This window comes from Mytilus californianus, unplaced genomic scaffold (genome assembly GCF_021869535.1).
Source record: "Mytilus californianus isolate M0D057914Y unplaced genomic scaffold, xbMytCali1.0.p SCAF_7, whole genome shotgun sequence".
Classification (NCBI taxonomy): domain Eukaryota; kingdom Metazoa; phylum Mollusca; class Bivalvia; order Mytilida; family Mytilidae; genus Mytilus; species Mytilus californianus.
This window is the reverse complement of record NW_026262723.1, coordinates 67,342,448-67,398,888: the sequence shown is the minus strand read 5'-3', so window position 1 is coordinate 67,398,888 and position 56,441 is coordinate 67,342,448. Positions and strand designations below refer to the sequence as shown.

Below are 56,441 nucleotides of genomic sequence, written 5' to 3'. Positions count from 1 at the left end.
CCAATTGGTTGTCTTAACACACAAGCAGTCTTACATCTTTAGATACCAGATTAGTCATGTAAATTTAGGGAGTGTGTCTTGTTCCTTATCGTGACATTTTGATTGAGTGGGTTTGCATGGCGTTTAAAGCATTCATAGAATATGATGCTTACCCTGTCGACACTCACGGTCTTGCTCCGTTTGAAGTATAAACGATTCCTTTTGATCTGTATATTCCAAATGGATTTAACATATTTACACATCGGTAAACTAACGTTGCCTCTAATTCAGGTCTAGGAAAGGGCAGATTGTGTAATTTAAAATCTACGCTGATTCAAACAAAATATCTCCAAAACTGTGATTATTAAAATGATTTTTTATTAGGAATTGTTATGTTTTATAACAGTCGGCAATACTAGCCCTATACTTTCTCTCGCCAACTTGATCCTTTATTCAATCCATACAATCCATAGGTGTCTATGAAGTAGAAGGTAAAGAATGAATCATTACGATTTAACTTTTCTGTTCATTTAAGAAGAGAGGCAAAAGATACCAAAGGGTTCTTTAAACTCATAATTCGAAAATAAACTGACAACAGAATGGCAAAAACGACAAAAGAATAAAAGAATAAACAAAAGATCAACAACAGTATACGAAACACAACATAGAAAAATGAAAACTGAGCAACACGAACTCCACCAAAAACCGGAAGTGATATCAGTTTCTCTGGTAGGGTAAGCAGATGCTGCTCCACATGTGGCACCCGTCGTGAGAAAAAATGATCTTCTTTTACTTTTAATTATTAGATATCTATAAATTAATAGCGAGGGTAGATTGAGAACCAAACATTACAACAAAGGTAATGATTTTAATTTTCCCATTCTAAAGATTCAACTACGTAAAAAAAAATCCAGGAGCAGCTGCATACTTAGTAAAAACCTTAGTTAATACAATACCCAAAGACTTTGATTTCCTATAACGATTTCCTTGATAGAGGGTTACTACTTGTAGCAAGTTTTGATCCAAGAGTTTTAATAACCATAGGGGTTAAAATTATATCTTCGAAAATTTTATGGATGTAACTTAATTTGGTGGACCTTATAGGATATCTTTGTTACTGATGACCATGATTATGTTGAACTTGTTTTAGCTACAATCCCTTCTCTGTCATCGATTACGATATCAACGAATGCGATAGATCGTGATTTTGTTTCTTTCTATAATCAACGTGACGAGTGTTACTAGTGGAGGAGGAGCTGTACAATTTGCCTAGCACCATAGTTCATCCCCGTTTTTGCTAGGGTTTGTGTTGCTCAATTTTTACTAGTCTGTGTAGTGTTTTGTGAACTATTGTATGTCTTTTCGTCGTGTTTCACACACATGGTGTTGTTTGTCTTTCTTTTAATAATGGCTTTTGATTATCCTCTTGGTTTCTTCTCCCCTTTTTATGTGAAGAAAATAATACTAGAGTAAATTTTGAGACCAATAAAGTTTAAAGTGGATAGCATTATACTTCTCCTCTACGCTCTCCCGTAACAAAAATATTACGACAAATAACAGAATTACACAAAACAAGAACCTCATCATTTAAGTTAAAGTATATATATTCAAAATGCATAGCTTTGATTCTATCCAGATTTGTCAATTATCTTAGTTCTTTTCGATTGCATCAGTTCTTCAACGTTTGTATTTTGTTCTGGATTTTCAACTATGTTGGAAACGAACATCACTGGAGAGATGCTAATTGTCGAAATGTGCATCTTGTGCAGTAAAATTGGTATCGGGGATGTTATTATTTACCAATTGATACCAACTCCTCCCATAAAAAGTGACCTACTAATCATTACGTGTTTAAAACAGCAGATCTTACATTTTTCGAAAGGATATCTTTGAAACATCCTTCAAAAAAGTAACAGCAAATTGTTTCGATAGTTAAAAAAATACTCTTATATATAGCCAGGATACATGAGAAAAGACTAGCATAAATGTATCAAAAACTGCAAAATGCTACATCGATCTACAGTTTATGCGTAAGGAGCACACCCCTGTTAAAGAAGTGCGTATAGTGTGAACATGCTGAGATATGTAAACGCTTTGAGATGGAGCAGATGGTATGTTACTGCTGAGAAATGGGAAGTTGACAATTAGAAAGTTAAATTCATCACGCTTGTTAAAGATTCTAGTTTGAAGTCGGTCATCTGTGTCAATATCTAGGAAAACATCAACATATAAATTAGACATTTTAATTTCGGTAGTATCCTCAATCACAAGTTTACTAGGATATATGAGATGTAGGCACTCATTGTGGGTTATTAAGTGACGAAACACCATCAATATATATGAAAGAGAAGTTAAAGAACATTGTAAGATGCGTTGTCTTTTAGTCTTTGAGAAGGTAATGTATGAATTCTGCTTCATATGACAGTCAGTAGTGGTGCACAATTAGTACCCACTTAATACCGACTGCTGAAATATGAATCCACTAAACTCAACAAATATGTTGTTGAATAAAAATTCCAGCATTTTGAAAATATCGTCTTTGGTGTATTTGTTTTAGAATCAGTGTGGTTCTTCACAAAAAAAAAGGGTTTTCATAACCCAAAATGAGGAGTTTGTATCTTCGTTTCTCATTTTTTGTAGAAAATCTTGTTGATTAGACGATGTAGTACATCTATCAATTGAACATGGGAAAAAGTACTAAAGGGTAGAAATATCCAAAGTTTTGATACTACTAAAAGAATGTAAAGATTCTGGCTGCAGATTTTGAAGTAGATCTTTAGAATTTTGAAGAATTCACATCTGATCGACACAGCTGGTTGAACATTGTGAATATATACCTCATTACAATATTACTGACGGTTATCTTTTTAGTGTAGGAGGAATGATGGTAGGAACTTTAGAAAGATTTGTATTCGAACATCCTGTTGACCCGGCTATATATCGTTCTTTATTCGGATTTTTGGTATCCAGTATAAATATGATATATTTTCATCGTCCTTTTTTAAGTTAATGCAAGAGGAAGAAAGGAAGGATTTGTGATTTTCTAAAATATCTTCTCTCGTGAACGAATTAGAAGTATATGTGAGATTCCCAGTTTCGCAAAAAATTCCAAGTTCTTCAGTGAGACAGTCTAAATAATTTATTTTTTTGCGTATGAATACAATTTTGTTTGATGCTTTGCTTGGTGGAAAGATTATAAAGCATCCACTGCTATGGGCTTCTTGAAAGGGTAAAAACACTGACAACCGATCACGGAGCTATTACTCTAACAAAAAGACAATGTTTTAAGTTCTCTTCAAAAGAACATTTGAAGTGAGGTTGTTGACACAAATTAAAACTGATTAGGTCTATGAACAATCATGCTACATCGATCTTCAAACACCCAAATACAGCGCCTGTGTTACCTTCATTTTGAACATAAAGTCACAAACAACATCGTTTTTTGTGAGTAAATCATATAACATAAACTACTTGATAAAGGAATAAGGTATTGGCAATTCACTTGGAAACTCAAAATCATATACTCCCACAACACTTTCTACAGAAGAAATCCTGAATAATCAAAGGTCTGTTCTATGTTCCTTTGGAATTTAAACTAAAGATGCAGAACTGGATCTTCCTTCAATGCATTTAATACCTATGTAACATAAGTGTTAATACAAACAACGTTATATTGCTGGTTCTGCCAAGCACTCCGCGAAATCTCTGTTTAACCTATAACATCCATTTAAACAGCAATCAAAGTTAGGCTTCACAGTGATTGTGAAACTACCTACTCTTGTGGCGGGGCGAATCAGTTATGGGTCTGTTAGAGTACATACACTCAATGTATGTTTCATTTTGTAGTATTGTAAAATATTTTGAGGGATGAGTCATACTTTGAAAAAAAAACCACTCTGATTCTGAATTTTCTGGCACTAACATTATCAAAATCCTTGATTTCAAGATTGATAACACATTTGTTATTTTTGTAGGACGTGTTTTTCAACAATCAATCGGCGTTCCTATGGGAACCAACTGTGACCCCCTTCTTGTCGACTTGCTCCTTTATTCATATGTGTCAGACTTCATTCGGAAACTTCTAAGGAAGAAAGAAAAGAAGTTAGCATTATCATGAAATTTCACGTTCCGCTATAAAGAAGATTTCCTGTCCCTAATAATTCAAAGTTTGGTGACTATGTTGAAAGCATCTCTTCCATCGAACTAGAAAAAAGATACCCCATATACAGTTAAGTCTGTTGCATATCTTGACTAACATCTAGAAATTGACAATGAGAGTAGGTTATTAACAAAACTTTACGACAAAAGATAGGATTTCAGCTTCCCAACAGCGCTTACATATGACGCATATGATTCCCAGGTGATACGGCATTTTGAGATTGCGTTTGCTGATATTAATTCCTTGATAGAGTGCTTCCAAAGAAGTTGTAAAATTAGGTTTCTAAGTGGTAAAGTTGAAGTCATCCCTTCGAAAAATCTTACGGACGCCAGCCATCACGAGTTGGCTGACTGTAATAGAATATCTGTTTTACAGATGACGACGGAAATGTTTCAGTTGTTATTATCACAATTCTATACTCTTTCTCTCAAACGTGACATCACCGAATGAATACTTTTTGATGAGCAATGTTAACACGGTGCGACGTGTGGAGCAAGATCTGTTTACCCTTCAGGAGACCATGAGATCATCCCCCCCTTTTGGTGGGGTTCGTGTTGCTGAGTCTTGTTTTTTATTTTGTGTTTTGTTTCTTTTGCCATGAAGTTGTTAGTTTGTTATCGACTTATAAGTTTGAATATTCCTTTGGTATGTTTGGCCCTCTTTTAGACGAATAACTACTGCTTAAAAATATGTTTTGTTTAATTAAATATACATATATCTATTAACTGTATGATATTCCTTTCTAATTCAGCTCTGTATCTGTATTTACATTCAAGTCCTTTTGATAGACCATCAAAGTATATATCTATATTAACAGCGATGAATTTAATCCGTTGTTCAGATTTGTTGTTTTCAAAAAGTGACCGACGAAAAATATTTAAAATGTGTTAAACAATTGTTATTTGTGAACATTGTCGCAACTTTGTTACAATGACCTGGTTAACTTTTCGTACAATATACTATTACATAGAATTGCATGCGGTGTCGCGATCGAAAAATACATGACATGATTTTCTGCTCTGACAGAAATTAAAATTGATTTCCAGAATTTTTGTTTCAACAACAGCCTTTACACACAGTCTCGAACTAATCCGAAATAGTCTGTCTTTTGATTTGGTGTCATATATACACAATTCAACCAACACTCGAGAGTTTAGAAAATAAATTCTGCTCATAACTTTGCGCGATTTGTGATATTTAAACAATGATACGTTGTTATGGTCAATCGAGTACCTTTTTTGATCTTTTGTTAGATAATAAGTCCGTAACGTTAAATAAAAAAGGGCAACAATATTAGTATACGGTTGTTAAAATCTCGTAAATCTATTTTGTAAATACAAACCACGATTTGAAAAAAAAAACTGAGGAAATCGCGTGAATCCAAACGGAGAAAGACCACTCGCCAACATTACTGTCTTTTTGTGTTTATAGCAACCATATAATTTTATGCAACACTTAGAACTAACTGCCAGCAACTTTTACTACATTATGAAAACAATTAGATGTGGTATGATTGTCAACATGACAACTATATGTCACAGTAAGGCTTTGAAACAATATCAAAACCAATACCACAAAGTAATCTACAACAGGCCTGGACTTGATAGAATGTGAAACTAGGTTAGTTGATTCTTCTATTTACAAAATTTAGGAAAAAACGTAAACTTAAAGTATCCTATCAAGAAGAAAATACATTGATACATAATGCCAATGATTTGATTGTTCTCTTTATACTAAATATGAGCCCCAAGGGTATCACCAGTCTAGTAGCCAGCACTTTTGTGTTGATATGAGTATCATTGTTATGTTCATTTTTCTGTACATTTACTGTGTGTGTATGAAATGTTGAACTTTTCGAAACAATAAAGTTTGTCTACCCCCTAGCCGTATTTGGCACAAAGTTTCGGAATTTTCAGTTTATAATTCTCTTCAACTTCGTTTTCGATTTAACCTTCTAACTGTTTCGATATGAGTCTAATATAGACGAAATGCGTTTCGCGTACAAATTTAAACGCCTGGTACCATTGATGAGTTATACTTTAACTGTTAAAACTATTCCTAGTGTAATGTTTTGGTAGGAGCCTGTAGTTCAGTGGTTGTCGTTGGTTCATGTCTGTCATATTTGTTTTTCGTAAATTGTTTTGCTATAAATTAGTCAGTTAGTTTTCTCAATCGATTTTTTTCATATTTTCATGTCGGGGCCTTTTATACCCGACTATACGTAATGGGGTTTTACTCATTGTTGAAGGCCGTATGGTTGCCTATAATTGCTTACATCGACTTTATTTGAACTTTTGTGGATAGTTGTCTCAATGGCAATCATACCTCATCTCCTTATTTTTATGAATATGAATTTAAAAATACTCATTAAAGATATCCGGGCTTATAAGTTGCTATTACTATATAAATGCGCCCGGATTGTATGACCGTTTTTGATATTTATAAATCGTGTGTGTGTTTAATCGATGTTTTGAAACTAGAATTATTAGACTTTAAGTGTTGTAAAATCGTTCAACAAGTATTTCCGACTTCTTTACGTACACTGCAAGATATAGGTGTTATACCATCAATTCACCCGTCCACATTTAGAAAAGTAGCCCTACTCTGACCCAAAATTAGTGCTTTTGATGTTGTTGTTTACTTAAACTAGCAGATGAATTTACATAAATGTAACTTTTTCTGATTGAGAAATATATTTTCAACATTTTGAGCCAAAATTTCCTTGTACATGAACTTGCATCACAATTTTAGGGTAGATGTGCTTAATGGGATGCTAATTAAGATTTTCAGTAATCCAACATGGGAATTTTAGTCAAATTGGCATGTAGAAAGATGATTAAGTATAATTCAGGACATATATGGTTTTCATCAGGTTAAAATTAAGGTAAAATACTTTTTAGAGCTAAACAATTTGTAATGTTTTGGTTGAATATATAGGGGGGAAATATTATAACAAAAATACCGAACTCCAAGGTAATTCAAAAAGGGGTAGTCCACAAAAACTGACAAAGACAAAATCAAACATTATCAAACAAAGGAACGAGTGGAAAACAACTGGCATATTAAATTGTTGGGTTATAATGTTACAGCAATTAATTTCTGTAGATTTGTGTATTGTTAACTATGTAAAAGTTAACGCTTGCTTCGACAATATTATAAATAAATATAGATATGTTTATGAAAGTCTGTCCCATGTATCAGATCACGAAGAAATGTTCAATTAGGTTAGCCGAATCTCTCTTAGCAACAATATAAGTATTAGATAAACCTTGGGGGCGTTAGCCCGAATGGGTGTATATAATTTTCACCAAGATATAATGGTCAATGCAGAAGGATAGTTTTCAATAATTTAGGAGAGGGGTCTTTCAGCGATTTGATCATATGTTATTGAAAAGCATGATAAGTACAGGGTATCCAATTTCATTTAATGACATCTTGGTGTAAATATGGACGCACCTTAGAAAGAACTAAAGTTACGAAAGGTTACTCATTTATTAACATTTTTTTCTCCATTTTGAAACAATGAAACATAACCAATTATTTCAAAACGTAAACATAAAATGTATAACAGTTAAAAAGGAGGAAAATATCATAATACTTCCGCCTTGTTCTCAAACTATTGACTTGAATAGTTTCTTTCGAATATCATACAATTATCATAAAACAATGCTTAATGTCCTTGTTTGAAATAAAATATTTGGCTATGTAAACTCTACCGACTTCTTCCTATTCAGAAGAAGAAATTTTGACGTCAAATGATGCAACTTTATTTATCAATTGATATGTTGACCTAAATTAAGGTTTTCTCTATTTGAATTAATTAGAATTTCTTTACTTTCGTCTGCTTATCCGTTTTCATAACTTTTTGTAGGAGTTAGTTTGACCAGTAAAATATAAAGTACACTTATGTACGTAAGTTGTATTTCAAATACATTGCATTATTTATCACAAATCGTTTGAAATAGTAATTCTACTAACTGGCCGTGTATTTTTCTATTGCAAAGCCGATATATCACGGCTTAAAGTACGACTACTTACAAATATGTACAGTTTGTAGCCAAAAAAAAACCCACAGTTTTACGTCATAGAATGGAATTAAAATGATGATAAATTAAAGCTATACTAAAAATGAAAGAAATAAAATATATGACGTGGATTTCTTTATATTATGATAGTGTTTGTTGAAACAAAACAAAGTTGTAACAAATATTTTTCTTGTGACTTATTCTGTTATAATTTTTTATGTATATGATTTTGGACTTTTGCTTTTCTTGATAGTCACTTTTTTTAAAGTTTACATTATCCGTTTACATGACTGGATAGTAAATCCAGCCAAACTTTGAACAAAATCAGTTTATTTAGTCTAGTGGTTGGTTTCTATATAAGATCGGGAATAGCAACTGTCATCCTTTAGAGACAACTTCAAGTTTTTAATGAACCTTTATTTCTGTGAAAACACTAAATCATGACCTCAGTTTATTTGTAGTGGCAATAATGACTTCACCAAACTTTCAATCGAATGTTGATAACTTGTAAGTCAAATCAAAAACTTGAAATAATATTAAAGTATAATGGTTAAATGTACACTCTTCTTAGGAATTTACGTTAGAAAAAGCAACAAACTGAGAAAGTCCCTTGCAAAAACCCTAGAGTTATATAATGTAAAAAACTGTTATACATACTTACACGAATATGAGAATCATTATTTAGCTGATTTTAAAATGTGATAAAAATATTCTTACAAAAATAATAACAATAAAATATATCACAATTGAAATTTACAACAAATACAACATAACAACTGACAACTTGTACATATATACATTCTGAAACAACCATTAGAAAAGGGCTTTCCAATGATATAACATTGTGCTCCTTCGCACTTAATAATGTTTATATCATTACACACACAACCTTACAATAATAACACTGTCAACTGTTCTATACGAAATGGAACTTGTGCTTTAAGTCAACTTATAAACAACACTCTAGAGTGGCATGTGTGTGACAACTCCTGAACTTATTAATGTCCATGATGCCATATGAAATGTCAATGACGTCACTGTTGCTTATTTCAACAAATTCAGGCATTTAGCTGTACATAACATCGACACGCCATTAAATTCTTTTCACACTTTAAATTATTACTAATGTTTTCACTTTCTGCACTGACACGAGTAAATCATCACTTTGTTTCTTCTATTTTCTTCAAGAACAAATAACTTAATTACATAAGACATATTAAAGCTATTATGTAACAGTAAATTCCTATCAACACAAGTTTTCAGGGTAAACATACATTAATCATCCAACAATTTCAAACACGAGGTACTAAAAATGAGTATTCTACATGATATGTTTGTGATTTCACAAAATCAAAGTTAGTTCTCGTCAACATAGCACTGGACACAAACAAACATCGTAAAATTAATGGCGTTTCTTTCGTGAAGCATTTCCGCATTTATATCTGCGTTCATACTGCATAAATTTACGCATGCGCTTTTGAAATTTGTCTCGCCATCTTATCACGACAGTCTTTCGGTCTACTTGATATCCAGGTCGCTGTATATTTTTGTGATGTCTACCAACCAACAAATATCGTCTACCAAGTCGAAGCTTTGGACACTTGCACTTGTGGTCTCGTTTTGCAACAAAGACATAGGTCTCGCCCCTTCTATTCTGATTTTGATCGCGTTTATATATACTAATAATGTTGATAGTGTATCTAATCCAGTCTGCGATTGATTCTTTGGCAACAACAGCCGCCTGGATTGCTGTAAATACAAAAATTCAAATACTTTAAGTTCTAAAGAAAAAAAGACGTTCTCTTTAATGTAATCAAAAGAGCTAGAGAATACAAATTAACAGAGAAGCCTTAAATTTTTTTATAAACTATCGGCGGAAACAGATATCGAGGTTGAGGGCCTTTATGTAAATAATATATAAATGTACTAAAATAAGGTTGAAACTGCCGGCAAATTTGACCTTATACGGGTTTGCTTATTCTATTTAAGCAATTCTGGTTTTATGCTCTAAATTCTTTTCTTTTTTTTCAAACTTTCGGTCTCGAGCGTATCTAATGTTGGCAACATTAGAATCGCGCGTCGAGCACAAGAACATTTGTATCGTTTTGTGTTCTTAATAAATGATTCTAACTGCAAGCCACTAAATGATTGAAAGTGAAAATATCACTTTATAAATGTTGTGCGTCCGAAGAGCTTTTCTATATTTAACGTCAACAGGAACGCTCAAACCTAAGCATTTGAAGGCTAGGAATGTACAAATATGTAGAAACTTTAGGCACGATATGATCCAAAAGGGACCTATTAAGCAAGGCCAAATTCATATCAGGTCAACTTTGCCTGAGGGAGTTGGAGCCTTAGTTTCTTAATATTTTAAAATTGGTCAATAGGATATTTTAAATAAGTATGTTATAAATCGTGCCAGTTCTAGAGCGCTGACAACTGAGCTGATGATGCCCTCACTGCCTATCACTGAACACAGCAATATAAATCGTGCCAGTCCTAGAGCGCTGACAACTGAGCTTATGATGCCCTCACTGCCTATCACTGAACACAGCAATATAAATAAATTGGAGAAGGACTGTTATTTCATTCTGCAACTTGCACGATTATTTGTAATCAATTCGACTTCTTGTTTTTAAAACTTATCGTAAAATAAAATGAATGATATTCAAATCAACAAATATATCTTAAAAGTCAGATATAAGCTAGGTCAACCAAGCTTACACTTCTGTTTCTAAACGTTTCATAGTAAATCATCTAGCTGTCAAAATAAAGATAGATTTTATAAACTGATTTGCATGTACCAATCAATGAACTGACAACAGGCATAAAATATACAAAAAGTTTCTTGGCATGTTGAAATAAAGCAAAGTCTGTACCATGTCAGTGGTAAATTCGTTATACGCTACAGCATATGTGTTATGGAATTCAAAATTTTGAAAGGAACTATCAAATATTTATTCAAAACAGAGAGGGTACAAAACTGAGAAACGATTTGATCTACTAAACGCGTGAAGGCTTATGTTTTAAAAAAAGTTTTCAATGTAGTGGGTACTTCGATGATATAGATGTCGCTTCTATCCAAAGATGTAATTTATTTCTAACATATAACTGTTACTTATTCTTTACTTGAGTAACAAACAAACAGTCTAAATGTTTATTCGATAGACAGTTAAATTTCCGTCATCAGAATGACCCAATTTTTGTTTTGTTTTATAGAAAATACACTTATTTTACAATGGAATGTATATACAAATGACTGTCTTCTCTTCATTTTCTCTTTAATGTTTATAACCCTTTTTGAGATTGTTGTATAATGAAACATTTTGATATGAGAGTGTGTTATTGAGTAATGACGAACATCATTATGTAAAAAGCTTTTTAATTAAAGAAAATTAGGAAAGAAAGAAAAAATATAATGGCTTTATATTTTATTTTCTAAATATGATAAGACCAATTTGCAGAATGCTAGCATCAAAATATATTTACCTAATGGACATTATTAACGTAAATCATTATATCATTTCATTATACTTTCATCTCCAGTTTAAGAAAAAGTTTGTCTGGTTTGAAGATTTCGTTTAATTATCAGGAACCAGGTGCGTACGTTGCATCTTCCAGTTCCGATCTGCTGAATTAATTGTATGTGAAAGTTGGTAATTAGACTTACCAAAATCTGCTCTGCAGTATTTCTTGTTGTTAATTCTCCTTTGTTTCTTCCTGCATTTTCCACACCTGTCACCTATTAAATTCAAAACTTAAAATTTGAAATAAAATGTAGACAAAATGGTTTCTGAATAACTCTTAAGAATATAAAGTGAGAATAAAGCAACCCACCAACCTCAAAAAACAATAAAATAATAAAACGGGATTTCAAAGTCAACATGCGGTTTCAACAATTGAAAAGTGTCTGACTATTTTCGAGTCAAGACAAGCTGTAAAAATTTAGACGATATTGCATAATACCTGCCGTTACGTCGAATTTGCCTAAAGCACAAAGACATTAAAAATAACTAGACAATCCTAACTTGGGACATTCAAATTAGCATGTGACGGGTTTAAATAGTATTTGGAATACTAAAATATTCCTTTCTAACTCATCAAAGTTCCATCACGAGCTGCAGGTCGTGCAAAATTCTCTTATCTTGTTAAAATTTTTGCAAATAAACATATATGAAAACAAACTCGATTTGAGAAAAAAGTCCAGACTCGCAAGTACTATACAGAATAAGTTTAAAAAGAATATGCACACTTAATCTTTAAAGTCCAGAACGGGAACCATACTAGGATTAGATATACAAGACAAATAAAATGTCATAAACAATGATCCAATCGTTGAGCAGTATGCTTTTATTACTTAAATGTGATACCATGTTATATTTACTATGGTTTATCTACATGTCAGTCTATGTTTGGGGTTTATCTCTTGTTTTCATATTTGCGATCTCTGAGTTATCCAGTAAATTTGCTTTGATTATTTTTTTTCTAAGTAATGATAGGAACTTAAATAACTACTATGAGTCTATTGTTTTTCGAAGTACATTTCTTGCAAGTTGAAGAATTCTTAAGTTTTTGTCAAAAAGTAATAGGAATTCTTCTATCGTCTGTGGGAAATCAATTATTGAAATTGTATTGATGTAGATCAGAAAAGGAGCTCAAAGAACTGGATATTTACCAAAATAAATAAACGTTCCTTAACACCTGAAAGCATGAAACCATCAATCATAGAGACGCTTGGCATCATAATGAGTTTACCCTTATCCGATCTTTCTCCATTCAATCACATAACAATCTTTTCATAGACAATAGCAACACTAATTATTGTTTCTACCTTTCTACATCACGCAGTTAGTGACACTTATCAAAATAATGACACTCTAGAACCTTAATGAAAGGAAGTTACTCTCACGTGCAATAGGCTAATTACTGTCTTCTGGGAAATACTAATAAAACTATTATTTCCCTGAATTATTACTCATGGCAAGATGTAAATTCATTATACAATGATCCAGGTAATTTCAATGATAAGAACGAAAATTATTTACGAATTGTCAGTATGTTTGTGGTATACGTAAATTATTCTTCGGGAAACATGTGCTGGCAAGAATAAAGTCAATGTTTTTATTTGAGCTGTAATGTGCATAGGAGAGAGAACTGTATTTCAGTTACCAAAGCTTTGTAATTGTCATTGTATTTTTGAATAGGTATAATTTATAGTAAATTGAAAATTTGGAAATGAAAAATCATTCCTTTGTAACAGTTGTTCTAACATACTGTGTTCTCATTTCCATGCAACGTTCATTAAATAATAAATTTGCATGCACCACTACATAATTAGAGGCTTTCATCGGATTCTTCTTCATTTTTATATTGCATCTAGTTCGAAAATTATGCTAACAGTTTATAAGGTTCAAAGACATATTGTTGTTTTGGGAAAATATCATTTTGAATTACTCTTTTTCTAAAGCTATCTTCTTCAAGCAATACTGATGTAGTAACTCGTCAAAATCGAACCAGACGAAATAAATCGCTGCCTTTTCCCATAGAGTACTTACCCTTTGGATTTTTGCGAGGAGGCTTCTGTGTAACTGTTGGAATTTCTGTAACAGAGTTTGAAGATTATTAGTATCAAATGGGTCAATGTATACGTTCAATAAACAATATTATTGGATCTTTAAAAAGAGTTAATCCCTATCCTATCTGTCTTCATACATTATTACTGTTTATTTCAGAACGACAGCAGTAACGCTAATTATTGTTTCAAAACATCATTATAATAATTATTTCAAATCTCAAAAACAAGCAAAAACTAAATCTAGCTCAACGAATATCAAATGAAGAAAGCATTATTTCAACCATATTTATGCAAAGAAATGATAACTTTTCATTGAAATTATTGGCCGAAACTTCAATAGAATATGAACTCATAAAACTAATGGTCTTAAAATTATTCCCTTTTTAGTGATCTCGTTACCAATTTATAACAGATACCTCCCATCAAAGCTTGTCTATCTAAAGGAATATAAATGCAAGCTATGTAAAATGAAAATGTGATGTGGAATGATCTAATAAAGAAAAAAAAACCTTCTGGCTTCATTATTTCCTTTTTCGATAGAACAATTTTATTTTCACACCACAGCGAATAACAAAAGTAAACCACGGAAAATGTTTAGATAGTTCAACAAAGTACAATAGTATATGAAGTCACAGGGTTTAAAGGAAACATCTGTACAATTCAAACTAAACATCCATGAATATAACGGGACCATTTACGAGAATTAAAAAAGTTTTATTAATATATATGTATTGGTAAGTATAGCCACATTTTATGTTTATGGAAAACACTTCCAATAATTGACGTTAGTGATGCAATTATTTAAAAGTGCAAGTGTGCCAACCCATTGAAAATCTTCAGAGGTTCAAACAGAACTATTAGTGCTAAATAAAACAAAGCTTCAACAATAATTATCTCAGTGTGACTTTTCGTTATCGTAAGTGGCTTCAGATACGCAATATTTAATCGCTTACGTTAATGTATGAAACATTTTCTGTAGCACAACAAGTAACGATACATTTGTCAGTTATGTTAAAGATGTTCAGCTGTTTAAAAGTGGTTTCAGCGATAATTAATATCGACAAAGATGCACTATGCAACTACAAAGTACAATTTCTAAATGTCGATTAGAAGAAAACAGAGATGCTGTGAAGAATTTAGAAATGCAATTTGCCATTTAAGACACTGTTTAGTTTTTGCGTTCATTTAGTGCTTAAATATAACAAATAAACTATTGAATTAAAAGCATAAAATGTTTAGAAAGTTTTTCCATTTAGGTTACTTGTCTCACCAGCATGATCGTCAGTTCTTTTTTTACATAATGTATTTTTGCTAATACCAATTGACTCAAATTTGGTGACAAACAAATACATTTGACCATATGTTTTTAAAATTTGCAAATTTAAAATATAAGTAGTCGCGGTCTGTCATATAAAATAGCATGCAAGAGTGAAAACCGATTTAATATATAAAAAATAAATATATTTTAAAAATAATAAGAACAATGCGTCAGTTTTAACCATCCATCATTTTGGAAAGTTTATGTAATGAATAAAAGAAATAAACAAAACGTCGCTCGCACGCACCTTTTTAGTCCGCGCTTAGAATAAATTTATAGTATTGGCACTGCTGATGTACATGATAAATATATGTAATTTCTTACTAGCTTCGATTGTTACATGATTGTATGAAAGAAAAACCGGTTAATTTTAAGAACTTATTTTTGAGGTGAAAATAACTGTCATCTTTAAAATGTAAGTACAAATAAATACTCAAAGTTGACCATAGACGATATGGTCAGCCGATATGTTTTTTTCAATATATTTATTTTGCTTACGTGCTGTTCTCGTTTAAATAAGCATTATGTGTTTATGTTTTTTAATCAAAATTATTGCATTTTCATATTTTGTGTCATACATTTTTGGGAAAATAAAGAGATTTCCTAATGTATTTGCATTAATATTACATGTTTTCTTTCAACATGTGTTTACTCATTTCCAAATTATGCCCTAGAATTTCTTCTGCAAAAATTTACGTGAGACCAGGACAAATGTATATACATGTTTCAACTATAGTCAGTTTGCATATTCAATTCATGTAGCTGTACATCGTATATTCAAAGTGCAAAAGCAACAACAATTTCATGCATTTTCAATCTATGAAGAAAACTGTTTTACCATCCTGGAAGTAAATGTTGCGTGCATCATTTCTGATCTCCCGCTATACAATGTTCAAGATCATGCTCAAAACCAACATCAAAACAAGTGCTGGCCGATTCACTTGTGCAATTATAACTTTCTAAATTGATAAACCGTATGTATCTTTGAAACTATAAAGAGTTTAATGATAAAGCCATCAAATCACAAAGACACAAAACTATTAGAAAATTGGCAGTGAGAAAAATGATCTTTACGTTGATGTCTAATTTGTTTTTATAATCTAAGCGCTTCATTTTGTTTTCAAGACAATTTATATATTTCATCAGTTATCGATTAGTGAAAAAAAGGTAATATTTATATCAGGAAAAAAAAAGCTATTTTTGGAAAGTGTTAAATATCTCTGGTTAAAATGTGTAGCTTGTTAAGTATAAATTGAGTAGTAGTTAAAAGTTTTGCACAAGCACAGAGAAAACAATCAGCATTATAACTTCATGTCAATAAATAGACGCTTCCAAAGAGGTGCAAGAAGTGGCCAAAGAATTCAACCATGCTCAACTAAGCTAAACTCTTGGATAAATCAGAAAATCTGATAAAAACTTGTCAGAGTATATCCATGCGCCAGAGTCCCAACAAGCAAGAACAAGAAATGTCAAAAGCGCACATGCGCAATAACTTTAAACACTAAAACCGAAAATCGCTCATGCGCATTGAACACTAACTCTTATCTCCTTTTTTCCCCTTTCCTTTCTTCACTGCTGTTCCGTCTGAAATAACAAGTAAAAATGAAATAATTGAAATAACTGATTTTAAGAACACAAAACTCTGACATAAAACACGAAACTCATACAACACACAGAACACACAAAGTACGATGTACTCACTTATACAAGGGGCGATAGGTGAATTGCTCTGTTGGTAGCCATTTGCACAACGGTTACAAGTAAGACCTGTTACACCATCTTTACATGGACATTGCCCGGATGTCTGGTTGCACGTTTTTCCAAGAGCTCCGACAGGATGACAATCACAAGCTGAAACAAGAGGAACATTCTTTAATAATTCAATTTACAATAAACAAAATATAAATCTAATTATAATGTCCAGATACTATGTACATAACAAATAGATCACAGTGCTCCATGTAGAAATACGCATGCTTCTTGTTGTTACATCATTGTTTGAGTTTAAATCCGGTTTCCGGTGGTGTTCGTGGTGCTCTATGCTCAATCTTCATTTCTTGAGTTGTGTTTTGCAAACTGTTGTTCGCCTGTTTGACTTTTTCTGTTGGTGATGAGGTGAGTTAACATTACAGTTTTGAGTGTTTCATGTGACGAACTGCACTCGTATTTTTTTTTATCGAAAGTCGGGTCCAAATACGATAGGTTCGTTGTGGATTGTTAACATTTTAACATTAACGGTACGAATTTTTCTGCACTAGATGCGCATTACATTTGAATTGAGAAATGTATAAAAAAAACGTAAATGTTTAAAAGGTTAATATCTTTGAACGTATATCCTGAAAATAATTGTAAGTAATATTCACAAATCTAAAGCATTGAAGAAATTTGAATTTATATTAGTTATCTTTAAGTGTATAAAAGGAGTAAGTGTGGTCTGAAATGATTCGTATGCTATGTTATGAAAACTAAATAGTAAAATATCATTCATTAATGCATTAGCACTTAATTTAGTATCCAAATTGTTTTAATACACATGTTCAAAGTGATATTTATTCAAATATTTTCACGAAATTACTTTCGACTGACTCGTTCACGATGTAATTGTTTAAAAAATAAGACCCAGTGCATCATAAACCAGCAATGTAGATGATGGTTCATTAGGTTTTTTGTACTATCTAAAATAAGGAGATGTTGTATGATTAACAATGATAAAACTATGACGCCCAAATGACGTGGATTTGAGCAACTATAATAGATAACCACACGGCATTCAACAGTGTTCAATGATGAGTAAAACCCATACCGTATGGTCAACTATAAAAGACCCCGATATGACAAAATTTCCAGCAATTCATATTAGAAAAACAACAAGCGGCCTGATTTATGACAAAACAATACACGAAAAACAAATATTACTGACAGCAATCAAAGAAAACCACTAAAAAACAGGCTCGTGACTTCGGACATGTCATACAGGATTAGGCGGACTTAAACATGTTTCTTAGTGCTCAACCCTCCCCTAACCTAGGACAGTGGTGCAACAGCCCAACATAAGAACAAATCATAGAAATTATTTGGAGATTGTCTATAATGGTTAAATAAGCATCGTGATCTTGAACAATTGAACCAAGTTTTTTTTTCTTTTCGTTTGTGTATTATAAGCAGTTTTTAACCATTTCCCCTTATTCATACATTAAAATCGGAAAGTATTCGAGACTATAGATATAAGAAGATGTGGTATGAGTGCCAATGAGACAACCCTCCATCCAAGTCACAATTTGTAAAAGTAAACCATGTCTCTTTTCCTGAAGACATCTTGCACAAACATTCCAAAAATATTCATTGTTTTTAACTATAGTTTCCATCGGATTTGAGTTCTATTCTATGCACGTGTTTAATCCACTGAATACTTAAGTTATGACCCATTTAAGACAATATAATACTTCTCTATCCTATTCTTCACGCAACGAGCGAAAGGGAAACTACGTGTTTAAGAGTTATTAAGCAAAATGCCGTTTCAGTATCTGATCATATTCCTCATTTAATGAAATCTATACATCTTTTTTTATTAAACGAGGACCTTAAAGTAAGTGCATATGAAGCTTTTGCAACTTAATCTTTTTACAACAAATTTCTAGTTTTCATATTCTAAAATACATCACGAATGGATAAATAAGATATTATAAAAAAAAATCCCTGATGCAACACATAATTTGGTGTTTAATGGAAATTTGTGTTTGACATTTGAAACTAAAATGTGACGGAATTGTTGTAAGTACAACTAAAGCCAACTTCTACAAATCTCGAAAAGATCCGAATGGTAAAATTCGACTTTTCATCATATACGCCGAAAAACTTTAAAGGTTAAGGTTAAATTGTGATGTTATATATATTCGATCTTGAATTTCAGAGGATTTGTATAACCCTATTCTGCCATAAAACGCCACTTTTACTTCACAGATTTAAATGTATACTTAAAAAGTCACTGTTTTATTGTGAAGTTTTCTAGCAAACACACATACTATATTTCGTTTTGGTTAAAACTTTGTCTTTGAAATATCACTACAAAGATTGGATAGTTATCGGAAGGGGGTCAACCGAGCAATTTAATCTGGAAATATAAGACTTCGTAGAAGGCCAGTACGTATAAAAAAAAAACTTAAAATTATCAGGAAACCATACTCAACTCAATCAATCGCTTTATAGCAGAACAAACAATAATACATTCAAAGAGTTGTGTTGTAACTAATAAACAAGAAAAGACATGTTGTCCTTTGTTGGTGTGGTTCTTACGTGTTTCTCGTTTCTCGTTTGTTATATAGATTAGACCGTTGGTTTTCCTGTTTGATTTGTTTTACACTAGTCATTTTGAGGCCCTTTATAGCTTGCTGTTCGGTGTGAGCCAAAGCTCCGTGTTGAAGGCCGTACTTTGACCTATAATTGTTTACTTTTTACACATTGTGACTTGGATGGATAGTTGTCTCATTGGCACTCATACCACATCTTCTTATTTCTATGCAATGTGGTATTCCGATTGTTTCAAAAACACACGGAGTCAGGCTTTAATAAAAAAAATGTACTCTCATCAATTCAACATAGTATAAAGTAATGAACATAACGTTTTTCACGCCAAATTTGAAATGTCTATTTTGTAAAATTTTAATACTTTATTTTTCAATTTAGTGAAATTGGGTTACGTAACTTTGTTTTGAAAACTTCGGAAATTGCAAAGGACAGAAGATAATGTATATTCAAAATTCATTAAAGGGTGTGAAAACTGTAATCTAGAATTCTGAGTCGATGTGTTTATACAAAGAAATTCCGCAGAGGAGGTCTAATTTGGCGGTTAATCTAAAATTTCTCAAGTACCAATATGATCGCTAATGAAACATGCGTTCATCAAACCATGATATTTATTTGAAAAGAAATCTTTGTCCAATTTCTCAATGTGGATTTAGGTGTAAAGCTCTTGAGATAGATTCTCTAGCTATTGGTTTCTATATAAGCTGGATTCTTTCTTTCTACTCCTGCGCAACACAAAGGTGTTAGAGTTTTAAATCTCTCCGTTCTATGCAATGTCACATTCAGATTAAAAAATAGAAGGTGTTTACACAAATATCTAAATACCTTTTATTAACTAGAGTTAAATAATATAATTCCATTTATTTAATTGACTTAATATTTTTAATATAAAATTTTAAATGTGTCGGTGTTTAATTCGCGGTAGAATCGATTAATAACAGAGTAATCGAACTACCACTGGAACAAATTACAATGTTGCTTTGCTTCAGTGGTATTTCTGTCAAATTATTCATGGTAGACCCAAACTTTGAGTCATACGAAATAAAAATAAGAATAATAAAACTTCTGTTAATAATTATACAATAAAAAAAGAGGATAAACACCATATTTTGGCCTATTAAAAAATTTCAGAAAGATTATTTTGTGGTAAAAATTTTGTTATTCATAATTATGAAAATTGTGAAATAATAAAAAAAAACTGTAAATTAGAAATGTTGGTACAGATGAATTAAACAATTTTGATCATCAGACACAAGAAATGGGACGATAACTATAAGATGTTATTTATATATATTTTTTTTAGTCATTATTTATTTACTATAATAGATTTTCATACACATGATTCAATTTTAATTTATGTGCATATCTATAACTGCAAACGTCAATTGTGAATGAACAAACCGTTTGCTGATAATAACTAAGTTATCTACAAGGACATCTACAATGTAGAGAGATGTTATTATTCTTAAAATTATGAACCTCAATACAAAAATCATGCAGAAGATGCATATAATGCATAAATTTGTATGATTTATTGTATAAAAATGTAAGTTTCTTTTCATTTAAAAACTTAAAAAAAAGTTCTAAAAAACAGACTTAGTATTCAGAGTGAATCATTGACTTGAATGGTGACATTTATAATTGATAAATTTAATTTGAATTTGCTTTGGCGATCAAGTATTTAATTTAAACATACTTGACTGGTTTGTAAACATGTGCTTCTTTATAACCAGTGTTTCTTGTTATTCATTGATAACACTTACAAAACCACTATGAACATTAAAAGAACAAAACACAGGAAATGTGTGATGAACTACTATAACAATTCCATCTTATATTTAGGCCTCAGTACTTGTATTTTTTTTAACTGTATTGAAAAAAATTGTTTTCATTATTTTGAATCTATTTCTATCATCATTTTGATTTTTGTGGAAAAAATGCAATGCGTTAGAATTTTACTCACACACAAACGAAATTCATCACAAATCAACACTTGTTTTATGAGCTCGTTACATAAAAAAATGCTCTGTTAAAAGAAATTCCCCACCAAGACTATTTTCCAAAACTTTCATAACTCACAGTAACAAAGCTTCGTGCATATGCTTCGAGATACAGTAACTAACAAAATTTTGTCGATTTTATCCAAAAAAAAAACCAAGTAGGATATTTTAAACCAAAACCAAAGTCTTACCAGACGTAAAGCTATGTAATGGTATTAGATACACATTTATTCCTATCGGTTGTCTTTGGATACCCCCCCCCCTCCCTCCCAAAAAAAAAACAACATTGCATTAATGGTATCAAAATTGCTTTAAACAGATATACGTAGCACTATTGTAATATTTTGATTGCATACAAATTTCTTTTTAAAAAATATTATGTACAAGTTTAGTTCTAAAATTCCATTAAGTTTCATCAACTTTGCGATTTTGATTGAAATAAATAAAAGGGGAAATTAACCATCCCTATTCGGTGTTGGTATCAGATGTCTACTTTGCTGAATTTATATAACAAGTAGGGGAAATTATTGATTCCCTTTGTGAGCTATTTTTAATCGCTATGTGCCTTATGCTGATCTCCTAGTCCAAATGAGGCGGATTTTATCAACTATAAGCCTTACAGTATTGTATTGATCGGTTGATGTTGCTTGCCTGACGCTTAGTGGCAAATATTTCAGAATTATTCAGGACGAGAACAAATTGACGTTGGTTCTGGAAAGTGGATCACCCGGGATGAAGGACGGGAAATTTGGACTGCCATAAAACATGAGGGTATGTTGGATAGGGGTAAAATGTTTGCCTTGCAGCCAGTAACCTATGGTCTCCTCAAGGAATTACTGCAATGGTTCTTTCAAGCCCAGAAAGCGTGGCACTCTCCTTACGCCAAAGTATTCTAATTAAGCAAACTAAATAGGATCTTAACCGGCATTTTAAACGTATGCATTCAGCACAAATCAGTTAATGTAATAAAGGGTTAAACCCAAAAACTATCCAACAGCTCCATTGTGAGACATTGTTAGGATGCTAACATGAATGAGTAATAATGTCGCTTGAAAATAAAACTTAATAAAGTTCGTGCGTCCGGGAAATATATGGGGAACTGAACATGCCATCGAGAAAAGTGTTTCAAATCTTGCACTGACATGTGGTAGGACTTTCTGATTTGTTTCTATAGTTACCAAGAATCATTCATACATGAAAAATTGAATTTTGACAATTAGAAGGATTTCTTTTTTTCACCAGCAGAATGCAGAAATCGTTTTATTGGTGCAGCGCTTTGAAGTTACAAGCGAGTTTATCTGTGTTTATTTCGAGTCTTTTCCCCGTTACTAGCAACAATGCATCCATAACGTGCTGATGCGGCGTTAAGACGGCAACAATCAAATGGGTTAACCAATTACTATTTCATATATTTGTAAAGAGGGCACTAGTATTATGGAGACTAAAGGCTTTCATCAAATATTCCCAGATGTGAACACTTACATGTACGTATAGACATGATTTATGTTTATGCGTCACTCAGAAAAAGAAAAGAAAAGGTCTCTAGAATGTTATCAAACGTTTCGGTTAGCTTTTGAGCACACCTGTGCAATCATAATAAAAATTTCTTTAAGTTAGAAGAGGTGGTATTTTACATGTGTAATTGTTTAACTTTCGATGTAAAAAGAGAATTCGGTAATATTAACATCTAAGAGATATTGACAGTTAATATAATACCATAACTCCGCAACTAATTTACTTTTATTTCACTTAGTTTATGTAAGTGTATATAATAACATATTTTGCTCTATTTTCCAGGTTTGTGCCAATGTTTTTGCTATTAATTTGTATTGCCGCAGTCCTTCCCTCTTCTCTCTTTTCATGACATTATCTGATGTTTACAAGCAGAAGTGCCCCCCCCCCCCCTTCCCTATTCGACTAACAGGACAGGCCAAGATCTCTTACCCTTGCCCTGTCAATTCACATGACCCAAAGGGTTGAATAGGGTGTAGAAATAAGTTCACTTGGACTTCTCCTACCTGGTGGTAAAATCCACGATGAGGGGTCGTCCGTACATACGATTATACGTTTACATCGTGAAAGAAGTTCAGCACAATAAACATCTGCAACACGTTTTTGACGGGTATGTAAGTGATTTGTTGCAAGGCAAGTTACATTTCTGGTTTACCTATAGTTTACAGAACCTATATATATACATTTAGTGTTCATTCGTTTTCGTCCTGAATAGACAGAAAATATTTGCACCTGGACATTAGGCAAACAAGAATCAATTAATCTAAGTAAGCATGTCCTTTTCTGCTCTTTGGTCGGGTTGTTGTCTCCATTTCCATTCTCAATTTTATCCTTATTAGTATAAGATTATTCTAACCGTATATAAACTGATTCCTAGCAAAAAACGTTCATCCTTCCTTTACAGAGGGTAATAGTTGGTTTGGTGCTTGTCCAATATAAACCCATCGAATGTATTTATTTAGTAGAATTAATGGCAGGTTTTGTTTCAAATCCGAAAATTGAAATTCTGGTTTCCGATATAGCATATATCGATATTTAAAATGAAAAATATACAGTTTTATTAAACTCCATCCGAAATTTTGATAGAAGTCTTTTTAAATTAAAACATGTGCTTGAAATCCATATTATGTCGATTAGATGTCTATGTTGTTTTCTCGGTATTCTCAGGCTGTCAAATCAAGAACTATATAAACAAATAAACACTGAAATATACATATAAGAATACGGTTACCACATGGCAGGATAATTTTGACTCACACACGTTTTTTTTTACCTTGAATTTGAGTCTTCAATTGTCCCATCTGACATTATGAACGAACCTTTATACTAACAATGACTTTGCATGTACATATTTACTTTGCGTGCACATAATCAGTGAAGTTAAGCAATACTAATCTAAAATGTGTAGGTTTGCTGTACTAGAATAAAGCAGTGAAAAGTATCTATAAAAGCAATAAAACAATTTAACGCAAAAAAAAAATAGTGAAACAATATCAAATTGTTTCTGCTACAAGCATAATCAAACAAAGTCTGTGAAATGTGATTGGGAACAAATCTAAACTCAGTTGTAAAAGTCATATAACTTTGGATACCGACACACTTCCGGAAACAGTTGTGAAGTGGAAACATTATTTATGCAAGTAAAGCTAATAAGCGTGCAGTTATACCGTGCGAAGGAAAAGAGAAATGTAATTTCTCATACCTCGGCACACTCTACGATCTGTTTTATGTTTAGTTGGATCGCGGTAATAGCCTTCTTTGCAATAATGACAAAAGCGACCAGCTGTGTTGTGTTTACAGCGCAGACATACTCCACCACTACTGAATCCAGACAATAAATACAGCTCCCTATTAAAGGTGCACCGTCTCGCATGCAAATTACAGTTACATGCTGAAAGATAAAATGACATGTTAAAATGAAATGTTAATTATCTTCCTACCTTTACATGCCTTCCTGTGTGTAATGGGCTTGGTGGAATCTCTGTAAAAACCTTCACGGCAATAATGACAATTTCTACCCGCCGTGTTGTGGCGGCATTTCAAACACACCCCTCCACTCTTGTATCCAGACAATGTATATAGTTCCATATTAAAGCGGCATCTGCGTGCATGGAGATTGCAGTTGCAGGCTGAAAAGGGCAAAGGCAAAATTAACATATATATAGAGAGATATAAATGTAGTGATAAGTATAGTATTAACAGCTTACAAAGTACTTAATGTGGATCAAAGTAAAGTGAGAGGGTACGACTGATTAAAACAAATTTTAATTGATACATTACATATGTGGATGATTTCGCATCAATGTATGGCATATCAGCCCTAATTTAGCTTTAGGGTCGTTTTACAATGTGGAAAGAATTTTAAAAAAACATATCACTCTTTATTCAGCTCACTAATGCATACTCAATTCATTATTTCTGCGGATTTGGCACAAGAGTTGAGAAACTGTCATAATACATTAACAATATTTAGAGCAACGAGACTTTTAAATGATTGATAAGGACAGAAATTTTAATTTTTAAATGTTTCGTTCATTGTTTATTAATGCCATTTTCTTGACAAAATAGAAAAATTGAAGCGTCCATAGAAAATCGACAACCTTGAACGGGAAGCCACCAACCTCTCGGTAGGCTGACTTTTTACATTTTGATTCCTATGCACGTGTATTTATCGCGTACACGTGGTTACCAAACAGCTGGTGAAAATGACTGATATCGTATCTACATTTCGCTCGCGATAAAGAGGGTTTATCGATGATAAATTATCTCTGCAGGAAGGAAGAGCATTTTTCAACTATCGTCATAGTCGAGTTTATTACGTCAAATAACCGCCGTTGCTGTTAAGGTGCATTTTACAGTTAAAACATTAGCGTTCTAGCTATAGATTGCAGTATTATCTTTATTTTTGACGAAATTAACATTTTTTAATTATTGACATTTCATTGACAAAGAAGGAGCAGATACCAAGGCTAAAATGAAAAACGACAAAAATTTAAAAAAAAAAAGTCCCCTTTTGTACTGGGGTGAATTCAGGTCAAAGTCAACTTGAATTATTCATTAATTCGTTTAAGACGGATAGCAGGCAGTCTAAGGCATATTCGGTTTGATCTATATATGGGTATAACATCTATGGTTTGATGAAACGTGTTTGTGTTCCTTAAAGACATTTGCGGTTTTAGGATAGGAAATATATTTTCGAAGTGTTTTATCTCGTTTGAGGAAAATACATTTATATTTTAATTGTCCTTGTGGTTAATTGACCCCCCCCCTTCCCCCCCCCCCCCAAAAAAAAAACAAACGTTTCTCCAACAAGAAATTATTTACCTATATACAAAAACATAAAATGTTGGAGGGACGTGATCTTTGTCACGGTGTCTTATCAGAATATTTCGTATCTATAAATACATTGTTCAGCTTGATACAGCAATATTTATATTTGATTCAAAATGATCCCAATCGAAACATTTGATTTGTTTTGAAAAAAGATTTTGTATTTAAAAAAATCGACTCGACTCCGCTCGGGACGATTTAAAGCTTAACATGTTGTATAAACATTTGTCTATTGTAGAAGACCGAATAATGATCTATGGATGCCTTTTATGTACTTGTGTGTCGTTTGGTTGCTGACGTATTCCACATCTCTTTTTATTCATAATATTTTAATAAAAAAAAAACTCAAAGAATTTTGCGGTTTTGGGATAATCCTATCATTAAATGCAAAGAAGGAAAACAAGCTATAGCTACAAATATAATACAATGTATCATAATGTTTCCCCAAAAAAAGGAGACCAACATTATAAAGGATCGATTTATCCCTTCGTCATAGCTAACCAATGACTCGTAAAGATATTCAATACCGAAACACCTGGGGTTGACTTGAATGTCGGAGGTACTATTTACACGAACTTATCTTTCAATCGATTATAATGTTAACACCAACAATTTATAGCAGGTATAGGATATGATGTTACAAACTCATATCATTTAAATTACTAATACAAATTTTGTAGTAACACTGAATTTGGCATTCCTTATTTGTCGTTATGACTTCAAACGTTATTATTCTGCATTTTATTTTCGATACATTTGATAGTGAAGTTGCAAAAACGGCAGTAATAAGCTTCGACTTATAATACGTGAATATAGTTTTAAATAGCAGACCTTAATTCAGTTTGGGAATAGTAATTCAGCATATTTACGCATTTGTTTCTGATGCAATGACATCATTAATAACAGAGCTAACATTACATTGAAATATACACTTTAGAATAGCCTTATTTGTAACTTTTCAAAGAAAGCTGGCTTGCTTTTTAAAAAAAAAACATAACAAAATTAAAAACAAAACAAAACTGAAAGCTACACAATCCTGTTTTACTTTCAACGACTTTATTACGAGGTGTAACCCCTATCGGATCAAATTTATCACATTTACTCAATGTAAGAAATCATCAAATTCTAATAGAAAGTTTTCTTACCAAACATCAGTAAAATGTGGATACGATTTGTGCCAAATATAATGTTTCGAGAGATGTTCGAATACATATAGCTGTATAGAGATAGTATAATTATATGATAGATATATGAATCCACATGGCTGTATAGGGATAGTACAATGATAGATATGTGAATCCACATAGCTGTATAGAGATAGTACAATGATAGATATATGAATCCACGTAGATGTAAAGAGATAGTACAAAGATAGATATATGAATCCACATATCTGTATAGAGAAAGTACAATGATAGATATTTGAATCCACATAGCTATATAGAGATATTACAATGATAGATATATGAATACACTTAGCTGTATAGAGATAGTACAAAGATAGATATATGAATCCACATAGCTGTATAAAGATAGTACAATGATAGATATATGAATCCACACAGCTGTATAGAGATAGTACAAAGATAGATATATGAATCCACACAGTTGTATAGAGATAGTACAAAGATAGATATATGAATCCACATAGCTGTATAGAGATAGTGCAAAGATAGATATATGAATCCACATAGCTGTATAGAGATAGTACAAAGACAGATATATGATATAGATATAAGAAGATGTGGTATGAGTGCCAATGAGACAACTCTTCATCCAAGTCAAAATTTATAAAAGTAAACCATTATAGGTCACAGTACGGTCTTCAACACGGAGCCTTGGCTCACACCGAACAGTAAGCTATAAAGGGCTCCAAAAAATTACAAGTGTAAAACCATTCAAACGGGAAAACCAACGGTATAATCTATATAAAAAACGAGAAACGAGAAACACTTATGAACCACATCAACAAACGACAACTACTGAACATCAGAATCCACATAGCTGTATAGAGATAGTACAAAGATGGATATATGAATACGCATAGCTGTATAGAGATATTACAATGACTGATATATGAATCCACATAGCTGTATAGAGATAGCACAATGATAGATTTATGAATCCACATAAGAATTATCCTATTAGAATGTTATTGACATAATAAACATAATCGTAAGATATCATTTAAATACGAATTAGAAAAACAATATATTCAACCAACATCTGATGTCATAATTTGTAATTTTCTATGATCTTGGGACACAAATTTCAAATTTAACTATCAGTTTCCGAAAAAGACGCCCGTTTACATCAAAGTTCATATTATTTAGCCATATAAGGTATAACTTCAAACGCATCGCAATCTAATTCACGGGAGGTAATTCGCGTATCAAATAACGATTAATATCATAGTATCAAAGCCATCAGTCATCGTACTGAAGAAATATTCTATTGTTAAAGGATGGATGTTTTTTAATTGTACTAAATCAGACAATCATTACGGATACATTTACAAGCTCTGGTATGAATAATCTATAAACTACTTTCAACTTAATGACCCTGCTTACTCTGTTAAAAGGATTGGATAATAGCGAATATAGAGTTTGTGAAAATCCCGATAACTACCGTCGTTTCATCAACGCTATCGTCACTAAGGAATGGTTTTTATTATATCATCTTTTTTCATTCGAAATTCTTGGCTATTCTGGGTGACATTTACATGAAGCATGTATTCCAAATATATCGGTCATACTGGGTGGAAAGCTAAAGATACCAATAGAAATAATACTAATGCATGGTATCTTTTCATATACGAGTTCAAATACAATGATATTGCACGCGTACGCAAACAGTCCTCTAATTATCAAACTTACAGAATCATTTGATTCATAAAAGTCTGTAATAGTAAAATACAAATCACTAAGCTTAATAACCTTTCCATAAACTCTTTACTTTTTTTTTGAGCAATTTCTAAAGCGCAAAAAAATCGCTGCATATTGCTTATTTTGCATAGTGATGCGAGTATTTTCCCCGCTTTATGCACCGAGGACGCGAACAATGTATTTTTCGACTGTAGTTGTTGAGACTATATAACGTGCAGTATGCACCAGCTATGATGTTAGAAAACTTAACATGCTAAAATTTTACTCTGTATTTACTGCTTAGATTTATTCAATTCTGATTAATAGCCAAGTTTGACGTAAGTAAAGCACATCATGGCTATTGCCAATCATTAACAGATATAGCTATATAGCTCCCACTCGCCATTCAACAAAACTGTTTTTATCTAAGCCAATAATATAACTACTTAGAAAGCAATAGAACCAACATGAAAATAATTGTACTATAACATTTGTTTTTCGGAACTCGTTAAGACTATAACATTTGTATTTCGGAACTCGTTAAGTAGACCATCAATATCACTCGTTCCTTGTGTTAAAATAGCTGTCAGTTTAAAAATACTCTGGAATAATTTACTGAATGTATTTAAAGAACTTCATACTGCTAAATGTCTTGTGTTATTCCACGAATATTAATTAATCAGGCATAAATGGATGCCTTAACAATAGAATACTGACCCATTAGTAAGGGTTATTCGTGATGGGAGAAACATTAACTCTTCATATTGTATAAACAAAAACAAATTATCAAAAGTACAAAGTATTTGAAATGAAAAGAACCATCTATATTCACTAATGCAAAGAAAATGTATTCTGCGAATAAAATGTATTCTGCGAATAAAATGTATTCTTTCTTAAAATATATCACAAACAAACTTAAGTTGTCGAAACTAATTTAGGTTTACTTAAGCAAAGTCATGGAACAACGAAAGTGAAAGTCGTTAAAATAAGAGATTTAACTTTATACCATATTTATACATTGTGTAAAAAATGTCATTAAATTCAAAAGCAAACATAGTTACTGTACCACTTCGGTTAATTTCAGTTTTTCATTAACTACTGTACAACTAGGCAAAAGTGAGTTACATAGAAAGTTTATGGATTTCTGTTGGTGCAAACTTGCGCCTTCAAACAAGTTTAACCCCACCCTATTCTATATGTGCCTGTCCAAAGCCAGGAGCCTGTAATTCAGTGGTTGTCGTTTGTTGCTGTATATCAATTTTTTAGTTCATTGTTTTGGACATAAATCAGGCCGTCAATTTTCTCGTTTGAATTGTTCAACATTAATCATATCGGGGCCTTTTATAGCTGACTATGCGGTATGGATTTTGTTCATTGTTGAAGGCCATACGGTGACCTATAGTTGTAAACTTCTATGCCATGTGGTCTCTAGTGGAGAGTTGTCTCATTGGCAATCATACCACTTCTTCTTATCTTTATGTTAAGATACAATATGAATGTCTGTCCGTGCAAACTTGAGATACAGTAAACGACAAAAACTTTTATATTTAGGATAGACAGTGGCAGACTTTATTTAGGATAGACAGTGGCAGACTTTATTTAGGATAGACAGTGGCAGACTTTTACCGATAATCTGGCGAGTTTATTTAGGATAGACAGTGGAAGACTTTTACCGATAATCTGGCGAGTTTATTTAGGATAGACAGTGGCAGACTTTTACCGATAATCTGGCGAGTTTGGTTGTCAAATTTTAAGCAATAGTTGAAAAATAATTCACTGTAAGAAAAAAAACATTCAAAGTTAATCAAGTGATTTTTTTTATATCCATCAAATTGTTATAGCACCTTATATATGTATTATGGTTGAAAATTCCAACCAGTTTTTTTTATAGTATTACCGTTCATTTATTTTGAAGAACAGAACCTCACGTCGAGTCTTTAATTTGGAATAGCTATAAATCAATTCAATACTTTCTTGTAATATAATTTGTGAAGATAATTTCACAGCAATTGGTGCACATCTGGCACTGTTGATAATTACAGAGAGGTAGTTTGAACGAATGTGTCCTTGGGTGGACTTGTCTCATCCTGACAGATGTCACTATTTTGATTCCTAAACTAATATTTACAATGTTAAAGGACACAGGGAAAAAATAATTTGGCATTCATAACTTTTGGAAGAACAAATTCCGTTAATAGATTCATATTATAGTAGGTATATATTATAACGCATTGTCATTTCTTATCAGATGCCTCTTAATTGCTTCTGTAATAATTTTATTTCTTTGTTTTGAAGAAATAGTCATATCATAGCAGATAAAAACCAGAAATAACGTCTTTTGAACTAATCAGTGGCACTGTACCAAGTGAAGCTTTAAGATCCCGGTAGGACTACTTGTGTGGGGTAGACAACGATGTCGAGTTAAAGGACAAAAAGTACGTTTCCTGGTTATATCCTGTTCTAGACAGACAATTAAGATAAATTAGTAACCGTTGTGAAAAATTATCAATGATGTAAACAAAAATATATGTAACCTTGAAGCCGTAGGAATCTGAGATCATCAAACCTATTATTTGTTGCTATGTACTATTGCTTAATTATTACATGACACTAAACACATTGTAAAATATTTGTATGTCGGACAGCCGAAAATAAATTTCTAATATTACTAAACTACTTTTTTTGTAGCCTCAGAAGTTCATTAGGTCATGATTTTCTGGTACAAAGTACCCCTGTAAATTGATCGACTGTTCTTTCAATGACAAATATTAATATATTCAGAAATAACTCGAGCTCAAAAGTGACCATCAAGACTATACATTACTGGAAGGAATTGTGAAGTATACGTCAATAGGCCAGCAACCCAACTATCCTAAAAATCAAAAGACATCTAGAGGCCAACTTCTGGCTCTTTTCACATATAATCTAACGGCCAAAATTTATCGTAAGTTATACAAAAAAGTTCATGACTTGAGAAGTATTTTTCTCGTAAGATTTTTTGTGAAATTGATCGCTGGTCTTCAACAAAATACTATAGTGTTTATATAATATTTCAAGCTATAGTACGATATGATATATTAGTGGACACCAAAGAATTGGTTTATTTCAACACAATAAGTGGCATATTTATATTTTTTTTGCTGATTGAATTATGATACTAAGTTATTAGGAAACACTTTTTTAGTGTTTGAGATTGCATCCCCAAAAATCCATCCACGCAGCGACCAAGAATAAAAATAAATGAACGAGTACGGAGATTTAATTTTAATTAGATTGTCCATAAAAACATTTATATCTTTTATTTTAACTTCATACTAGGTTAAAAATGATTTTCAATTGTAATGGCGGATTTCCATCATTTGCATTTTTGTGTCGATGCAATATTTCTGTAGTTTTGTCCCAGTTTTGCCAGTTTATTTAAAATTAAAACAGAAATCTAATATTCTTACAAAATTCATGTCACTCCAAAACACAAATTTTTACAGGATTTACAAATGTTTGTTTTGGATAGACGTTTTCGCCGAATATGCTAAAAATCGATAGTACAAGATCAAAGTTACACAAAGAAAACTATTCTATTGCCTTCAAATAATGATAAATTACTTTATGAATAGTCCGAACTGTGGACTATTCTCGTAATCTAACAATACGAATTGAAAATACAAATGTATTTTTTTCACATTTCCTAAGTTCTAGAATGAACTTTTACTGGTTTTCATCACACTGAACGTTATATCAAATGGGAATAAAAAATCGTTATTACTAATCGGCGTATGGTTTTTCGTCTTGAAAATAACTTACTTTACTGTGATATATCTATAAAATGCATCAAATTGTAAAGTTACAGAGTCCTTTTCATAGACCGGAGTTACTAATAATTCAAGTAAAATTATCACAAATATGACTACATGTATTCAAATGACAATTTTCCACTTTTTTAATCGATAATATTTATCCCTTAATGTCCAGTGATTTGTATTAAACTTTTGGCAGATACCATTATTGATAAACTATATAGAGATAAAAACAACTTAAAAGTCACATTAATCCCTAATGCACTTCAACTATTTTCTATCTATACCGTACTGATGTAGTTGCTTCGAAATATACATTACTGTTCAGCTTTGAAGTCAATTGTATTTTACATATTTTTATATTAGTTCTGCTATCGTGACAATCTTCAATAAATGTCAGTATGTGAGATACTTTAATGTAGGAATATGATCAAACTCCATTAAAATATTATTTTCCCTTTTATACGTATACTGTAATTTTTTACCTTTTTTACCTGGTGAACAGAGACACTCTTTGAAGATATCTACCAGACTTTTATCTTATTTAAAGACAGTATTGTTGTTATCATGCACATGAATATTACTTTATATATGATAATTCAATTATGTTGATTTGCCACTGATAAAGTCGACCCGGGTGAGAAACCACCTATGGAAAGTAATTTGTGACATGAATGTACACCTATAACAGCCTGCTGTGCTTCAAACGGTAACATTTTAACAGAACATAGCTTTCTAATAAAACAAAATTGAGCATGAAATGTGATCTTTACTGCGTCTTTAGAAAAGAAATTATATCGTTTTGTGTCTCTCAATGGGCACCTATGAACATATAGCGTTATTAATTTGATAGGTGAGAATTTGAATGACTTGTTTTGCTTAAAATCAATCCAGTTAACATATTAATTTCAAATTATTTTATAGAAAACGTCACTTTTTGTGGGATAAAATATCTTTTTATGCAAACGACATACATTTACAGACACATTTAACAAAAAAAAATATCAACAATGTTACAAAAAGTTCGTTTGTAAGTGTTATAAAAGAAGTCATAATTGTTTAATTTTTCATCCGTGACGATATATTATTCACGATATGTCAAGCCGAATTAATTTCCAATAATGTGTATTTTTCTCATGTTCCATAGGGCAACAAAAAGGTGTTGGACATCATCGTGACCATTTCTCTCTGCGTAAACAAAAACCTATGTCAGCAAGTGCAATATTTTACACACAACTGCCAATAACTTAGTTTGTTTATTTTGGATAAAAAGGGGGAATAAGTAAAAACAGTCAACACCATGACTTAGAAAAAAAATGGCAAAAACAGCATTCCACAAAACGCTGCACTTAACGTTTACAATCTTTACTGTTAATGCTCCTGTTTCATTTTCTTGCTATGTTTGCGTTATCAAATTCAACTTTTCCTTTGGCTGTGTGGTCAGCTATAGGATATCAAAATTTTGAAATTAATATAGAAATGAGGGTTAACTTAGATGTCTATGCATTTGAACTAAATTACAAACTACTCTTCTTATTACTTATTTGTATAGAAGATAAACTAAAGACAATACAAGAAGATTTACCAGAAATTTAAGTGGAAAAAATACAGACGAGTTATATTGACTTTTATACTCCTACCTCAATACTTGGGTTTTACGAATTCTATTTAGCATTTCGAAATTGGAAATTTAACACATCTCTTAATAAAAAGACTTCAAACAAAAAATGTCTAATTAGTACTAGTAGATTTTGGACCCAATATTTATGGCAAATGAGATGAAATTTGATATGATTTGAGGCTTTGTACCCATCTTGTGTTTATTTGATGACATTTTAAGGGGATGCAAACAAGGTTTTAATGTCAAAGGAAAATGATAATTGGGTTCAGGATCTGAAAACAGACATCTGAGTATAAAAGGCAAAAGTCGTTTTCCCATCCTTAACCCTATACCCTGGGTAATTACATCGGAATATATAGCTTAATAATTACAACATTGCCAAATATCTATTGCTAGTATAACCCGTGTTTGACTTTAATATCATTAAATACAGATTACTATTAAAATACCTAAAGAAACCCTTTCATTTTGTGTGGCCAAGTCTGCGGAATAAATAAAATATCTCAATTTCACAAAATCGTTGACTTAGAAAAACATTAGGATTTATGAGTGCCGAGGAATATCGAATAATGTGTCATTCGAGTGTCACAAAATTGAATAGATCATTCACTTGCACTGTCCTCATGCAAAGTAAGAGGCGTGCACCTGAATAGTTGATTTGTAATTTGTCTTTCTAACTTTTCCACTGGAAGTTAGCCAGCGTGTGTTTTGTGACAAAGTCAAATTTTGTGAGAAAATATTCAAGAGATGATTTGTGTGGTAATAAGAGATAATGTTAAATGCAATAAAATTGAGGATCGTGAATAAGCAATAGCGAAAACGAGAGTTTAATATATTGTTATATGATGACAGAAATTTGAGATGAATCTTAGTTTAATATTTTGCTTGAATATTTTAGTACAATTGTATGAGGTTGCAAGTTCAAAGAGTGTTTCATCTTCGACTATAACTTTATTTTTACAACTTTTGAAAACCTCCCAAGTATGACACATATAACGGTCTGAATCAAAAATTGTTTTTATAGTATTTTATCAATAAATAAAAGATGACTATAATAAAGAAATGACATACGGAAGCAACTGTGGTTTACCGTCTCTTAACAGTATTAAGTATCAATAGTGCACGCAATATATTCAAAAGTATGCATAACATTTTCATCGTACACACATACTGAAATGTAAAATAATTCAGTGAATGAAACGTGAACTATTGGACAACAGATATACACACACGTAAATGTAGATATGACAACAACCCAACAATTGAAAACAATCTTTACTTAATCACTGCATGATATTCAGACCATACAATAAAGTTTAAGTAGTATAAAAGTGTAACAAAAGTACCGAACTCCAAGGCAAATTCAAAAAGGGGAAATCCTTAAAAACTGACAAAATCAAATGTTATCAATCAACAGAACAAGTAAAAAATAACTGCCATATTCCAGACTTGGTACATGCATTTTTCGAAGAAATTGGTGGGTTAAACATGTTTTATAGCTAGCTAAACTTCCCACTTGTATGACAGTTGTATATGGTATAACAGAGAAGTAGAAATTGAACAGAGATGTCAACATGTTACATTGATTGGTATATAAAATTATTTGTATCTGTATTTCTGTATTACAAGACGGATAACAGAAATTACCAAAAATACTAGATAGTGCAGCATATCACACCAACCACCAAAAAACTCCTCTGGTAGAACAAATATACAAAAAAAAAAGATAAACAACAACGAACAACACATGGTCCTGATAGCCTCATTTGGTAAATGCACAAAATGTGGTGTGGTTATCAATGAAATTTGCAGATTAATTCAGTACTATATTTGCACTCAGTAGTTCTGAATTATGCACCATAATTAAAATTCACTGCGGTTCATACTTCCAGTTTCATTCATAGTTCTACTTTCACTGACCCTAGTATTTTATAATACATTCGGACACACGATTTTGATGCATTTATGTAGAAGACCTTTGCCTTGTTTTGTCACCCTTACATCTTTCGTGCATTTTTGGGGATGTGCGATTTATTCTGAAGGACCTTTTATATGCTTTGCTAAATTCTGCATTTGAATTTTTAATATGTCTCACTGATTTGAATTGTAATTACTATACCTTGCTTGAAAAGTATTTATAGAAACTAATCGTTTGTATTTTAGCCAAAAAAGTAAGAATTGATTGATTCTTTCAAAACCCTTAACATCGCATCAGCGCGAGACGGCTATCATCACAACGTATGAATCTAAATGAGTCTGCACTATACTCATAAAGTTGCTACATGTATAAATTCATCAAAGATACCAGGCTTATATTTTTATACGCAAGACGCGCGTTTCGTCTAAATGAGACTCATCATTGACACTGGAATGAAGACAGTTGAGAGGCCAAATCAAATCCGAGTTTGAAGAGCACTAAAACCAGAATTCAATGTAATATAACTAAAAGTACAACGGCCCGTATAAAAAAACAATTTATGTAAGCATCGGGTAATGTGCTTTGAGTGTGTTTTCAGTAACTGGGAGTATTCTTAAGATGTTTAAAATTGTTTTAACTGTACACCGATGAGTGCTTTTCCATACTAATTTTATTGTAGTTTGTTACTTTTATCATGGATTGCTCCGTCTTTTAAGGAATTTGATGATACTGGGAGATCTATGAAAGTCTCGGTTCAGTTATTCACATCTTCATTAGACTTGGAGTGATTGAGAGCTTGACGTATGCGTTATAATGATTTGTCTATTATTGAAAACCGTATGTTGACAACAAATGGTCTTGTCTAGCTTTTAGCTTGTTGTTTGGTTGCTGTTTCTTCCCAGTACACCCCACAACTACTTTTATTAATATCACTAAATGATCCCTACTTAATTGCTTAATTAAATCTTTTTATCCTGATGAAAATGTCTCAATTAATCAAGGTGTGTTTGAATAATTTAATCAGTTTTCTGCAGACTAATTCCCTATCAATACAACAAGCAGAAAGTAAATATTATATTACTCGGGTTTTCAACATTTTTGAAAACGCATTTATCATGATTGTTTTCATCAATTAACGAACTCGTTAGACACATATGTTTCTATCTGTGGAAATTTATGGTAATACTATGTGTAGATGCCATCTTCTTCAAACTATACTGGCTCCAGATGTTAAGTTACGATATTTAGTTAGGGATTAATTAACTAGAACAAGTTATGTCTAAAAAAAATTGGTCCGCATTTTGCGGAAAAACCAGGTTGAATCCACCGTTTTGTACATAAGAAAATGCCTGTACCAAGTCAGGAATATGACAGTTGTTTTCCATTCGTTTGATGTGTTCTATGCTTTTGATTTTGCCATTTGATAAGGGACTTTCCGTTTTGAATTTTTGTTATTTTTGTTAACTTACTTTTAAATATTTCTTACATGTATTATAATTCTTTAAAATTAAGACATTCTAAATATTCATAGGCATTGTTCACACCTGTTATAGTGGTCATTGGCCTATTGAGTAAATATTTAGACAGCCGATAAAAGTGACAGTCTAAAGGTATACATTAATAGTATCTACTTACGAAATCTTGTTCTGTACGAAGCCAAACATTTCAAGTATATGGGAAGTTTTCTAACGTGATATTGTTATGAGTTATACATTTCAAACAGATGTGTATGGGTTTTTTGAGTGAGGAAGACATTAACAAAATTAGTTTATAGACGAGAAAATATAGCTCTTTTTCTAAAAAAAATTTAATAATTTTGCAGATTATAATTTGGAAAAAAATTATCATTTCAGAGATAGTACAGATGCAGTTCGAACAGAGGACGTGATACCTCACTTATAAAGAGAGGAAGGACACCTTATATAAAAAAAATGTAAAGTCGATGAAACATCAATCAATCAGTACAAGCCAAAAAAGGCATTTAGATCTTCAACGAAAGACAAACGTCTAGTCCATATGTTGAGGCAATTCTAGACTAGCCGTAAATGAATTCAAAAGAGACATATTAATCCAGCAATAATCGTAACAATGATCAAAAGGTTTCTGTTTAGGGACAAACATTAATACACCACGGGTTTCAAAGGTGTGTTTAGTACTCAAACCTGATAAATGAGTATCATAACAAACGTATACATACAAGAATTGCGCAACTTACAAATCTGTCTGAGAAAAAGCATTCAGCTCATATTAATAACTACTTTACTAACGACTAAACACACTGGGAGCAATTTCAACAGGTTTTTTCAGTATTACCCTATATCTATCTGATCAATGTGTGGAACAGCTAACGTTCAAGAATAGCACATAATAAAAATGTATTTGAGAAAAAGTACTCCGCTCAATCATCAATGAAGAAAATTTTTCGAAAAAAACAACTAGACAATACTTTGGTAAAGTACAATTGCAGTTGTTGAAAGGAAAGTATCTTTTCTGCTAATGTATATATAGCATTCCTTTTTACGCTTTAAGCTGACTTTCACTAAAGAGTGACATTTTGACAAATAATGTCTATGAAACAAAATAGGGTTCTATGTTGTAAAAGGATATTTTGTAACTAACAAAATTGAAGATAAAAATATCGGCTTAGAAATTGGGACAGATATATACGCAACCGACTTTCATTTAACTGTACATGCAACATGTAACTTGTTTAATAAATAGCATAGCTTATACATGTAGATAGATTATGGCTTTGGAAATTGTTTGCTTTTGTCGAACTAACTTCATCTTGCCCCAACTTCAACAAACCTTTTGGAACATTTGTACTTATAAAATTCATCTATTCATTGTACTGTATGAATCATAAGTTCATAAATTAAACACGTCTTACTTCTCATTAGGAATTGAATTTATAACAAAAAGGGCGTAATCTATTTTTGACGTATTTACGTATTTACGTAATTTGTGCATTAAAATTTCAGAAATAAAATATTTCCTCTGTCTGATTCGATCCCTTGTAAAACAATTTTGCTGTTTACACGGACTTAAAGTTTCAGCAGACATGATTATAATTGTAAAGATTGGGACTGGAATTAATCTAACTAGTCTGTAGCACGTAAAATTTGCCCTCGTTTTGGTATGAAAGGGAAATTCATCGCCCATTTTGATACCCACCTCTTCCTGAATTTGTCATAGACTTAAAAGAATCAACAATCACAATGTGATTGCCATAAGCCTTGTAATAAGTAATTCGATTGCAGCGGGCCTTGTAAATGTGTAATATGACAGCAACGAACTAGTAAATGTGCAATGTGACTGCAACAGGCCTTGTAAATACACCATGTGATTGTTCAGTACATATATAACGATGCATGTTAGAATTGCTAAATGTTCATTCCTAATCATATTTTTCCTTCCATTTTAACCCCTTTTTTCAAATTTACTACTATTACTAAGTGTTTTCCATTATTTTTACACTTCTCCAAGGGCTCTCTGTAGTATGGCAATTTTCAGTAAAATACTAATCAGTAATAAGAAAATCAACAAGAAAGGGTTTAGTAGCAAGTCTCTACAGTCATACATATCTCGCGTTATTGTTGTGTCACACTTGCAGAAAAAAGGTATGTTTTATAAATTCTGATCATGTTGTAATATTTCTTTTATCATTCATTCACTTCACTGAGGAAGTAAGACACACATAAATCTCATATCTTGTTTACAAAAAAATCAGGCAGATATTACAAATATTTTTCTGATATGGCCTACATTGTAACAGCCAAGATTATTTAACGGTAGCATCTCTTCCTACAAACACATCACAGAACCTATAAAATGGAAGGTCAAAACCCCATCAATCTTTATGAATGAAGTTTTGGATGATCAAGAAAAGGTGATCTCATTCTAAAGATAATAAATGACAATCTATTGAAAGTGCTTCTTAAATAAAGATAAGTTTTGTATCAGATATAAGTGAAACAAATCCCACACTATGTTGTTGTTTAATGTCAGGATTTGTTTGTTAAGCATAAATTTGGTATGATGATAAGGCACGTATGGTGGGATATCTTAATCAAACATCACTCAACACCTTACACGGTGGTTTATCAATACGAAGTGGTACTAAACTGTCAAATACTTCAATACATACAATCAAATAATATCGACCAAATAAACTTACAAGTCTGGGTCAACAGAGTCGTGAAGGAGATGATACTCCACGTTTATATACACTCATTGTGTCAACACCACATGCAGCTTAAAATGAAACAATTTACAATTTTATGCGCTTTCACCTTATGCGCACATTGCTAACGCCAGACCAGAACACTATGTGTCAACTTTCAAGAGGTCTAAATAAGAGTCCTTGATGTCTCAGTGTCAAGCTATTTGTCTTGGTTCTAATAAACCATTTTGAATCAAAATATAATTATGCGTTTTATTGTGTATTCTTTGTTTTGTTTTAACCCTGGAACTATAAATTTGTATTCAAGGCCACCTGTTTGAAGTAATGTTTGATTAGAAAAACAATATGTAAACATGTGTAAAATGAACAAACCTGAATGCACGCAGGTGTTGTACAGACGGCAGGCAGATCTTTCCAGTTAAGTTTTAGAAAAAATAAAAAAAAATAAAACAAAACTTGATAAGCGAAATACTTGAAATGGCACCGTGTAACTTTACAATTTTTAAATGACTACGAACATGCAAAAACCATAGGTTTTAATGGATTTTGTGTCGAAATTCCTTCCGTATTTTTTTACGTTATCTCCTTTTTCATTCTTTGGTTTAGTTTTTACACACATCTTCTAAAAGCAAACTTGATAATTACAAAGAATTTAGAAAACAAAAGCTTAAAAAAATTGTTATTAACTGATAAACTAAAAAACAAACATTGCCCCCTTTTATTTGGTTGAAAATAAAAGTAATAAAACATTTAAAGTATCCACTTCCTAAGTTAACATACTTCTGTTTGAAAATTATCTACTCGCTACATGTTTATGCATTAAATATTTCTACTAAGGTTACTGAGATCGCCCCTGCACTGAATCTAGATATGAATAGATATCTGTACAACAATGGTTCATAATATCGGAGTTAGTATTCTCAGCTAGAGACAAATTGATTGGGGCGTTACCATCATTGTAGACCTAAGATAATAGTACAAAACGTCAGATGTACTCCAAATCTTGTTCTCTCAAAGTGAGAAGTTTCGTAACTAGAACATGTGTAATGTATTTTTAACTTGGAGGAATGTACCTCATCTGCATGTATATTGTGATTTTCCTGAGCTGAGCACAAGCAATTCTTTCTCGTGAAACAACTGAGTTTGCTGATATTTCTACTGTTTCGATCAACTATATTGATTTTACTTCTATTATTTGTAAAATGCATTAACAATGATAGTTTTTAACATGCATATATGAATAAACAAAGTAAGACTAGCTATAGGGTATCGACAAGTTAGTAGTGAGGGCACACATATCGACTAGTTAGTAGTGAGGGCACACATATCGACTAGTATTTAAGATATTTCATATATGAACCTCAAACGCTGCTCTCTTCAATATCTGTTTAAAAGATTTTAATTCCATGATGAATATATATAAAATCTTCTTTTAACTGAAAAGGAAATCTCCTTGTTTTGTGTTGTGAAAGCATGTATTAATAATATAAGAAACTAATACAAATGCCTTTACCAAGTCAGGAATATGACAGTTGTTTTCCATTCGTTTGATGTGTTTGAACTTTTGATTTTGCCATTTGATAAGGGTCTTTCCGATTTGAATTTTCCTTGGAGTTCGGTGTTTTTGTTATTTTACTTTTTTCTATATGTTATTTGAAATCTCAACGTCTATCGTGTATTATACAGCCAGGCTTGGATAAAGGAAATAGTGAATTGACAAATATGTTTCAAAGAAAAGGGGAGGTTTTAATTGCAATGCAAAATTACTACAGGATTTTGTATGTTACAGAGATAAATTTACGCAAAGTACAAGAATAAGGATGGTATTTTATGGAATTGAATGATTGAGGGCGACATGCGATAATGTATGATTTATATGTTTCTTCGCGTGTTCTGCAAAAAGAAATACTAGTACGTATATAAGAAGGGTTCCAATTTAAATCTCGATAAATTTCAGCAGTCAATTTTTTTTTACATACTCTATATTATAGTACAGAAGTCATTGTGATGGAGAGATACTAAATGGCGTGCTTCCTTTGGGCTGGGTTATGAACACGCAAATTTTCCGACTAAAATGTGAAACACACAGTAAACTTATATCTCATTCTGACTGAGATAAGTGTAAAACAGATGGAAAGAAATTAGCAAAAAATAACAATCTAGTAACAATCATTATCACACGTCTAAAAATAGCGAGACATTGGCATTTTTATACAGTAATCGCAGTTTTGTCTATATTATTTTATCATTATGTAACGGAATAGTTTTGTGTAAATGGTTTTCGACATTGTGATGAATTGGTTTTATGACAAATGAATAAAAACTGTTATATTCTAAGGTGATTATTATTTTAGTTTCGCTATGAGTATAATTCTCTACGTATATAATATACAAAATATAGACAGAACTTAATTGTACAAAATTCTATACTTTACTTAATATTACAAACTGTTCAAAAATATAGAATCTCGCAAACTACCATGCAGAACTTGTATAGGTTTATTTGTATAGAATGCACATTAATTACATCCATTGTCAACTTTAATTTGAATTGTTTGAAAAAAAAATATTGGGCAGATGTATATATACGTTAGACAATTTCGAATTAAAATTCAAAAATACCAAATGAACAGAGGTTTTATGGCTGTTCCCCTGGTCTTCATTCTGGGAGTTGCATGCCTATAAGTCTTCTAGAATGGCGGACTTTTGACTGCCTAACAGACAGTGACAGTGGCAAATATTACTTTCATATTCAGGACAATTTTCAAAATGAATATCTAATCTGAATCACACAGCAATATATCAAGACGCGTCTTGTGTCGACATTTCAGCTTTTCTTTTACTTTGCTTTGAATGAGTTTTGGGGAAATCGTATAAAGCTTAGATCATTTTATTAATTAGACAAGTCATAGTACACGCGAACACGTTATATAAATTAACTCGAGGAACTATGTGTGTACAAGTTTAAATGTTTTTGAATTAAATTCATTTAACAACGTCAGAGTACAAGATATCAAATTAGTTAAAGTTGATTCTTGTTACTGGATAAAATTGTTGATGTAAATTTATATCAAAGATATAGCTACTATACAGTCAATTAAATTTGAATGAGTACTCTCCTGTTGAATGAGAATAAACCGATCTTTTAAAAATTAATTATATGTTCAATGATAAAAATTAACAGATAGGCACTCTATTGAAGCATAGAAGAATCGCACAGCAAAGAAGTCAATATTTACACGTTAAGGTTTTCTATAATTTTTATACTGGGATATTTGCTTTAACAGATACATGAATAGAAATCTATACTTTGGAAAATATCTTCAATTCTGACAAAAAGTTTAGCCAGTACATCGGTAAAGCAAAAAAGTTTGAAAAGTCACGTTCGATCAATTTAAGGGGAGTAGCTGTGAATTATACTGCTTTCTAAATTCAAGTTTTGAAAGGTTTAAATTGGTTAAATACACGTTTCTTTCTTTTCGAGGTAGTAAACAGTTTTTCTTCGTGTATATTTTAATTTTACTTGAAATGATAGTTCTTTTTGAAATATTCTAATTAAATAATTCAGAAATTGAATATACGACAAACAAATCTTTACAACGCTGAGAAGGTGACCCATTTCCATTTTTTTGGAGTAGGAAAGAGAACAATTTCAATTAATACAGTCAAAATGTGAATATGTGTATTTAAAAACTAGAAATTTCATATTGGTAGCCTAGTTTGAACGGCTTTGTACAAAGTTTATTTAAAACTAAGCTCTGTTCTCCATGTATTTCAATTGCAAGAATATTATGGGTTTTTCACACAAAAAAAAAACCTACGAACAGACGCGCTCCCTCCCCAATAAGTCTGCATGCTAGCGAAAAATCTACAATAATTGCGCTAGAGATGTTTTACTTTATACGTCATCGTTATCAGAAACGATTGAATAAGACACAAAAAGATTATGAACGTAGCATATATCTTGACCGTCCTTTTATTCGTACACACAAGGATAGTACCCGAACAGAGGTTGGAACAAATGCATACTATTCAAATAAAGCATGACAACATTTTTGTAATTCTTTTGACAAGTTGCTTTTCGGGTTCGTAAGAAAAATGTTACATAATTTTTCTATATCAGATAAACGATTTAAGAAATATTTCTTATGAACAATTATTTTTGTCATTTTCGTTGTTAATAGGTAGACGGACCTGATTAGAGAATGCGTCAAAGATTTCTATCCATACGCGAGAAAATAATCATTATCCAGCAATCTAAACAGAGCTTTGATGTACTGGAAACTCGATTTTTATCGCAATTTCTCGCTTCTGATAGAACTATTATGGTTGTAATTCAATTCATCACTGGGACAAATTATTACGTCCCACTTGCCCTAAGCGGACACTTAATTACCCCATTAACGGCCAAATTTGAAAAGACATGGGTGATACTTTTGACACTTATTTTGAAAGTAAGTCTTGTAAGTGGTCACCTAAGGTGGTATTACAGCCAGTAATTAAAACAGACGTAAACCGATCAAAATCCACGATATTGTTAAACACCCTCCTTCCATTCATACCTGACCAAAAACCGATTAGTATGATCTCACCTATGTAGGGAGGTTTATTTTGCAATTAAAGCAGGTGTGATAAGCCCATTACCCGGACTAAAAATACGACTTTCCTAATTGTGTAATAATCCCTCAACCCTTCACATTTTTCTCTTTATTTATGCTTTCAGTTTGAACATTTAATAATAATCCTAAACTCATTAAAAATCTGCGATTTATATTTGAGATTAATGTCAAATTTACCCTATGCAATTATTCTCTATTATACTAAAAATATAACTTATGCTTCATATGCAAAGTAGAAAAAAGAAAGTGTTTAATTCCTTAATACTATAGAAAGTGAGAAAAGCCACTTGATGTAGTTATCTAAACATAAGCGAAGAAGTTATGCGGTTAGAAAATAAACTAAATCGAAGAAGTAAGAAACAAGAATAGAACACCTGCATGTTACACTTCAAAGTAGTCGAACATATACTTTTAAACTGGTAAAATATTACAAGGTATTAAGAGAACCTAGAAGAGTTTATTTTTATTTCACCTATAAGAACTGACAAGCTTAAGTCTCGATTCCTATTAAAGACAAATTTCCCTGTAGTAATTTGAAAACGAGAAATTCCGGTATATTTCTAGAGCGTTTTTTCCCATAGGTATGACTGCACGTGCATGGTGCTTTTGATCGCTTATCTAACATATTATAAGTCGGATATGCAGAACTGAATGAAGTTTGCTGGTATTTGTCAAAATGTTTATGCAGAATTCTACACAGAAAAAAAAGAAGCAAAGAATATATCGCATAAGTTTTGTAAAATCAAAAGTTTTTGTGTGACATGTCGCGAGCAACTAAATGACACAACTTATCCATGAGTTACTATTATTACATTCCAATCATTTTTATCTCAATTAAAATATGAGTAAATTTAAACAATAAGTGTATGCCTGTATTGTCTTAAACAGTTGTGTGTTTCGTATATATTCGTATAATTTCTGACTGTTTAAAATCGTTGAAATACAATAATATATATAATATAAGTTTTGAAATATTATGAATTTTATCCGCTTCTACAAATAAAGTCTATGCAAGGGGAAATATAGAGAATAACATCAACATTTTTTAGCCAAGGCATCCATCGCGATGGTCGAATATTATTGTCTTACATAAGATATAAAATACAAGTAAACCCGTACAAATCCTTAAATATCGCAAAGATAATGAGAAATTAAACACCATTTATTGAACATTATTAGGATTATATTTCAATGTGTTCATAAATGTTCATTGAACGCTTCAAACCATTTTATATTTTTATTAGGGTAATTGTTTTGGAACATGCAAAAATGAATCAGCGAAAATAATTTTATAATTTTGTTGAGCATGACACAATATCAGGCGATTAAAAGACACATAATAACAAAGATATTTACATAAATGTGAAATGAGATCCAAAATTTTTTCAACATCTTCAAAGTTCTTTTAATAGGGCACATGCTTGAAATTTTTAATTTGACCTTCTCTTTTAGAATAAAAGCATAAGTGTTTCAATAAACTCTTTATTCTTAACCTTCTTCCCCCAAAATTAACTACAGGTTAAAAAAGAATATGCATTTCATTTAGGAAATTTACATGCACGCTAGCTTTAAACTTGCGCACGGTGGTAAAGTTCACATCTCGGGGACAATAAAGAATAAAAATTGACTTGTGTTTATGGTCTACATAATGTCTAAACAACCATTAAATATTTATGACCTGTTTAAAATGGACATAAATTTCTCTTGAATGTCTTTCAGAGATTCAATTTAGCTTTATAGGTGGTATATAGACAATACTTTGTGTACTGCATATCAAAGTCTGCACACGTGGCATCAACCAAGTATTAAACATCTTCGTAATGTTCAACATGCATTCTCAACGATTAAGAGTTAATGACATTTGAATTGTTAAGAATTTATCTATACTTTGCAAATTGATATCAATAATGGGAATCTTAATATATTTCTTTTATATACTTTATTAGAAATTTATGGAAATATTTATAATTTGAAAATGTAAATGTACACCAAAATTAGCATACAATCAAACAGTTGTAAAAAAGTAATAAAAAGCATAAAATTGAAAAATGTGTATCCACCAAAAGGAATGGAATTTCCCAGCACCTGCTCAGACCATCAAAAATTATTTATTTTTTTTATATTTTTTAACCTTAAAACAAATGTTAATTTCAGTCAGATATTAAGAATTTTACGTAGTACGAAAGTGATATATTGTATTTATTAAGTACGTTAAACAGTGGGTTTTCGGATACCATTTCTACTCTGCAACCTATCTTAGCTTTAATGTATTCCTTATCTTTGTATCGGCATAAATCTATCGTTGTTGCATTAAAATATCATCACTATTTCAAACTTTTTTGAAAGACTAATACATTATATTGTAATAAAATATTGCTCAAAAAATTATTTTGCTAGTTAAGACGGAATTATCTAAATAGGTACATTTATCAACGGAAAATTCATGCAATAAATCGAAGAAAAAAAACGTTGTTTGTCCATGATAATCGTCTACGAATCCTCCCATTATAAGTCTGATGGTAAACAAGCCGCAGTTTTAAGATTGCCAATGGATTGGAGGTCTCAAGATACAAAAGTTATGGAGAAACCAAGATTTAACAAAAATACCAGGTTTCTCGTTTATATATGCAGGAATAGTATTTCTATATTTTAAACCAAATGTATTTACCTACACTCAAATAGTTAAAAATGATGACATAATTTGCTAAAGAGATACTGGAAAAAAATAATTACAAGTTATTTGTACTTACCGACACATTCGTTTGCGATTCTGCTGGTAGCACGTGCCCATGGCCTGTCAAAATGGAACGGTTTACATTTTTCACATTCCGATCCTGCAGTATTATGTTTACAATCGCACACAAATTGACCCTCACGATTTGTTATGCAGCGAGATGCATGACCGTTGCACTTGCACCTGCCTCCCACGGCAAAATCCGACAAAGCATAATAATAACTTTCCCGCGCTGATTCGTCGTCATGTTCGTCTCCGTATGTATTTAGTCTATTAAACACTACCATGATGTCTGTCGCTGTCACCCAGTCTTGTAAAATAGGACTGTTGTCGAAATCGTACGCTGATGGCCGTTTTTCCAGGGTACTAAAGGCAACCCGAGCCCCAGTCAAGGGTTCAATATTGCTAAATTCCTCAGTACATAACGCATCTTGTTCGTTAGCTTTTGTTACTAATGCTCTTGGAGATTTGGAATACATTTTCTTACAGTTACTAGAATAATATTGGAATGGTACCCAGGTTTTTCCGTAATCCATACTTTTGTAAAGTGCCATGGAATCCGGTCTTGCAGAACAAAATTGCAAACTTATATATGTTATTTCATATTTTTTCCCCAAAGATAATTTTAAAGTTACATTTTGAGGATACTGAACGTACGTGTTTGACATCCAACATGTTAAATTGTTAGGATTATTCAGATCTGTTAAGTACGATGGCGGATGCATACGTTTTGGATGATTCGCATCACAAATAAAACAGTTCCGGACAACTCTACCATCTTTGTCCGTAGTTGATTTACAAAATCGAGTTGGCGGTGAACCGCACATACTTGAGGCTGTAACATCCTTTCCAAAGGCTGCATTAACAAAGTCTGGAGTACACAATGTAGGTTCACCTCGCTCATTATAACAAGGATCTGGTGGAGTATTTTGAATTTCAAACATATTCATATATGATCCTGTTAAAACATTCCGCAAACATACACAAAACAGTATTAACAATATTTTAAACATTTTTGAAACTAGTCTGGAAGCTCGGAATACCCATAATCTCATTTTGATAAAAAATAATCCACAAGCAAACGAAACTTCTGAAAATTATCGGAGCTTTTACATTGTATTTTAAAATTTATGTTTCATATACAACACAAGTCGATTATTAAAATTTGTAGTATTATGATTCTCTCACTTTACCACACATTGGTTAAATAAACAATTTAGCATTTTGTTAATAGTTTCTCGCTCAATATCATCTTATCATCTCCTCTATCAGCGTAAATCCATCACTTTATTACTGTCAGAGTTAGTTGTCTATAGTCAAAAGATATTCCGAAGCTACGAGAGTTCAGAGACAACTCAATAACATATATACCGAGTCCACTCGTATAAATGGCGACTTACAATTTTTCTGCTCAAGAAGTGAATTCAAGAAACATTTTTCTTCTCTCTAATCATATTGAAATTCCATTAATACGAATCTTAATCTATAGGGCAGGTAGTACTCGCAAATTCAACAGTAAGAATAGCTCTCCATGATTGGACACGCCTACAATGTTATCAATCAACAGCTATAAATAATTCTTTTGGCTATTGTAACTTATGACTCCGCCTACCTTTGTATTCAGTTAATTCATCATTGGTTACTAATTAAGACTTATTCACATTGTTACAAAGGTGTTAAAAGATAATTTAACCATTGATAAGAAATAGATAAGCAAAAAACGTGAAAGTTTGGATGAATTCCAGAAAAAAACTAACAGAACGACAAAACCTTTTACTAAGCAGTGATTCGAAGCAACTGTATCTTCTAAAATTTCAAATTAAAATCTTCCTTTTCTTGCATTGATACGAGTTTAAAGTTGAAGCGGAAAAGGCATCATATTTCAACGTTTTAAATCATGTTATATCTGAACATATTATCTTATGTTTGTTTTTGTCAGTGGCGATAACATGTAACTAGAGATATATAATAAGGAATAGAATATGTGTACGCTGATTTAGCTCACTAAAGAATATATTATAACAAACCTTGTCTCGTTTTCAGATTCCATATTGCTATGGTGTTCGAATTAAGGGCGGAAAGAATTTACTTAAGTTTTTGAAGGAATGTTCAGTGATACGACTTAAAGGAATTCCGTCAGGATGATGACAAGTAAAAGGAGAAAAATATTCCAAATTATTATATAGTTTTTACAACTTTAAATAAAAATTTAAAATGAAAATTAAATCGATTATCAGAATCAATTACAATACATATTTAATGTTAGTAGTTTAGAAAATATTCGCTAAAACGGTTATGATTAACCTAATTTGCATGAAATACAAGTTAAATAATCATGTTAATTTTAAGAACTTTCTATATTTGTAACATGATTTTTTCGACAAAAAATGGTATCATATAACACGATTTAAAGAAATTTCCATTAAAGTGAGAACGCAATGGATGAATACTGTAAGTGGAAATGAAACAGTATATGTTATGGGTAAATATGGGTATTTGTCGCTCCTGTTGCGTAGGAAATTTGCGTCCATGTGTATTCGGATTAATAGTTGAACAGTTACTGACCAAGCTATCAATGAAACTTAGGTCATAAAATTATCATCTCACGATACACACAATGATCTAACAAAAGAAAAGAAAACTGTTAATGTTATGACGTTTTCAACATCTAATTCGTGTTGTAATTAAGTCAAGAGAGAAGATCAAATGCAAAACAATTAATAATATTATAACTCATTACACTTACACCAAATACAAGCATTGTATACCCTAAAATCACGAGATGGCTAAAAACTTAACACAACTTATTAAAGAAATAAATGAAGTTCCTTGCCATTATCAATATGTTATATAATTGTTTGTCTTGATTTTCTAACTATGTAAACTGTCACGAGTGTTCAATAAGTTACATTAAGTAAAAGGTAGGTAAACCAAAACAAAGCAATCATATATCATACACAATTACTATTGATAAAAATATACAAAATCGAGACTTGAAACAGAGAAGAAAAAACTAATTTTTCATAATTTTTCAAGTCCGATCGATCCAATGGACGTTGTTAAATTTTAAAAATGGAAAATAGAACGCAAACAGAGAAGAAAAAACTTCCTTTACATAAATTTTCAAGTCCGATCGATCCAATGGACGTTGTTCAATTTAAAAAAATGGAAAATGGAACGCAACATTCAGAAATACAATACATGTAATTTATAAATTTTCATTACACAATTATAACCAACTATCAGTTCGATATATATGCAAAGAAGACTGACAAGAGAGGAAACAATCTGATATTTTCGAAATTTCTTAATCCAAGGGTCATTTTTGAGTCACAAGTTTGTCGACTGGAAAAATAATAACCTGCAATCCTTACCTATATTTTGAAACAATAATACATGTAAATATAGAAAATAAAAAATTGGGTCAAAGTCTCAAAATGAACTTTGTAATATCCAACACCAAACACAAAAGACATATATAGATGTAAAATTTGTTTGAAGAAATTTCACACTCACTTCTAGACCCATTTCACAATTTATGAACTGTAAATTTAAGTCAAAAGTCGTATACAATTCACAACTTTGATACGGTTGACTAGAATATGTTTTAATATAGCTGACTTGCATGAACTTAATATTGTTTTAATACAAAAGTTTACCGGGTCACAGATACAAAGCACAGACTGTTGAGTTCCTTAATAAAATACAGTCGTCAGTAACAACATCTTTTTTTGTAAATACGATGTTTTTCGTAAAAAAGTAATATTCAACGACTTTCAATTGTTAAGGAGTAAATTGAATAACAATATATTAAGCATCGAAATGTTTATATATCTTTCAACAGCGATGGCTACAGACGAAATAAACTAACTTATTCCGTTAACACGATTCTATCTTTCGATTGTCTAACGAATAAATTTACTTGCTTCTCACAAATACGGGATGCCGATTCAATTAAATTTTAAGGGGAGGTTTCATCAAACCTGTATGGAGTGTTGTCTGCTTTTTGGTTTGTTGCGTATGTATGTAGCATTTATTTATCCAACCAATAGTCCTGGCTACCTTGGCTAGTTTGCTGCATAGTAGCAAGAATATTTCAACCCTGCTTCCAAAATTATGTGTCCGCGTTTAAGTTGGTAGCTGGGTTGTGCGACAGGTTTTATTTTCTATGTTTTACTTTTACAACACATGGTCTAGACAAGGAAGACTGAATAAAACCCACATACTATGTTTGGACCAACTCAGGCTATCTGACCATGCGTATTTCGTTGTTGTTATGCGAGTTGTTTCTAACTTTTTTTTTTCGAGCAGCATTTTTCAAATGTGATCAGTTTTCAGAAGAAAATACAAGGCTTACCTAAAAAAAAAAAGAACTATGATCTGTAAATACCACTCCTGCACCAGAATCACAAAAATTAATCCACATTTCAACTCGTCAATAACCAGCTCGAACGCTCGTCTTTCTTAAAATTGTTATTCACCATTCTTGGTCAGTTAATTCAAAACATATATACATGTATGTAAGGACATATGTCAGACTTTTCACAATCTGAATTTTTATTTGTGACGTGGAAACATGGTATTATTGCTACTTAATACGAGATGGACACAGAGATTTAGTAACCTATAAATTATTAATATTTGAATAAACATACATGTAGTAATATGGCTTTTTTTCAAACATTTCGCTTATTTGATTTATTCTTTTTAGTTGTGCATAAAGTCGCCATTGAAGTGCATCTAGCAATTTATGTTTCTATAACAAGCGCATGCACATACATAGAGTCTCAACTTTAATTAATAAACAGCTACAAATGTATCATCAAATTCCGTTTAAGCTCTTGTGGGATGTTAATACACGATTTACTTCATACAACTACGTGTATTTAGCATTCCTCAATTTGGTCTCGACTGTACCTCATTACACCGACGCACCCAGTCCCACGCGGTTTTTTGCTGGTCGACCTAGCAGTAGTTAGTGCTTCGGTAAATATTACATTTTGATATTAAATTTAAATTTTAGAATAATCATGACTAAAACCCATTGACAAAATTGGCTGTTCTTTTTTTAGGCTTTTTTGAGTTTCAAACGATTATGCTTTTGTCTTCTCCTACTGATGCTATCTATTTTCTGTCTATATATCTGGGTGGATCTTATAAAATGATTATAAAAGTACAATACAAAATATATATTTATATTATTTGACCCGTATTTTAAACTGATTTTCCGAATCCAATGGCTTCTTCAAATTTCATCTATACATTTTTTTCTAATAAAGAAACTTTAAAAGCCCAATACGTAATTTCTTTTCCAATGATAACAATTTTAGGTGTCCCACCCATTCATACAAATATCTTCGGGTGTTAATTAATTATATTCTATTATATTCTATTATATTCACATAATATTTGAATGATCTCAAATAATTACATCATTGTTATTTTTACAAGGTGTGAATATGATGACAATCAAAATGACTCCAAGTCATTAAGATAGTATCAATTTTCAGTGACTTGTAGAAATTGTCATCTGAATATGTTTGTAAACAACTACTCATCATTGAGTACAACTATTCTGTGATATATACATACGTTTTGATTTCACATATTCACTTGAATTCATATTTCGGTTTGAAAAAAAGGTGAATGAAAGTACCACAGTATACGATGTTAAATATGCAACATAAAAGCTAATTTTCAAAAATTACACATTGTGATCTATGACTGTCCTTAGACGTCTTTCATTTTTTCATATAAATTCCTCTCTGAAACCTTTTGGTCTCGCCATTACCACCAAATAACCCCAATTATCCTTGCTAGAAAGAAAAACGATAGTGTTAAAATTTTGATTATATTTAAAAAATAAACATTAAATCATGGCCGCCATGAATATATGTTTAAATAAAAAAAGTTTAGGTATTTCGAGCTTTTATGTTTGAATAGTACAAATTAAAAAATGTATATACAAAAGTGTATTTATCCCCAGTAACTAGTAACGATTTTTGATAGTCTTTGCTGTTAAGCAATGTTCCATTTTTATTCACAATCAGTTTGATATTTTTTTTCATATTTCTTCAATTTGAATATCTACAATGTTACAGAATTCGTTTTACAAGGGGATGTGTAGAAAATAATTGTGGTAAAGTGGAAACATTTGTGTACCTTAATGAATTTAATAGGAAAATGTGTGGTTCATGAAAAAATTACCAACTGTCCAGAAACGTCTTTAATGCTCTTTTAAATCTTGTTATGGGTGTGTGAGTGATTAATACATGTCTGCTTAACGCCAAGTTCAAAATATTTCGTGCATGTTCAGGATCAAGTTAGCAAAACATATTAGATATAGGTACTTTATATTTAGTTGACTTGGATGAAGGGTAAGAATTTCGACTGCCACTCGAAATGAGTTGTAATGGACAAAAACAGAAACTTTGCCTCGCAAAAGGCCACATACGGAGTCTTGTAAGCGTTTTATACGAGGCGTAGCAGATTCAGCATTCCTATTACGAGTAGACGTGACTGCGTATTTATACATCCATCACAGCTAAACGGACGGATTTTTTTTTTGAGAGGGGTTTACTTCCGTATAGGAGAAATTTGGGGATTACAATATTTCTAGACCCTTGTCAACCCTTGAAATTTTTTAATTGTTTAAATGGAAACAAACTCGATCACCAGAAGTATAAACAATGCATAGAATTAGGCGATAAAAGTCCAATAACTATAGAACAACTGATCTAAAAATAATTTAATTCTAAAGGTAGCGTGTCTTTATTAAAGCAAGCATTGTATAAAAAAGTGCGTATGACATTTGCGCCGATTTTATTAATTTTGAATCTTTCATTTGCGCCGATTTGGTTGTTTCATTTGCGCCTATTCAATAATTTCAAGTTCCATTTGCTCCTTTTTGCATTTTAGTGCTGTGCATTTTTCATGGCGTAAAGAGGTTTCATTGTCCTTTGATATTTTAAAGGCTGTAAATAGATTTTTATATCATTTGATATTTTATTGCTATACTCAGTTATTTTAGTGGATGTAAACAGAGTGCTTTTTACCTCAAAATTGAATTGTTTTGCTCGAAATCCTACTTCCACCTCCCCATTGTGGACAGGGTGCTACAGTTATATGCATGTTTTAATTGATAATTCATAACATATGTATAACTGGCTAGCGGAAGAGGTTTATAATGATAAATAAAAATAGTTTTCACCTGTAAATTACTTGTAAAACAATCGGCGCAAATGAAAGAAATAATTGGCGCAAGTGAAATGCAAAACGCCGATAAAAAAATCATAATCATGTGAGTAATCCAGGATTCATAAAATAATACCTGTCAGAATAAAAATATAAGTGCCAGACAGAATATTTGAATAGTATTTGAACATTAAAATTAAAAAATATCCGAAAATCCTCAAAATGGAAACAGAGCTTACTTTTCATAGTGAAATTTTCGAGAGAAAAAAATGGCGTGCTTTGTTTAAAAGCAAAATTGACTTATCACAAGACGAAAAAAAACCCGCCTAATTTTGACGATTATGAAAATCGAATGGAACTTTGTCTTTATAAAACTTCTCACTCTGTAAAAGGGTAGTCAAGGTTAAACACCCTAGTACTGTAAAAGGGTTTAGGTGTTCGATAAATACATTCCAGTATAATATATGTAACAATGCTTATTTTTTGACGATATATGTACCTTATATATTTAAAAATCGTCTAACCATGTAACTAATCTTTCTAATCTTCATGGAACATGGTATTGTATAATATTTGGTCAGTATTCTGTTAATTATTTAGTTCAATTAAGTTATTGCTAGACGGAACCAGACGAACACCTAAATACGTCCGTCTTCAGCATGCGTGCAGGAATCGGTTCAAGTAACAATTTTATAACAACGTATGTTGTTTATTGTAATGTCCACGTCAACCCTTGGAATCTGTCTACTATTTTATGTCATGTGACTTTTATCAAATCACACTATATATCGTCTCCTGAAATCGACCATTACCCGAAATCGGACACCATTTATAGAATTCCGATTTCCTCTTGTTTTTGTTGTCAACAACATCATTTCTCTTACTTTTTAAAGAAATATAACATCTGCCTATAATGTGATCGACGATAATTAAAATATCATTTCAGGAGATAACTGTTAATACTGTAACTTTGAGAGTAACATGGACAGGTGCTTTTTCTTAGAACCTTTTAAACTAAATTCTTAAAGACAAATGTTTTACGATCAATATACTGCACAGGGGATAGTTTTTATAGAACGCTTGTTAACATTCCTTTGAATATCCTCATGTGAATTTCCCAATACGATAGACCAGGGAAGCTGAACTTTACACTACAGAAGCGTGACATTCCTTACACACATTTGTCATTTTTGGCGGGAAAATATACGAAATTTGTTTTGTACCGGCATATAATTAAAAAAAATGTGTCTCGCTAACTCGAAACATCTTAAGTTCAAATGGCTGGAGGATCTTAGATCCCATGGCGGCTAACGA

General features: G+C 31.7%; 1 protein-coding gene across 3 annotated transcripts; it reads right to left on the bottom strand.

Moving 5' to 3' along the window:
• Positions 1 to 7,616: 7,616 nt before the first annotated feature.
• LOC127710024 (netrin-1-like) lies at positions 7,617 to 49,464 on the bottom strand. 3 transcript variants are annotated; one of them, XM_052215740.1, is made up of 7 exons: positions 47,950 to 49,464; positions 24,573 to 24,761; positions 16,758 to 16,907; positions 16,596 to 16,640; positions 13,719 to 13,763; positions 11,834 to 11,905; positions 7,617 to 9,912 (listed from the first exon to the last, which is right to left on the bottom strand). In XM_052215740.1, the coding sequence occupies exons 1-7, from the start codon at positions 48,986 to 48,988 to the stop codon at positions 9,566 to 9,568; spliced, it is 1,887 nt and encodes a 628-aa protein (XP_052071700.1). In that variant the 5' UTR covers positions 48,989 to 49,464; the 3' UTR covers positions 7,617 to 9,565. The 3 variants fall into 3 exon arrangements, with proteins under 3 accessions (XP_052071700.1, XP_052071699.1, XP_052071701.1); XM_052215739.1 differs by lacking the exon at positions 24,573 to 24,761 and adding an exon at positions 24,811 to 24,999 and having other exon boundaries at positions 47,950 to 49,462; XM_052215741.1 differs by lacking the exons at positions 16,596 to 16,640; positions 24,573 to 24,761 and adding an exon at positions 24,811 to 24,999 and having other exon boundaries at positions 47,950 to 49,461.
• Positions 49,465 to 56,441: the final 6,977 nt, after the last annotated feature.

Excerpts from the sequence above, each read along its gene's own strand:
- LOC127710024 (XM_052215740.1), bottom strand. The coding sequence starts at position 48,988 with ATGAGATTATGGGTATTCCGAGCTTCCAGACTAGTTTCAAAAATGTTT. Across the intron at positions 16,641-16,757 it reads ACCTATCGCCCCTTGTATAA|ACGGAACAGCAGTGAAGAAA; the intron begins GTGAGTACATCG and ends TTGTTATTTCAG. Across the intron at positions 11,906-13,718 it reads TCCTCGCAAAAATCCAAAGG|GTGACAGGTGTGGAAAATGC; the intron begins GTAAGTACTCTA and ends TGAATTTAATAG.